Genomic DNA, 71367 nt, shown 5'->3' with positions numbered 1-71367 from the left:
ATAGATAGATAGATAGATAGATAGATAGATAGATAGATAGATAGATAGATAGATAGATAGATAGATAGATAGATAGATAGATAGATAGATAGATAGATAGATAGATAGATAGATAGATAGATAGATAGATAGATGATATAGGCTGCTGCAGTAAACAGCATGATTATTCCCTTAGGCTGGCACAATAGAAGGCCACTCTTAAAATAAGTTTCATTGTATTGATGGGGACGTGGGGCGGTTGAAAACTGGGATTCATCTTCAAAGTGACAGACACGGTTTGAGTGTCTCGAGGGTTTTCTCATCGGCCATGGGCCATCGAATGAGAGCATTTGCCCACTCAAGTCAGTTATGATGACAAACTGCAGTCAGGTCGAGACCCCTAAGAGAATGACAAGAATGCAGATGAGCTTCCATGACAATTTGTGCAGAAATTATTTGAATAAGCAAAGTGACTGTTGCAGCAGCTGTCCAGGTGAATGTACTGCCAGATTTTCTGTAGCGCCTTTGTGGATGGATTACGGTACAGAAATGAATGTTCAATTCATGGCCAACAGCTCTGGCAGACATTCCTACAGTGAGGTAAATGGATTATCTCGGCAAAGGAAAAATGCTCGGTAACACAGATTTAGACAGATTTGAGAATAATGATTGAGAGAAATAGGCATTTTGTGTACATGGAAAAAGTCTTAGATATTTGAGTTCAACTCAAAAAGAATAGGAGCAAAAATAAAAATGTTGCATTTATAGAGCAAGAGAGAGAGAGAGAGAGAGAGAGAGAGAAACAGACAGGCCTTGGGGTGTTGCTCAGTTGTAAAACTTTATAGCACTTATGGCAATTTGGTGCCTGGTTACCATGGTAACACCTTATATGAGCCTCACAGTGCCAGAAAAGATAAAGGACCAGGGAGGGGAATACACCATTATTCAAGGGAATGTGTGGTTATATTTGTGAAAGGTATACTGATAGTGTACAAATTCCTTCTGTAAAATTACATTGTTTCTTTTTGTATATTAAATCTCGTTCAACTTAACTGGAATATACTGAAGAAATAATTCTAAAAAGATGTAACCTCATAAAATGATTCTCATTGTGACTGTACCTTAGAGAACATTTCACAAAAATCTAAGAAGTGCAAATTTGTAATTTCAAAGCTGAATGAACTTAAACAGAATATTTGGATATACCTAAAGAGTACTTATATTGAAAGAAAACAATTCTAAAACCAAGTTTCCTTTCCAACAATTTTGGTTTTTTTCAGGATTTCTGCAGAAATGAGTAAATCTAACTTAATTAAATTCAAATTCAATTTCAAAAATACTTGATTCAACCCAAAGGGAAATTAAATGTTGTGGTTCATTTTGTACAGGTTTCCGAGCTGTAGAATTTTCTCTCAGTAAGATAAAGTTATTCACAAAGCACCAGGGGTGTTTCCTGGGCCTGGGAACACTGGGGGCTGAGCCCACATCCTCATAGGGAAATCTGGGGGAACCTAACCAGAAGAAAATGCCCCTTTTCCACTGGCTCAATTTGGCCGTATTCGACTCCACTTGGACTGCTTTGCAGGCGTTTCCAATACTGTTTTTTCCATACCGGTACCTAGTTTTTTGGTCCCTGCTCCTGAGCAGGTCCAACCGGGGCTGAGTCGGGACTACATGTGACATGAACAGACTGCTGTTCACCGATTGGCCATGGGACCAGGAGAAATGAGAAGGTTTTCCAAGAGGTAGTGCAGGGAGACGTTTATAAAACTCAAGAGCAACTACAATAACATTAAGGACCACAATGGTCGGAGCAGGTCAAACCCAAACATAATTTTACTATTTCCTAATCATAAACCAACCTGAAGGCTGAAAGAAAAGAAAAAGGACACATCAGCTTTCTGAATTACATGCAGGTAGGGAGCACTGTATTTAATAACATTCTCCTCTCTGCTTCTCCTGTAACCCCCCACCTCCAACTCATTTTATTTCAGCTTTCTTGAGCATTGTGGCACCTTGTGGTGGCCAAATACTGCAATATGCACTTCAAAATGTATTTAGTTTCAAAATTAATCTTGACAATGGAAACAAGATCTCTAAAATCAGTACTAATATTAAGGCAAAATATTAAGGATGATACATTTATTCAATAGTTAATTATTATCTTTTTTTTTTCATTTTTGTTTTCCATTGCAAGCACAAAAGTTAGTTCTGTGTTAGGTTGCATCTGGTTGGAACCTTGTGTCTGCTGCTCTCTTGTCTCTAGATCATTCAATTCAATTCAATTCAGTTTATTTATATAGCGCCAATTCACAACACATGTTGTCTCAAGGCACTTCACAAAAGTCAGGTACATACATTCCAATTAAAACCTAATCACTGAACAGTGCAGTCAGATTCAGTTATTTATTCAAACTGGATAAAAAGTTTTTCTGTCCAAGGAAACCCAGCAGATTGCATCCAATCAGTGGCTTGCAGCATTCCCTCCTCCCGGATGAGCATGTAGAGACAGTGGACAGTCTCTGGCGTTGACATTGCAGCAATCCCTCATACTGAGCATGCATGTAGCGACAGTGGAGAGGAGAAACTCCCTTTTAACAGGAAGAAACCGCCAGCAGAACCAGGCTCAGTGTGAGCGGCCATCCGCCACGACCGACTGGGGGTTTGAGAGAACAGAGCAGAGACACAAAGAGAATAAAGAAGCACTGATCCAGAAGTCCTTTCTATGGGAAGGAAAAGTAAATGTTGATGGATGTGGCTCCTTTAGTCGTTTCACCTAGAAAGAAAGAACAGATAAACTCTGAGCCAGTTTTCAAGGTTAGAGTCTGAAAGAGAGCACATAGAGTTAGTCACAGTAAAATCTCAGTCAATTGCCATGTCTAGGACAGAAAAAGGGTTAAACACTGAAAGACAGGGCCATGTGGATCATTGGTAGAGGGTGAGCATTAAGTTGTTGCCAGCAGAAGCTTGGACGATGCCCCTCTCCAGAAAGGTGTCACAGGTAGACACCGAGCCAGGCCAGGTGTAGCTTCTAGGAAGAGAAAAGAGAGAGAACATAAAGTTAAAAGCTGAAATAACAGCAAATAATGCAAAATTGGAGAGTAGTGTGAGAATGTAGCGAAGAGGGTGAAAGTGGTCATTATGTCCTCCAGCAACCTAAGCCTATAGCAGCATAACTACAGAGATAGCTCAGGATAACCTAAGCCACTCTAACTATAAGCTTTATCAAAAAGGAAAGTTTTAAGCCTAGCCGTAAAAGTAGACAGTTTGTCCATCTAGAGCCCACTGATGGCCATTGTTATACTAAAAACCACAACGATTGAGATACCTCTCTCTGTCAGATTGACCATAACCATTGAAAAAGAGAGGGGGTCATACTGGTAGCAGAAATGGAGGGTGTGTTTGCACCTCAACCATAGCTGAGCCGGTTTAGGCTAAACCTGACTCCCCTTTACTCCATCCAACAGGGAGGGAAGAAGACGGAGGTAAAAAATAAGGAAGATAGCTCAGGATAACCAAAGCCACTCTAACTATAAGCTTTATCAAAAAGGAAAGTTTTAAGCCTAGCCTTAAAAGTAGACAGGGTGTCTGCCTCACGGACTAAAAATGGGAGCTTGTTCCACAGGAGAGGAGCCTGATAACTAAAAGATCTGCCTCCCATTCTACTTCTAGAGACTCTAGGAACCACCAGTAAACCTGCAGTCTGAGAACGAAGTGCTCTGTTAGGAGCATCATCTGCTCACTCCTTCCACCTTCTGCTGCCAGAAAAACAATGAAATTTGTGCTTAATAACAACAGAAAATATTCAAAACAATATTTTAAAAAATTATGTTTAGGTTTTCATTCTTTCTTTCACTGAGGCAATTTTCACACAAATGTCAAATGCTGTTTCTCTCCACAACTTGCTCTCTGTCGTACATCCAAAAGGCAAATGTGAACTGTTTTTAGCCACGTGCAATTTTCAGAAAAAGATCATGCTGTATTTACTAGTATTTATTGTACCTCTCTATCATCTGATCTGTCTCTTCCCTCTTTCCCTACATGCTGCATCACTGTATTATTGTTCCAGAGTTCATGAATAAATAATTCAGCTATATGCCTACTGATAAGGTTGTTGATTATTACATCCAGGTTATTAAGCCTGTATGGAAGTTCAATGTATGAAACTGATATATTATTTTAGTAATGTATTATCATAATAATATCATTCGTTATGATAATTGCAGTAATATTGCAAAACAATATAATTAAATATTGTTATATTATACATTGGATATTTTATCGTCGTCAATACCCCTGCTACGACCCGTCCTGCCCTCCAAAAGCTGTAAACCTGGGAGAAACACTATAGTGGGTTTACCGCGTATATCTGTGTTAGGTTGAATGTATACATTAATGTTCACTAATTATCACTCACATGCATTTATTCCCTATTCTGAAAGTCACATGCAGATGTAATTCAGTGTCTGGAACATTCTGTCTCTATTCTAACCGTCACATGTAGATGTGACCCAGTGTCTGGCTGTACTCAATTGTTATCTTGGTCTGTGTGCAGCTGGTCTTGCAATAACCGAAGGCAGTACCAACTGTCCCTGTTCGACTCCCCAACTGAAACTTGTAAATGTCACACACCCATCTGATATGTCTGTACATTCTACTGTATAAATAAAACGGAGCTGATGTAATCACACTTGTAGCTAACACTCTGGTGTGTGGCTGTCCTCGCTGCGAGAAAGTTAGTCTCTGTGTCGTTCCTCTGGGTCTGACTGTTGGTTTGGGTTGGCCACTCACTCCAACCACCTAACAATCTGCGTATCACATAAACTACAGCAAGGCTGGCGCTTTAACTAACAGTAGCTAGCTTAATATCATGTAGTCGTCATGTATGAGCTGCTTGATATTCACATAATTTTGAAGACATAGACTTGTTTGTTTACCTGCTTCATTTTGTGGCTCACAGTCTTGCCGCCTACTGCCATCCACCACAACTGAAGAATTCTCTCCCTTCTTGCTTCCAAAAAAATTGCCTGATGTCTATCTTCTTCTGGAACCACTTGAAATAGTATTAGAGCTATCATCCAATAAAACATGGATGAGTTCTCGCTTCCGTACAGCTCCTCTCTGTACATAGTGTTGTGCCTGTGTTGCATTCACCAAAGCCGAGATGACAAAATGTGCTTCTTCTTTAATATTATAGTGTGGCCCAGTTTATGGAAATTTCTTCTTTCTCTGGTGGAAAAAAAGATCCAGGGCTTGATGACAATTATTCCGTGCTAGAGCCAGGAATGCCCAGGCCAAGTGACGCCAATGCGGAGCACCTTAGGCCTGAAGAAAGCTCCTGAAGTGAACAACAGTTAAGAGTAGTGAGGAGGACCTTACGTTCCCACTGCAGGTCTTATAGCTCAAATCCGATCTTTTCAGGAATCAGATTTTTTTGTGTGGTTGTTCCTATTACTTTGAAAATGTTGCAGCTCCAAACTGACCTGCATATACATAAGAACAATAAGTGCATCATCAAGTGCAGCACAACAGTAAACACAGAGAAATAGGTGTTATGGTTTGTGATGTATGTTACGTATCCTGGCCTGTAAAATACATGCAAATCAAAAGGTTGCAGTCTCATTAGCATTCTTTGCAGTCTGGGTGGTGCTTTGTTAAGTCCTTTTTTGAACACTGCTTCTAATTGCTTATGATCAGACTCCACTTTTACTCTTTTTCCAGACAGGTACTGCTTGAACTTTTCACTCTCATACACAATTGCTAATAGTTCTTTCTCTATCTGCGCATATCTTTTTTGTGTGTCAGAGACCTTGAGCCTTAAGCTACAGGTTGACCTTCTTGCATGATGATGGCTCCCATTCCTTCTGAACTCGCATCCACTGATAGTATGACTTCTTTGTTTACATCATAAAACTTTAGCATATATAAATGGACTGAACTTATATAGCGCTTTTCCAGTCATACAGACCGCTTAAAGAGCTTTACACTAGCGCCACATTCACCCAATCGCACTCACTAACGCTCACACATTCATACACCGATACACAGATCGGTAGGCAGCTTGAGGTTAAGTGCCTTGCCCAGGGGCACATTGACATATGGCAGGAGGAAGCTGGAATTGAACCCACAACCTTCTGATTGCAAGACGACTACTCTTCCTACTGAGCCACAGTCGCCACATATGCGTTGCTGACTAGATCTTTCAACTGTACAAAGCTATGCTGCTGTTGTGATTCCCAGTGCCACTCAATTCAATTCAAAGATATTTTATTGATCCCCGAGGAGAAATTAGAATTCCAGTACAACCCATCCAAACATACATCATGACACAAGACAAGGGGCGGGACGGGTCACCGAGGCTTTGCTGCCCACTCACAGGCGCTGCCCTTGCTAGATGAGAAAAGAGACCACATTAGGTAAGTAGAGGGAAAAAATCCAATTTCACACTTTATCCTTAGCAGGATACAGTTTGAGATTGCAAAAAAACCTCAGCACAAAGAAGCAACACGTATGCAAAACAACATCATCGGTGCAGGCGGTGTAAGTGGGTGCATATGTTTATCTTGAGGATATGTGTGTGTGCAAGTGAGTGTGTGCAAGTAGGTCCATGAAGCACTGTCACAGAGGCCATTGTCCTTGATGGTACGTTGTAATGTTCATCAACCGGCCATTCTGAGCAGCTCCACAGACATCCTCAGGGAAGGGAGGGGGCAGAGGGAGCAGAGTGTCATGTTTACATAACTTCCAGGAGAGCCAGATTCAGAAAACAATAATTATTTGGGTTATGTTGACTCTTAATTTTCTGTCAGCCTTGAGAGTCTCGCTGGTGCTTCTCAATGGTGAATCCAAACAGCCAAATTCCTGGTCTTTCGCCAGATCCGAGCGAACAACTTTCTCCAAGATTTATCCCATTTCACCCCTGAGTCCAGGAACTGCAACCTGCCTGCGGTCCTGTGTAAGGATCACATCCAGTTTGAGGTAACCGCTGTCTCCAAAAAGCAGAAGTCCTGATATCATCCAATTATATACATATCTTCCACATCCTCAACTGACATTATCGACAAAGACACAATCCTCCACTTCTGCCAGGAGTCCTCTGGTATCCAGAGAAAAACGTCCCGTCCGGACAAGAGGGTTCTCCTCCACCCTGTCTTCTCATTCAGAAAATTTTATCAATTGCATTGAGAGACCAGCTGACCAAATCCATAACTCAGAATTTGGAAGACATGCAAAAAGAGGCTCCAAAAAGAAGACAAGACAGAGAGCTGAAGCAGGGCAAATATGGGAGGGGTGCAGGAGACAGAGAAAAAGCGTCCTCCTCCACCGAGAGCAGAAAGAAAGACCACTGTCCAAAACGTTCCTGAGTGGTGCACTCACCTCAGACAGGTTTGGTATGAACTTTGATAGGTATTGTACCATACTTAGGCACCTCATCAGCGCAGCTTTGTCGTCTGGTTTCAGCATTTGTTATTGCTCTGACCTTCTCTTTGTCTGGCTTCAGCCCTTCTGCACTGAGAGTATGACCAATATACAGAATTTTGGTCACTCCAATCTTGCACTTGTCTTTACTCGGCTTGAGGTTGATGCTTCTTATTCTGTCTAAGAATTGTCTCAGTCTTTTGTGATGTTGTTTTGTGTCTTGGCCCCAGACCGGAATATCATCCATGACATTAACAACTCCTTCGAGGTGCTCAAGTCTCTAAGCAATGCATTTGTGAAACACTTCAGGTGCTGATGAGATTCTGAAAGGAAGACTTTTAAATCTACAACTGCCAAATGGTGTGTTGAATGTTCATAACACAGAGCTGTCTTCATCTAGCTGAATTTGCCAATATCCATGGTTTGTGTCCAGTATTGAAATTTTTTTTTTGCATTTGGCATTTCAGCAATGACTTTTTCAACTGTTTGGAGTGGGAAGTGTTCCCTCTTTATGGCCTTGTTAAGGTCCCGGGGATCCATTTTTTTTTATTTTATTTTTTTTCTTGTCTTTTGTACTGTAACAATACTGTTAACCCAGTCAGTTGGCTCAGTTTGTTGTGCCTCCATTCTTTCCAGCTCAGCTATGATTTTGTCTTTTACTGCTAGAGGTACTTTCCTGGGTGGGTTTTTTTACTACTGGCTCAACTACTGGATCAATCTGAATGGGATGTACACATCCTATACCAGGGGTATTCAACTAAAACTTAGAGAAAATTTGTTTAAGAAGCGGTCCGGAAGATTATATAATTTAACTATTCAATATAATATATATTTAAGTAGCCTTGTAGCTGTCTCATCATCTGCATATGATCAATACCTAACACTCAATTCACTTCAACTCATAGAATGTTTTCAGTATTTATTGTTATATTGTGACATATAGAACTGAACATATGTATAACTGCCCATATGTGCAATTTTCTTTCATAAGCTAAATAAATTTGAGCTACATTTGCAAATAAGACAATATTAATGACATGATAACTTCATTTTAAGTGTTAAATTCAGAATATGAAAAAAACTAAAACAAAGAGCTGGAATTTTCTCTTTTTGTTACATCAACTATCTCAACAGATTTACAGATAAGAAATGTCAACAACTTTAGAAGCTTATTTTCTTCATCTTTTGTGTTAAGTTTTCCACTTTTTTGCTCAGTGAGAAAACTGACCACGAGCTTCCCCAGCCAGAACTTTAAACCTAGGCTTGAATGGAGTCAAAGCCATTCTCATGCATATATGGAGGTGTTCATTAGTGAGTTTTGAACAGTATTTACTTTTGGTAATGTTCATTGCAGAAAAAGCTGCTTCACAGTTGTGTGTGGAGCCAAACATTGTCAGGATGTATATGGCTACTTTCTTTAGACCTGAGAAGGTTGTTTCAGGGACCATTTGAAGCCAGAAAGTGGGAGGGTCAGTTCTTTCAAACTGTTCTTTCAGGGCCACATCTGCTTGGAGATCAATCAACTGCATCTGGAGAGGCCCATGATCGACCCATTTAAGGAGCTGTGCCACTTCCTCCAAGAACTTCTTGATATCTGTGATGAGAAATGGGTTCTGAATTAACAAGTTGAGCTGTGGTCCACAGTTGAAGCTGTCAAAACGGTTTCTGAAGTTTATAATCAGCTTATCAATAAAATCAACAAAGAAAGACACATCTCGCTCCCCCTGAACCTGTTCTTGTAGTGCTGGAAAGTGGGCACACTCTCCCTGCAGATCTTCCTTGAACACCTCAAGCTTCCTCTGAAAGGAGCGGACGGCTGACAGCTCAGAGACAGAATTGTCTGTTAGGGTTAATTAATGATTATATATGTTTTAACTTTAATAGAAGTGAAGCTTGCTGTTCAGAGTGATTATATCTTATATGTACAAGAGCTGCAAGATAGAGACAGGATGTTCTAGAACATTCTGTCGGTGCAGCTGTTTCCAATCTTATGAGTGTGCATCCCTCCCTTTAGTGGTTGGAGCATTTTTGTAACCAGGGCGTTTTTCTCTTATCTCTTATCAATAAAATGCAGAGGGAGCAGAGGCTGTCTTCAGAGTGTGGTTGGAGGATTGTAACTGAGCAGCCTCTGAGACACTCTCACCTGCAGGTTAAAATGAACTAACTTCTCTGTGTCTTTCTTTGTGCAGAATTGTAAAAGTGTTTGGTGTTTAAACCTAACAAAATGGTCCTTCGAGCCGGAGACCAAGATGCTTGACGATCCCAGTGGGTGAGTGAGATTCCAGACAAATCTGTGGCCACAGTACTAATACCCTTTCCGGGACTGGTCCCTCCCTGACAGGCTGGGGTCTGACGGCTGACGGTACTCCCGAGGACACAGAGAACCAGTGAGTAGGTCTTTCATTTAAAAGGAATGAGTGATGAAATGCAAATGACCTAAAATAGTACAGTATAGAGAAACCCTGACAATTCTAGACACTATCAGGTGAACTAAAATAGACAGTTAAATTCCGCAGGAGGGTAGACTCCCTTAGTTGAAATAGACTAATTAAACTCTACACAGGACGGCGGAGTCCTCTGTTGTATTTTTGTGAAGATACTTAAAGTAAGAGTAAAACGCGTAAAAAAGTGTGACTGAAAAACGAGTGGAAGAGTGAATGGAATCGTAACGACCACTAGGTCCTTACTTTTCATATAAACTGGAAACAGATAGTAAATGGTGAGCCTTTGTGGATGCTTGTAGGCAAGAAAATCCCACCTGAACAGGGTTGAAGTGGATTTTACCACAACTGACTTCTTGATCACCATCCTGTTTTCAAATACACAAATCCAGTATTTAGAATACACCAGGTATTAAAAAACATACTGGATCTAAATCTAGTTCAAAATGGGAAAGGGGCAAAGTAAAGAGAAACAAAAGTTACTTGATAACCTTACATGCAAAGATTGGAAAGCGGTAGAAAAAGAAAATCAAGATGCAGTAGAACCCCTATGTTATTGGATAAAAACCTATAATTATAATGGAAAGTTGTCTACAAGTGCCCTAACAGAATTACAGAACAAAATAAAAATTAAATGCAAAAATAATGAAAAACAAATGAGAAAGGAAGGTTATGCACAGACTCAAGTCTGGGTTAAAATAGCAAAACAAAACAAAAAAGAGAAAAAGAGGAAGCAAAATGGAAAGAAGCAGGACATGAGAACATAATGTTTCACAGAAAAGAAGATAATGAATATTCTGGTCCCTACTTAGCGTTGCAACAGCAGTTGGTGCAGCAACATGGAGGGGCAGTTGGGGGACACGATGTGGTTGAACCCACTGCTCCCCACGAGGTTCCACATCCTGAACCTGAACAACCACCTAGTTATACACCACCCATGCCACCCACTACTCGGAGTGCTGGTCCAGTGGGTACGTGGTCCACAAAACTAGGGGGTATATTATCTCCACCCAGAGTAAACCCCAGTTCTGTCTCCCTAGATGTAGGAGGGGATGTACAAACTTTTCCCTTAATAGAACTCCCAAATCCACGAGCGGGTGTAGATAATCAACCAGAAGTAATTAGAGTATATCGAACCTGGACCCAGGATGACATTAAAAAAGCTGTAGAAGGTATTCCACACCCAAGAGAGGATGTGGAAGAGTGCATGAGGCAGATGGAGGATCTTAGGAGGTCCTATCATCTAAATGGAATAGAAGTCCAACAAGTCTGGATGTGTAAACTTGGTCCTGACTGGTATCATGTGAAAGGAGCTTACACTCCCACAACTGCAGCAGGTAATCACCAAGCCGCTGACAGCCAAGAATTAGAAACACAAGTCAAACCTCTCCTGGAGAGAATAAAAGGAAAATATAAAAAGAGAGCAAACTATACTGAAATAGGAAGATGTAAACAAAAACCAGACGAACCTTTTGATGAATATAGAGTAAGAATGGCAAAGGTTTTTAAAGTTCACAGTGGACTGGAACCAAGCGAGGATGAAAATGGTGCTTATCAGCAGCAACTAAAAAATGCACTCCACTCAGGCTCAACACCCGACATACATGGCTGGGTGAACCGGCATTACATAGGTATGAGTGGAGGCTCACTCACAGATTATATAAATCATGCGCTGCATGCTGAGAAAGTTATAAAAAGCAAAAAGAGTAAAAAGGACACGGTCAGAGACGCAGTATTTTACCAAGAGGAGGACAACACAGTGTACTATCAACAGTCTCAGGGCAGGGGAAGAGGCAGAGGTCGAGGTAGAGGAAGAGGTAGAGGACATTTTGGAGCACAAAATCCAAGAGCATGCTGGTCCTGCGGTAAAGAAGGACACCTTGCTAGAGATTGTAGGGAAGGTCCACCCCCATTAACCAAAAATGCGTGACTAGGATCAGAAACAAACGAGATAAAAGTTGATCAAAATTTAATACAGGAAAAAACTACCTCAGAAGATGAAGAAATATTAAACCTAGATGACCTGTTCTATGTTGAAAAAATAAGACCTGAGATAACCCTGATAGTACAAGGCACACCTATCACATTCCTTTGTGATAGTGGAGCATGCCGAACAACAATTAGAGAGCAACTACCATATGTGAGACCTAGTGGGAAATGTACCACAGTCCAGGCCGCACAAGGGAAAATTAAACAAGTAAGTGAAACAGAGCCCTTATGGATAAGAGATCCAGAAGGGAAAGCATGCCAGTTATCAGTTTTGATGCTACCAGAATGCCCAGTGAACTTATTGGGAAGAGATGGTTTAATAGCTCTCTGCCTAAGCCTGACACCAACCCCAGAGGGTTTGAGAGTCGTTAGAGGCAAACCTGAGGAAGTCTATGTAGTACAAGGGACGGGGACACCAAATTATTACTACACTTTAGACATCCCTAACAAACCGCCAACTGCAACAGGGGCATCACTAGTAGATGAAGGCCGACAATCAATGCGGAGCCCACAGGATGTTATGTCACCGGATGAATTACATGTGACAATGTGGTATACTGCAAAGCCAGATACAAAGTACATGAGTGAATTGAACAGAATAACTCCAACAAAGATAACAGTGTCATATGTGTACTCAGATGTAGAAGCAAATGCAGCAGCTGCAGTGATATTACCAGAAACCGTCAAACCACTATTCAGGCAACTTTCCGGGCCACACATATCGTTATGTAAAAGTAAAAAGGAAGAATGGAAAAACTTAGCCAAAATAGTGGACAGAGGTGAAAGAGCAAGGGACTGGGTAGTAACCGGCATGAACACATGGTATAGCCAGTCCACTGAAATGACCAAAAAGGCATTGTTCTGGACAGTAACTGTCCAGGCTGGAGTACACCTAGATCCAAAACAAAAGTGACACATCTTTTTCACAGAAAAGGAAGAGGAACTACTTAAGCAAGTTCCTGAGAGACTATGGTCACAAGGGCCTACTGATGTTGGCCTGGTAAAAGGAGCACTTCCTGTTGTGATAAGACCAAAGACAGAATACAGACCCAGAGTAAAACAATATCCTCTAAAACCAGATGCAATGGTGGGAATAGAACCTGTTATTGAAGATTTAAAGAAGGCTGGAGTATTAATTGAGTGTGCTGAATCACCCTGTAACACACCAATATTCCCTGTAAAAAAGGCACCCCCATCTGTGGGATGGAGGATGGTTCAAGATTTACAAGCAGTAAATAATGCAGTAATACAAAGATCCCCGTGTGTAGCAGATCCACACACGTTACTAAACTCCTTGAACCCGAAAGCAAAATATTTCACGGTAGTGGACATAAGTAATGCATTCTTTTCTGTACCACTACACAAAGACAGTCAATACTGGTTTGCTTTCACATTTAAAGGGAAAAGATACACCTATACCAGATTGCCACAGGGATATTGTGAAAGCCCCACGATCTACTCCCAAGTTCTTACATCCAGCCTGGCCACCTTTGACCCTCCACAACAGAGCCAATTGCTCACGTATGTGGATGACATACTAGTTGCATCTGAAACCGAAGAAATATGCAAAAAAGACTCTATAGCACTCCTGAAACATTTGGCTAAAGAAGGTCATAAAGTCAGCAAAAATAAATTACAGTTTTGCAAGGAAAGTGTAAAATATCTGGGCCATCAACTCAGTTCAGGGGGAAGAACAATAATGGAAGAAAGGAAAACTGCAATTCTGCAAGCACCAAAACCATTGACAAAGAAACAAATGATGTCTTTTTTAGGACTCACTAATTATTGCAGAAGCTGGGTGCCAAATTATGCGGAGTTAACAGCACCCTTACAAAGCCTAATGTACAAAGAAGAACTTAAAATGTCTGATCACCTAAAATGGAGTCCTGAAGCAGAAGATGCACTTTGTAAACTAAAACAAACTATGGTAGGAAGTTGTGTGCTGGCATTACCAGATTACAACAAAGACTTTGTACAAATGGTAGACTGTAAAGGAAATTTCATGACCTCCGTGCTGACACAACTACATGGAAGTAAATATAAACCAGTAGCCTATTACTCAACCAAAATGGATGCTGTGGCATGTGCCCTTCCGCATTGCGTTAGAGCAGTGGTGGCTGCCTCCCTAGCAGTCACGTCTAGCGCAGATGTTGTACTTTTCCATCCACTCACCTTGAAAGTACCCCATGCAGTTTCAGCACTGCTCTTGCAAACTAAAATGAGTTTTCTGTCACCTGCAAGACATCTTTCCTGTATGTCTATCCTGCTGTCACAACCACATCTCAAAATAGAACGGTGTACAGCACTAAACCCAGCAACATTAATCCCCACAGAGGAGGATGGAGAAACTCATGATTGTGAAACATTATCTGAAGAAATAGCAAAAAGCCGAAAAGACTTAAAAGATACCCCTCTGACAGATGGAGAAACATTATTTGTAGACGGGTCTTCCAAAAAAGATGAGAAAGGTAAAACAAAAACCGGATATGCTGTAGTAACTCTTGATAAAGTACTGAAAGCAGAAGCACTCCCTTCACACTACTCAGCGCAAGCTGCTGAGTTAGTAGCCTTAACTGAAGCATGCAAATTAATGACAGGAAAAAGTGCAACAATATACACTGATAGTCAGTATGCATATGCAACAACGCATACTTTTGCACAACACTGGAAAAATAGGGGTATGATTACCTCCACTGGAAAACCTGTAACACATGCAGCACTATTAACAGAGTTATTGCAAGCAGTCCAACTGCCAAAAAAGCTTGCAATATGCAAATGTGCGGCACACACCACAGGAACAGACACTGTGACTAAAGGCAACGCCTTTGCTGATAAAACTGCTAAAGCAGCTGCAGAACAACAACCAAGTAGTCTTCTCCTAGTAACAATAGAACTAAAAGATGAAACATTACTGGAAATGCAACAACAATCACCCCAAAATGAAATACAAAAATGGCTAAAAAAGGGAGCTCAACTTAAAGAAGGGATATACACCTGACCAGAAAATAAACCTATCCTACCAAAAAACCTATACAAATGGGCAGCAATTTCGAGTCATGGAGTTTCTCATGTCTCGAGAGGAGGAATGGTAGGATTAGTGAACAAAATATACACAACATATGGATTTAACTCTTATTCAAAAAATTTTTGTAGAACATGTTTGATCTGTGCTAAACACAATGCACAAGGGAACTTCAGACCAAAAAGGGGACAGTTCCCCAAAGCAGAATATCCTTTCCAACACATACATATGGATTTCATAGAATTAAATAAAAGTGAAGGAAAAAAGTACTGTTTAGTAATAATAGACTCTTTTTCTAAATGGATAGAGTTATTTCCTACACAAAATCCTGATGCATTGACCGTAGCAAAAGCACTATGTAAAGATATCATACCTAGATATGGAATTCCAGAAAAAATATATAGTGATAATGGAACTCATTTCGTCAATCAAATGATAGAAAAAATAGGAGAAGCCCTACAAATGGATCTTAGACATCACTGCGCTTATCACCCTCAAAGCGCTGGTCTAGTAGAACGAATGAATGGAACAATAAAAAATCGATTAAAAAAGTGCATGGAAGAAACAGGAAGACCATGGACTAAAGGTTTAGACTTAGTAAAACTCTACATAAACATCACAAGCACAGGAGGACTAACACCCTATGAAACCCTGTTTGGGAGGCCATATAGATTACCATTCTTTAAAAATAAATGGGAAACTGATGATGAAAGCACACTAGCAGATTACATGAGAAAAATGTTACAGCAAAAACAACAAACAGATGAACACGCAAGTGACCATGAGCCTTTTGTGTCTACACAGGAAAAACCATTAGTTGAACCTGGAGACTGGGTCCTGATAAAAAGCATAAAGAAGAAGCATTGGCATTCACCTAAGTGGGAAGGTCCCTATCAGGTGTTGTTGACCACTGGAACTGCAATTAAGATTGCAGAAAGAAACTCATGGATCCATCTGACACATTGTAAAAGAATAATAGAACATGACTAAAATAAGTTTCTTAATAGCAGTGTTTATTCTAACCATCATAATTTGTGTTGTGGTCATAGCATTGTGGTATCTGCTGTAGCATTGTGACTTTTCAACAAACCTACAGAGAAAAGTCCGGCTACAAAGGGAATTGTAATTATAGTTTACAATTGTCTCAAACCGGTGAAGATCTCCACAACTCTGTTTAAAGGTGCTTAGGAAAGGTTCCAATCTATAAGTAAGATGTTCACCCCCACACACAAGAAAATAGTGCTAGTAGCTGGAATAATCTCAGTGGTAATTGTAGGAGCTATTTTACTATGGGAACGTTTTTACGAAGAAAGAAAAGATTTGAGTAAAAGACAAATAAATGTTAATTCCTGCCCAAATGATGTAGGCATCAGAACCACAAAGCTATGTGTACCAGTACAGAAAACCACTACAGTAAAAATACCCTGGGGAACGCTTGGAACAGCACGTGATGGCACAAATGAACAAGCCTCAATGTATAAGAAATGGGATTGGTACTTTACCTATGGAAATGTGCAATGGTGGAGTTGGAAATACCTAGTAGCAGAAACAGGACAGGACTGGTCTGATTGGTCCACAGGCCCAGCGATTAAATGGAGAAAACAATTGACCCTGATAAAAGATGGAGGAGGTTTAACCTTGACTGTAATCTCCCCCAACAACACAGGATGTACAGATTTTGTGGCGGCACCATATGTAGATTATAGCCAAAGTCAATATTACTGGCAGATTCAAATATGCGTTAAAAACATTACTGAGCCACTTGCGGTAATACGGCATGATGCAGCCATACCTGAAAACAAAACAAACAAATGGCATATGGGGCTAAAACTATTAGTGGAGTTCAAGACAGAACCAGTAACCCCAGATGACTGGTTCAAAATAACTACAGGAATATCTAAAATAGATAACAACTGGCTTTTAATGGCAGAACAGGCTGCCCAGGCAGCAAAAACAGATTGTGTAGTATGCATGGGAGCCAGACCCCTGCTACAAGTGGTTCCCTCAACGTTGACAGAAAAATGCCTAGTAGAAGTAATGAACAGCACAAGACCCTCGACAAACTGTACTATGTGGGATAAGATTTATCCTTTGACTACCGCCGAAAAACAAAAACCGATGTTTTCAAATAAGGTTGCTCCAGGAAATTTTTCCTGTATAAACCGAACAGGTGTGGGATCAAACATAAGCAGACTCAATAAAGATCAATGTCACTCCATCATAGCAGTAGGTGTCAGCTTTAAACCTAAAGCACGCAGCGACATCTGGTGGTGGTGTGGAGACGATAAACTGTATGACAGGTTGCCATACAACACAACTGGTTTGTGTGCATCAGTGTCATTAATATTTCCCGTGTCTGTCATTCCACTCTCAGTGGCAGATTTATTGGGTACAGTAGACAGCATATTTCCACATACCTGGAAAAATAGAGCAAAAAGATCAGGATGGAGTAAAGACGACCCTACTTATATAGATAGCATAGGAGTACCAAGAGGGGTTCCTGATGAATATAAGTTAGCAGATCAAGTAGCAGCAGGTTTTGAATCCACCATATGCTGGTGGTGCACAATAAATAAAAACGTTGATAGAATCAATTACATCCATTACAATGTGCAACGACTAGGAAATAAAACTGAAGAAGGATTCTCAGCCATCCATGAACAGTTGTCAGCTACCTCTCTAATGGCTTTCCAAAATAGAATTGCTGTCGATATGCTCTTAGCTGAAAAAGGTGGAGTATGTTCAATATTTGGGCATCAATGTTGTACGTTCATTCCAAATAACACCGCAGCTGATGGGAGCCTCACCAAGGCCCTGGAGGGCCTTAGGTCACTTAACAGCAAAATGAAAGATCATTCTGGAGTTGACACCACAATGTGGGATGGGTTTGGAGAAATGTTTGGTAAATATAAACAATTAGTGCTATCTATCCTTATGTCAATAGCAGTCTTTGCAGCTATTCTCACTTTGTGTGGATGTTGTTGTATTCCATGTATAAGAGCTTTGTGCACCCGTATAATAACCTCTGCTATTCAGCCAGTCAAAACAGAAATGTCAGAGATGTATGCTCTCCTGAGACCTGATGAGACAGAAGGAGACAGCGAAGGTGATGATGACCAGGAAGAAGAAGAGGCTTCTCTGCATTTCCCTGATCTGTATCCTGACCCTAACGACAATTAGTTGTATACAGTAAACTTAAAGACCTCCTGCTACTTTTTCAATGACATGTACAGATAAAACACACCATGATGTCTTAACTGAAAATCTGAGAAGAAAAGGTTAATGATTGATGTATCAAGTGTTAAAACATTTATAAAGAGGAGGAAAATGTTAGGGTTAATTAATGATTATATATGTTTTAACTTTAATAGAAGTGAAGCTTGCTGTTCAGAGTGATTATATCTTATATGTACAAGAGCTGCAAGATAGAGACAGGATGTTCTAGAACATTCTGTCGGTGCAGCTGTTTCCAATCTTATGAGTGTGCATCCCTCCCTTTAGTGGTTGGAGCATTTTTGTAACCAGGGCGTTTTTCTCTTATCTCTTATCAATAAAATGCAGAGGGAGCAGAGGCTGTCTTCAGAGTGTGGTTGGAGGATTGTAACTGAGCAGCCTCTGAGACACTCTCACCTGCAGGTTAAAATGAACTAACTTCTCTGTGTCTTTCTTTGTGCAGAATTGTAAAAGTGTTTGGTGTTTAAACCTAACATTGTCGTTGCCCTGTAGTCTCAAATTTAGTTCCTTCAGATGGGAGGTAACATCAACCAAAAAGGCCACATTGTCCATGTATTTCTTATTTTCTAAAAAGTGAGAAAACTGTTTTACCTTGTGACTTCTAAGCTCTGCCAAAAAAATGCAACTTCCTTCCTAATGGACCAAAAGCATCCTAATACCCTTCCTTTGCTGAGCCATCTCGCATTATTGTGAAACAAAAGATCATCAGCATCGGCATTGACTTCTTTGAGGAATTCTCTTAGCATGCGATGCTGGTAGGATGAGGATGCCCTGAGAAAATTGATCATTTTCATCATTATATTCATCACCTCAGCATACTCATCTGACAGGGATGCGCAGAGGACAGACTGGTGAATGATGCAATGGTATGCTACTAGATCAGGATTGGCCTCTTTCAGTCTTGCAACAACTCCTTTTTCTCTCCCTATCAATGCAGATGGATTTGTATTTAAACATGTGATATCTACTATAACCCTATTAGGATTTAGCTCTTACAATTTTACCTTACTGAAATCATACAAACTTGAAGTTATGGGCCTCAGGGTTCAGTGCCTTCTTCTGGGTCTCCTTGCAAGTTGGTGACTTGAGGTAACGGAAGAATGTGTCCTGTAAAATAAAAATATAATGCCTAGCACAATCTGCATGTCAGTGCACTGATTTGAAGCTTCTGATTTGGCACAGAAGATATCATCCCTCCACTGTATTTTCCATATACTCAATATTAATATTATTGTCTTCACATCCTTGTATTGGTCATGGATGCCTGAATGGTACCACCCAGATGCCTGAATTTCAGTTAGAACTGGTAAGATATCTTGAAAAAGACTCACCTTTTTCATGAGCATAAAGACGTGTGTCTGAGCTGCCTCCAGCACATAGCGGTGAGGATGCTCCAAGCCTTTCACTGTCAGGCCCATTGTCCTGCCATCAATGTTGATCCAGCGGGGGGCACCCGGAGCCAGAAAGGTCCTGTTGGCTTTAACACATGATGCATGATGATGAGACCAAGTCTAATAAATACTTAGAACAGGGCTCCCCAACAAAAACCAGCAGGAGGTCCACGTTGCTCTCTGCGTTTTGTTTTTTGCATTAAATATACATATATACAATATACAAATATACACATATATAAATAAAAAGGTGCATTTCCAACATCTGTATGCTGTTGTTTGGTACTCTATTAAATGTTCAACAGAGAAACAGCCTGGGGGAAGAAACCAGCTCTGTGGCGGCTGGTTTTAGTAAACATTGGGAGGCAACAGTGGTAACTTGATGCCTAGCTATGCTCTCTTTTTTCGAAAAAGAACTTTGTTTTTTGTATGTCATTGTGTAGATACACAGCAACACAAAAGTGTACAATTAAAAAATGTAAACAAAAACAACAGCTTAAAGCACCCCACTTGACTTCTCTGATGGTCAAAGCTAACGTCTGCTATAACCGGAAGCTCGTAGTCAAACAGAAATACGTCACGTCGCTCTGTGCAAATAGCTCTTTTAGTGGTAGTCTTTTCTGTTGCACTACTTTTTGTTGCACTTTTTTGAGCTCTGAGAGGTACCTTCACATGAAATTAAACCCGATGGGTGAGAAACAGTTTTCCTGTGAAGGAGGAATGACAATGACAAATCTTTGTTTATGGGAAAACATCAATTTTAGATAGATACCAACTTTTTCACTGTCTGACATTGGTGCCCAACTAACAAAATAGTACCACTTAAATCTGCGGCAATAGTTGAAGCAGTGACAGATGGTGTGGGCACATTGTAAACCTGATAAACGTTAGCTTCAAAAGCTGTGTAGGTACAAATTATCCATTTGCAGCAGTGCTAAAAACAACGAGGCTTTTGAACTTGAACATGAAATGACTTAAGATGTCCAGCGATGCCCATTCCTAAGATGGCGCCTGTGTGTGCGGCCTGCCATCTACCGCGCTGTACTTTGGGCACGTTTTATATTAATTCTAATGTGTGTCGTCCAACATGTCTATCCTATGATTGTCAGACACTCACAAAGTTAAGTTTTTCTATCTAAGGAAACACAGCAGATTGCTTTAAGTCAGTGACTTGCAGCATTCAGTCCTCCTGGATGAGCATATAGTGACAGTGGACAGTCGCTTGCATTTACTTTGCAGCAATCCCTCATACCGAGCATGAATGTAGTGGAGAGGAAAACTCCCCTTTAACAGGAAGAAACCTCCAGCAGAACCAGGCTTAGTGTGAGTGACCATCGGCAATGACCCACTGGGGATTAGAGAGAATAGAGCACACACACCCAAGCCATGTGGCTCTACATGTGGTATTGTTCTCCTCAACTGCTAAAATAAGTCTTTCTCATTTTGGGACATTTTTTCTTAACCTAATTAATAGCAGTCTGACATTGGGCTGGTACCAAATAATTTTAAGCAGGCGGTCGTTCATCCCCTGCTGGGCTAGTCTCAGCTATTTTGTCAAATTGGGAATCTGTCTCCAAGTTGCCTTTAATGAATAAAATAAAGGACAAAATTGTTTACTCCCAACTGAAGGACTTCCTGGGCAAGCATCACATTTTGAAAGTATTTCAGTCAGTTTGTAAAGCATTCCACAGCACAGAATAAGCACTATTAAGTTTTTTTAATTAAAGTGAAATTTTTTAGCATCTGACTTAATGGAGCTCTAGAACAAGCCGCCTCTGCACATAAGACAAGCCTCCTTCAGCTGATGTTTCTAAATCTCGTTTGAAAACCCACTTTTACTCTTTGGCTTTTTGTTACTTCTTCTTTCTTTCTTTTATTTAGTTTTTTACTATTTTAATCTTTTTGGCTTTGGATTGCGAGTCTGACATTAATTGTACTGATTTTCTTGTGCTACAACCCCAATTCCACTGAAGTTAGAACGTTGAGTAAAACCTAAATAAAAACAGAATACAAAGATTTGCAAAGCTTTTTAACCTGTATGCAATTGCATGCGCCACAAAGGCAAGATATTTATGTTCAAACTGATAAAGCTTATTGTTTGTCTACAAATATTCTCTCATTTTAAATTTGATGCTTGCTACACTTTGCAAAACCGTGTAACCGTGTTACATCAGCTTTTTCTTTTTTTTAACCAAACGTCATGTACCTTGAGGGAACCGGGGCGACAGGTGGAAGCGGACGGGGGCGCGGGCCAGCCGTGGGCCCTCGCCCCGGCCCCCGTGTCCACGCAAATACCCCGAGGTGGTCTGCTCTCCGGCACTGAGTGCGACGCGTAATGGGTGAGTATGGCACGTGTACTTCCACTCTGTGGCCATTTTTGCACCGGCGTGGAAAACACTGTGGATGGCGCCTGCTTCACACCTGTTGATTTTCAGCTCGTTTATGGCTTCGAGTGGCCATTGCGCTCTATAGCGCCAACGTTCTGCGGGGAAGGGTACTGCGACCAAATTTGACAAATAGGTTTTTTGGGGTCCCTGTCACTTCCACACTATAGATATGACATGCGGCACAGCGCCACCAACCTGTGAAAAGTGGTACTGCAACAAATTTTGCCAAATAGGTTTTTTGGTGTACCTGTCACTTCCACACTACAGATATGACATGCGGAACAGCGCCACCAACCTGTGAAAAGTGGTACTGCAACAAATTTGGAAAAATAGGTTTTTGGGGTCCCTGTCACTTCCACACTATAGATATGACATGCGGAACAGCGCCACCAACCTGTGAAAAGTGGTACTGCAACAACTTTGGAAAAATAGGTTTTTTGGGGTCCCTTTGGACTCAACACCTCTGACACGATATGCATTCGCTCCCCTTAGAGCGAAACCAACCTGTCAAAAAAATGGTACTGCGCCACGGAGCTCTTCTTTTGCAGGATCGCAGGTACCGGATGGTGGACGAGGCCCGTGGAGTTTGGCTGCGATCGGACAAAGCGTTCCGGAGTTAGGAGGTGTCGAAACCCGTCACAACTGTGGACGCAAAGTGGATAGGAGGAACACGGCCAATGCATCTCTATGGGAATCGTGAGGGAAAACTCTGGAAGCGAGTGTCACTCCCAACAAATACCGAGAAATACCAACAAATCCCCCATCAAATCCCCATCAAATCCCCATCAAATCCCCATCAAATCCCCATCAAATCCCCCAACAAATCCCCCAACAAATCCCTACAAATCCACAGATGGAGGTTTTCGCGCACTGTACACAACCCCCTGACCAACATTTGTGAAAATCAGCCCAACATTGATGAACCCCAGACTCGGTAAGCAAAACCATACGAATGGTGCCTTACCAAAGGCACCGAATGCTTGTTACCTTACCAGAGGCACGGGCATATTGGGGGCGCGGATTATTTGGTTAATTCGCGGGGGGGGGCTTAAGTGTGGGATCCCCGGGTTCAAGTGGTGAGCCTGGTCCTGGAGGTGGTCCTGGAGGTGGGCCTGGGCCTGGTCCTGGAGGTGTGCCTGGTCCTGGAGGTGACCGTGGGCCTGGGCCTGGAGGTGTGTGAGTGGGTTTGGGTTGAGGCACAATTGGCTCAAGTTTACCCAGGGTTGGCTCAAGTTTACACAGGTTTCATGCACCTGTCCCTGGGTACACTTGGCCGGACCTTCACCCGTTGGGGACCACCAGTTGCACGCCTGATTAGGCTTGTTTGTAGCTTTTGGCTACGAGTGCTCTATAGCGCATGTCGGGAAGGGTACTGCAACAAATTTTGCCAAATAGATTTTTTGGGTGCACTGTCACTTCCACACTATAGATATGACATGCAGCATAGCGCCACCAACCTGTCAAAAATGGTACTGCGCCACAGAGCTCTGCTTTTGCAGGCTCGCAGGTACCGGAAGGGTGACGAGGCCCGTGGAGTTTGGCTGCGATCGGACAAAGCGTTCCAGAGTTAGGAGGTGTCGAAATCCGTGAATTGTGGACACAAAGTGGATAGGAGGAACACGGCCAATGTATCTCTATGGGACCCCTTGGCCAGTTGTGTTTCTTGCGAGATTTTACCCAGGGCCCGGTGACTGAAAACTGGGTACAGTAGATGCCCCGTGGGCATGGTTAACTGGAGCACATGGCTTCCATTTTTTTCCCCAGGCCATTCGTTGACTTATACTGGCCGTGTCGCCATTCATTGACTTATACTGGCCGTGTCGCCATTCATTGACTTATACTGGCCATTCATTGACTTATACTGGCCATTCATTGACTTATACTGGCCGTGTCGCCATTCATTGACTTATACTGGCCGTGTCGCCATTCATTGACTTATACTGGCCATTCATTGACTTATACTGGCCATTCATTGACTTATACTGGCCGTGTCGCCATTCATTGACTTATACTGGCCGTGTCGCCATTCATTGACTTATACTGGCCGTGTCGCCATTCATTGACTTATACTGGCCGTGTCGCCATTCATTGACTTATACTGGCCGTGTCGCCATTCATTGACGCCATTCATTGACTTATACTGGCCGTGTCCCTCACTATCACCCGGTGTCCCGTTTTGCCTTGATGGGCCACAGGGTTTAATACCTAAAAATTCTCTCCTTAAAATTGTTCTTTCTTGTTCATATTTCTGACACTTGAATATGACATGTTCTATTGTTTCCTCCTCTCCACAATGATCCTGTATTATGTTTCTTTATCTTCAACAATGTAGAACAAAGTATGTCCTATATCTTGTAATTCATCTTTCCTCTTTTCTACTCCTTCCTCCTGTACTATCTTGTTGATTCTGTAAAACCATCTTGCTTTCTTTTCTTGATCCCACCTTTTTTGCCACTCTTTCCTGATTCTCTGTTTCATTATATTTCTTGCCTCTGAACCAACTCATATTTATTTTAAAGCTACTGTTGTTTTGTGTTGCCTTCTTTGCTATCCTGTCCGCGTTCTCATTCCCTGCAACTCCTGGTACCCATAAAAACACTAATATTAATCCCATTCTTTGTATTCTAAATAAAGTCTGTTTTATTTCCAACCCAAAATGTCTGCTCTACCCTCTGAATGATTATGTTTTCAACTTAATAATGCTGAACTTGAGTCTGAACAAATGATGATCTTTTAATGGTTTTCTATCCTGCACCCACTGCGCTGCTCACAATATGGCTAATACTTCTCCTGAATATACTGATCAGAGAATCAGAATCAGAAAAGCTTTATTGCCAAGTACGTTTTTGGACATACAAGGAATTTGTTTTGGCGTAGTCGGTGCAATACAGTACAAATTAAACAGTATAAACATATCTACAATATAATATAAATATATGTGCACAGTTTTAAGTGAGTGAGAGTAAATATAGAGCAGTATAAGATGCAAGAGCAATACAACAGTGCAGGTGATCATTGTACAAGTAAAGCAGTGCAAGTAAAGCAGGAGTCCATCTGTAATTCTTTTTCCTACTTTTCTTTTAAATTCTGGTATGACAAATGCTACTCCTATTTTCTCATCTGTTTTTGATGCGTCTGTGTGTCAATCTGGACATACTGATAGTAATTGTTTATATATTCTTGTATTATACTTGAATCTAATCTACATTTTGGATCCTTTTTCTTTTCCATCAACGCAATATATCCATCAACGCAATATATCCATCAACGCGATATATCCACCACTGCTTCTGGTAACAGCCACGGTGGCACTACTGGCAAAGGCAACCTTGAACTTATTTCTTTTTCATATATTTCAAATTCTTCTGCTATATTATTGATAATCCAACCAAAACTCTTAACTTGTTGTTTTTGTTGTTTTTTTTTTTTGTTTTTCCCAGCATGGTTTTAAAATATCACGTGTGGGATGATCCAGATTATTGCTTTGTAAGTTTATCCAGTCATTTATTGCTAACTGTTTCCTTGTTAGATCGAATGGCATCTCTCCCATCTCTACCTCAAGTGCTGCTATTGGACTGGTTCTGATTGCTCCTGTACAAATTCTTAAAGCTTGATGTTGTATATTGTCTAATTTTATAAGGTGAGTGTTTGCTGCTGCTGCTGCTGCTGCTGCTGCTGCTGCTGCTGCTGCTGCTGCTGCTGCTGCTGCTGCTGCTGCTGCTGATGATGATGATGATGATGATCCATAAATTATACTTCCTTAATCAATATTTGATCTAATTAATCCTGTATAAATTCTTTTTAATGCTGTTCGATCTGCTCCCCAATCAATACCAGCCATACATCTCATAATGTTTCATATTGTTTATCTATGATTCTTTCTATATGTACTTTCCATATCATTTTTTCACCAAACCATAGACCTAACAAATTTGATATTTTTGACTTGTTCTAAAACTTGATTGTATCGTATTAGTTTTATATTTGATCTTTTCCTTTTCTGTGTAAACACCATTGCTTTTGTTTTTTCCACTGAGAACTTAAATCCCCATTGATGTGCCCATTGTCCTATTCTAATAATCTCATCCTGTTTTTTCTTTTCAACAAGCAGGTATGTGATTGTAACTCTCCGTGGACCAGGTTCAGAACAATAGTTTTCCGGAATTAAGGAGAGGAAGACTAACCACCACCCAGGAGTTTAACTATACATCCTCCACTGTTCCACTGTTCCACTGTTCCGGTTACAACTGATTGTGCAGGTGGAGATGGCTTTGAGAGATTGAGCAATAACAGGTCTGTAATGCCCTCAGATGCAAGGGGCTGCACCACACTGAGTGAGCCTGACGAAATGTATTTGCTCAAGTAGGAGGAATCATTGTCTACTTTTGACCTCCTTCCAGTCACCAGACGGTTATCTGGGTTCTCCTCGTAAAGGGATGAGAGGCATCCGCCAGCGCAGTAACAGTGAAATGATGACGGCAACGAGTGCCGGTCCTTCTCTGGATGGACGCGCATGCACCGCGAAAACGGCAGCACTTTTTCGATACACAGAAACGGTGTGTCGGGAGAGAGAGCTTCTTTGACATGCTAAGAGGTTGTGATGATTTCTAAAGCATTGCCATTCCTGTTCCCACTGTGTATACTTTGAATTATGCATGCATGAAGACGACAAAATACTAGATTTTATTAGCTATTTTGCAAAGCATTTGAGAACTTCAGGTACCAACTGTGAAATGATGTACTGGTTCTGTTGGCATGACGACAATTAGACAGAGTACAAGTTTTGTCCTACGCTCTTGAATGCAGCATAGCTTTTCAGACGCTAGTGAATGCACTCTCCAGCTCTGCGTCAACAGTGTGCTGGACCAGGTGCTGGACCAGGTGCTGGACCAGGTGCTGGACCAGGTGCTGGACCAGGTGCTGGACCAGGTGCTGCACCAGGTGCTGGACCAGGTGCTGGACCAGGTGCTGCACCAGGTGCTGGACCAGGTGCTGCACCAGGTGCTGCACCAGGTGCTGCGTGCGCACGTGGCTTCTCTCTCTAATCAGACCGAATCTTTGCTGCTGTTTAAACAGTTGTGTGTAGATTTTTGAACAAAATTTATATTTCAAGTGTCATAGAATTAAAAAAAAAAGAAAGGCAAACTGAGTATTATCTTTGCTCTCTCCCAGAGTTCATCGCAACAGTGGAGTCATATATGCAAGCTTTTCTGCCTGGAATGTGTGATTTAAAGCACAAGGTATGTATAAATGGTCAGTCTAACCAAGTCATGTTGTCAATACTGAGTTAATGTTGCTGTGTAGAAGTTAACCAGCCTTAGCTACTAACGTTATTAAGCTAGGCTATTCTAAGGGTGCCTCTTGTAAGGTGCTCGTGTCTGTTATGTCATCTAAATATATTCTTTACATTGGTTTATTGATGGTTAAACAAAAGACTGAAAGCTCCAAGTGCATACTTGTTTATAGTTTCTTTCATTTATATATTTGGCAGGTCACAGGCTACATATATAGGCCTGTTACCTGACTCGGGAAAAATCACAGGGGGACTCCATGAAGCGGATGGCCAACTTGGTGAATGTGTGAGTTAGGACTTTTGCACAGAACTGCAGGGAGAGAGAACAGAATAGTTCATACATGGACCAACTATTCTCCTCAGTTTTACATGCAACAGCTCCTGCGTGGGGGGAAAAAAGAGGAGTTCATAAATGGACCAACTATTCTCCTCAGTTTTACGTGCAACAGCTCCTGCGTGGGGGAAAAACGGGACCAATAGCTGGCCAACTTGGTGGATGCGTGAGGGGGACTATTGCACAGAACTGCAGGAATATTGAGCTGCTTAGCCTGAACGGCTGCACCAAGATCGCTGACAGCACTTGAATAGGGTATGTTTTATCTCTGTTACTGTTCTGCTGAGAATCCTGAGTGACAGAGAACAGAAGAGTTCATAAACGGACTAAACAATTCTCCTCAGTTTTACATGCAACAGCTCCTGCGTGGGGGAAAAACGGGACCAAATAAAGGTTTACCTTTTTATTATAATATTTAATATTTATTTATTATAACCCTTGCAGGATTTCCTCAACCTCCAGGATCCACCATTCCTGTGGAAATGGGAGTTGGACTGGAAGCGCTGTCGTGCCCGTGATCGTTGTGCCGCTGAGGTGAACAGCTGTGCAGGATGATGCACAAAATACAAAGGATGGGGGAGGGTTTTAAACTTTAACCAATAAATCATTTTGATTCATCATTTATTTTTTATGTGGTACAAAGTCACTGCACTAGGACTGCCAGCAGTCCTTGACCCAGATGCTGCAGATCTCCCACGTGAAGGAAGTGGACACACTGAGGCAGCGTCTGCTGGCTCAGGGGCAGAAACTGGAGGCAGCGTCTGATGGCTCAGGGGCAGAAACTGGAGGCAGCGTCTGCTGGCTCAGGGGCAGAAACTGGAGGCAGCGTCTGCTGGCTCAGGGGCAGAAACTGGAGGCAGCGTCTGCTGGCTCAGGGGCAGAAAATGGAGGCAGCGTCTGCTGGCTCAGGGGCAGAAACTGGAGGCAGCGTCTGCTGGCTCAGGGGCAGAAAATGGAGGCAGCGTCTGCTGGCTCAGGGGCAGAAACTGGAGGCAGCAGAGACTGGCCAAGCTGGAGACCCACCTCTCCAAGAAGGCGCACCTCATCAAACACTAGTGTGCGTGCGGTTTGTATGAGCGTTTCGGAAGGGTTCACCTGTGTGTTTTCTCTGAGAAGTCACGCAGGATGTAGAGCAGGATGATGACTTATGTTTTGGATGGACTAGTAGTAACCAGCTGGTGGGTGAATATTTTTTGGAGGCAAACTGATTGTGGGCTTAGTGAGGCTGGTGGTTGAAAGTTTTACGATTTTCACAGCTCATGTTTTTCTTTGTGGGTCTTGCTGCTTTTTGATCACATCTGATTCTAAACATTTGTACAAGCCTTTGTGTTTCTAATCCGCGATATGTTTGCTTACAGCAGACTCGACACAAACAAAGGAGCCACCAGTGGACGGACGGACGGACGGACGGACGGCCGCACGCACTGCCGTGCGCAGGGTTTGACCACACGCCAAAGAGTATTCTTCCCAAAGAATACCCTAGTTTGAGGGCAAAACTAAGGAAGGACAACCCCACTGTTCCGGTTACAAAGAGGCTGTGGTCATGTCTAAAGCATTGCCATTCCTGTTCCCACTGTGTATCCCACCCCTCTCAGGGGCAGAAACTGGAGGGTGAGACTGGCCAAGCTGGAGACCCACCTATCCAAGAAGGAGCACCCTAGCTTCGGGCGCCATTTGAGGGCGTCCGTGCCTCAGGGGCGGACGCAAAAAAGTCCAAGCCTGCTTCTAGCAGAGAGGAGGAGGAAAAAGAGAGTTACAATCTCACCATTCAGGGAGTATACAAGGGACGACATGTCAAGACTGGACAGCTGGCTGCCATCAAAGTCATGGACGTCACAGAGGATAAAGAGGAGGAAATCAAGCTGGATATATATATATATATATATATATATATATGCAACAGCTCCTGCGTGGGAGGAATGAATAGGAGGCCCATTCTCACCCTGTTCATCTTTTATATCATTTTATTTAGTTCATTGTAAATATTTGATTTGAATGTATTATTTGAATGTATTTATTACACTGTATATAGTTCATTTTATAAAGGTTTAGTGTTCTGTCTTTTGTTACATATTGATTTATTTGTTAGTTGTGTTTAATAAATGTTTTTCTCTAAGTTTGTTGTTCCGTTCTGGTTCGTTGAATATTTCAGTGTATGTAGTTCATTTTATATTGGCAGGCTATTTAAGGCCTAACATTATGACCACCTGGGTCACATTTCCAAATGTGCAAAGAACCTAGCAAAGAAAGACCTCTTCCACCTCCCTCTCCCTGGTTCCAGACCAGGCTTGTCCCCATCCCTGCTAGTGAGAAGCTAATTCTGGAGATTCCTCTGGTTATCACGATTGCTGGCCTTGGTAGCTTTAACTAAAGTGGTATTTCATTTATTTTATTTGATTTTGTTTTGTTGTGACCAACGACCCCAACGTTACTCAACCACAAACTGCCGGAAAACAGGTTTGACACACACACACACAAAGAGTCTGGAGATGGGCCATTTGTCCATCTGTATGAAGACAAATACTTTGGAAAGGGCCGTTAAAGACAGGTTTGACACACACACACACAAAGAGTCTGGAGATGGGCCATTTGTCCATCTGCATGAAGACAAAGACTTTGGCACAAGGGGTGTGCCAAGCAATGAGCATAAATAAAGGTGATACTACCTGGGCTGCGTTCACTCTGCAGGAAAATACATCATTGACCTTCTTACCTTGTTTGCTGAACTTTTTGGAACAGTTTTGGACCATTTTCCCTCTGGATCTGCTTTTTTGGTGAAGAGCACAAGACTGCTTGATGAAAATGGCTTCAAATAGGTAACTTTGTTTGATTTTATGACTACATTTAGAATGTTTTAATTTTACAAGCTGGACAATTGAGTTTATTTTTGCAAGAAAACCTCTAAACCCTATTGCTATGCTTTTTTGTTCGAATGTCTGTGCTGTGTGAAATGTATTTCTGATATATTTCTCAGGAGCCCTGTTTAAACCTTTCTTTTTACTTTTTTCACAGTGAAAATCCTGATCGACGCATTGTTCATTGTCTGCTGTGTGAAAAACCTGAAGAAAATCTTACTTCACATTTAAAAAGGGTGTGCATGAAAAACAACACAGACGAAGAGAGGAAGGAAGAGTTGGAAAGGGCCAAAGCTTCAGTTAAAAAATGGACATTGGAATGTAGAAACTGGGACTACAGAGATATGTGCAAAGAGTTCCCCCACAAGGCTTCAAGACATACTTTGCTGAATAAATTGCAGAGACAAGGCTATTTTGTGGCCAATGCACCGTGCAAAGAAGACCTGGAGCCTGATGAAGAAAGGCCAACATCCAGTGTGGCTGCAACTCTTCCTCAAGCCAGAGAGGAGGAGAGAGCCTCTGAGGAAGAACCAAAGTCACCTGAAGTTTCCACTGCACATTCGAGTGACCCATCCTGGCAAAGGTAAGTGAAGTTCACCTCAAAATATACTTTTGACTGAATAACCCTGTAAATCTTTTGTGCTCACTTTCTCTTTGTATTTTCTCAGACCAACCTCAGCAGGCAACACAGACGTGAGACAGAACATGCAGAGTATGGGACTGTATGAAAGATTTCCACCAGAGACACCTCTCATAGCAGGATTCAAGAAGTACTTGCTTGAAACTCTGGATGTCCGCAACTGCCAACAGGAGGTATGAGGAACTAACCAAATATGTTTTAGTATCACAAAGTGGGCTAGGCCTACTGTTTTTGCTTTATCCCTCAGATACACACACAACCAAAATTACATTGTTTCAGTTTTAGCTGATTCTAGAATACTACACTCAGTACATTGTTTTTTATTCAGAAAGGACCCCAAAAAATTCACCGTTTCAGTCAATGAGTTGCTGTATTTTCAACATTTTAAACATGCTAGCAATTAGTGATGCAGTGTAAAAAACACCACAGTAACTACAAACGTGTGTGTAAAAAAAAAAAACAAACCAAAAAAAAAAAAAAACATAAAAAGTTGATTTAATGCTTGTTTTCAGCTTGAGGGGACTCCTTGTAAAGGGTGTGACCACAAAGATTGTCTCAGGATTAGTCTCCGCTGAATGTCCATTATTCATATTGCTTCGTGTCCCCTGTTCAGTGGCTGTTTTACCAATTTGCAACTTTTGCAGGATGGCTGACCAGCACACTTTAGGCTGCTCACAACGCTAACATAATTTCATATCATTTAGACATGCACTCATTATAAGTAAAACCTATAATTAAAAATTAAAAGAAGTGGCCACGGCTGTGTCAGTTTTGCTTCACAAAGATAATTTCAGATCGAAATAATTAAATTGTTGTATCCATGTGTCAGTGTTGCCAGCATGTAGGCAGCTTCATCTTCTTTTCATGCATCTTCTTATGTTCCATTATAGGTTGATAATGTCTCCAGGATGCTGAGGTACATCCAGCCCAGTGGAGAAGATGTTAGCCTGGACTTTCTCACCAAGATGGCAGAAACAACAGACTACATCGAAAACCTCCGGAGGGCAAAGATGACTTCAGCGACCATTTTAAATTATGTAAAAAATATGATCCGTTTTATCCAGTTTTTAAAGCTTGAGCTGTCCTTCAAAGATTCCGCTTCAATACACTTACCAAAATGCCAAGCTTACATCGACCTGCTCTCGACGCTACGGAAACCAGTTTCCAAGCAGCACAGCCAGGCTGTTTGTAAAACCAGGTCAGTTGTTACCATGTCTGCTACTTCGTGTTTGAATGGCTTATTCAGTTTTTCTCAGACCTCTGAGTTTGCAGGACAGATGGGATTGCGTGATACGGGAAAAAAAAAAAAAAAACTAACGTTCTTTTATGTTTGCTTAGATACGACCGCTATGTCGAGGGTCAGCGCAGTCTGCATGAGTGCCATAAAGTGATGCGGGTATGCAAAAAGGACATGCTTGGCATTTTGGCAAAACTGCTGGAGCAACAGCAAATCTCAAGAGAAGAGAAAACGTTGTTCCGCTACTACTGTGAAGCTATCATCCTCCTGAAACATTATCAAAGACCAGGAGTGGTAGAAGGATTTACAGTGAGTACTTTCCCTGAAGAGATTTGTCTGGGTAAACCACAGCACAGCATGTTGAATTAGCAAACTGATATGTTGCCATTAATGTGCGTTGTCCTTCACTGACACACAGGTTTCAGAGTGGATGAAAAGGACGAGCCATGATGGAAAAATTGTCATTGGTGTTAGCCAGCATAAGACAGCTAACATGCAAATCGCCACATTTGCCCTGAACACGGAGCAGGCAGCAGTAAGTTTTCATATAGACTAACATAACTTTACCCCCCCCCAAACAAGTAGCACCATAACTTATTCTGTAACAATTAACTTCTTTCATGTTATTATTTCCTCAGATGCTAGATGCATACTACCATTACGTTCGACCTGAATATGTGAAAGAATCCGGAGAGGAGGAGGACCGGTTTTTCATCGGTTCACATGGAGGACCCGTGAGCTGTGCCAGCCAGGATCTATCCCGTCTGCATGCACAGTCAGTATGATTGTAAATACACATTTACTGTACATCCCAGGAAACAGGAGATTCATGACTTTTTCTGTTTCACTACAGCTACAAATTACCAAATGTGAACACCCAGGAGATCCGGAGTGTGGCGGAAACCCTAGCAGGCCAAATCTGTACAGAGGAGCAGAAGACCACAGTGGCACACTACTTGGCACACAGCAATGTAGTAGCAGAGGGAAAGTACAGGACGAGTACCCTCGAAGAAGCAGTTTTGGCCAGCAACCTAATCGGTGGCTTTGACAAGTATGTACCAGGATCTGGAGAACATGTCGTGTGTGTGTGTGTGTGTGTGTGTGTGTGTGTGTGTGTGTGTGTAGGGGTGTGGGTGTGTGTGTGTGTGTGTGTGTGTGTGTCTGTCTGTCTGTCTGTCTGTCTGTCTGTCTGTCTGTCTGTCTGTCTGTCTGTCTGTCTGTCTGTCTGTCTGTCTGTCTGTCTCTCTGTCTGTCTGTTTGTCAAATTTGTCAAGTTTGTCATTTTAATAACTGTGGCATATTTACATTTTGAATTTAAATTGAAGTTTGTAAACATATAGCTTTTTTACATCCCACAGTCTCATAAGTGTTTGTGCATCTGTTATTCAGTGTTTCATATTGTTTGCTTGCAGTTCTTCTGAAGATTCTGGCACTGAAATGAGTTCCCGGGCAGAGAAGAGACCGAGAGATGAAGATGATAACAAAGGAAACCTGGCAAAATTTCTTAATTACTTCCCAGTTAATCTAGATGGCCAGCCACCTTCGAAAAAGAAAAGAGTTCAGGCTGGTTTCTCTGAGGGCAGAGTCTTCTATGACAAGTGGAGGTCTCTCCAGTATGCCAAAAGGGAAGAACATCTTTTGTGTAAGTATAATTTATTATTATAAGATTAAATTGCTTCCATTAAAAAGACCAAGTGTCTAAAATGTATTTTCTCATTTTGATAGCCAAGTACACAAGGAATTGTCCCACCATCCAAAGGGTGAGACAAGACATTAGCAAGGATGGATGGAAGGCCAATCACCCCTCCCCGGAGGACATCGTGGCAAAATGGCAGCCGCCTAAAAGAAAAACAGTCGAGAGGGATGCAAAGATTTTGAAAAATATTGAAAAACAAAACTGGTCAGGTCTGACCATCAAGGACTTTGGTGGTACCAAAGGCGAAGGTATGCACTCGTCGCTGTTTTAAGATCTAGAGAGCATAAAGTCAGATGTCAACTCATTTTTACTATATTCTAATCATGCACCCTTTTATCATCTTATTTTTACCACAGGAGTTGTTGCCACCAAACCGTTTTTGAAAGGTTCCATCCTCTGTGATTACCACGGAAGGATCATCACAGCAGCAGAAGGGCAGGAGATTCAAAAAACCATCGATGAACAGAAGTGCTACCTCTTTTTTTTCAAAGACTTGTGCATTGATGCAAAAACCTTCCCTTGCGAGTGCCACCCAGACAAGGAGACCGTTGGGAGGAAAATTAATCATTCAAAAAAAAATGCAAATGTAAAACCTGTTCATAGCCAGATGCAGTTCCCTGATGGTACCAAGGACATCATACTTTTTGAGGCCATCAAAGACATTTGTATTGATGAGGAAGTCAAGTTTGATTATGGTGTCAACAGAAAGTCGTATGGGGGAGAAGGACATGACTTAGAGTGGCTGGAGGACTGAATTAATGTATTTTGACTATGCTGAATGTAACATACAATTGTGTCAGGCAATAAAGAGCTTGTGATTTCACCTTATCTCAGTGACTTTTCTTTCATTTAATATTTTGAAACAGTTTCCCAGAGTTTGTGTTTTAAAACCCTGCTTCTCTCAGCTGCAGTTCTGGATAGCAGGGTCCCAGAAACATGCATTAATGCTTAAAATGTTCCTTTTAACATAACCTTTTCAACGGTACCATGCATCCTGGAGGTTTTGCCAGCTGCTGTGGACATTCTCAGCACTCTCTATCTCTGTCGGTCGGCCATTTTGAAAAAATGTTGCCAAGCTGTTTTATGCACCATATATGGTGTATAAAACGGATTGCCAACATTACTTGTGGAACATTTGCCACAGGCTCCCGGTCGTACAGGGGGACAATTAAACATTTCTCCAGCTGCAGTTCTGGCTAGCAGGGTCCCAGAAACATGCATTAAAGCTTAAAATGTTCCTTTTAATATAACCTTTTCAACGGTACCATGCATCCTGGAGGTTTTGCCAGCTGCTGTGGACATTCTCAGCACTCTCTCTGTCTGTCGGTCGGCCATTTTGAAAAAATGTTGCCAAGCTGTTTTATGCACCATATATGGTGTATAAAACAGCTTGGCAACATCACTTGTGGAACATTTGCCACAGGCTCCCGGTCGTACAGGGGGACAATTAAACATTTCTCTCAGCTGCAGTTCTGGATAGCAGGGTCCCAGAAACATGCATTAATGCTTAAAATGTTCCTTTTAACATAACCTTTTCAACGGTACCATGCATCCTGGAGGTTTTGCCAGCTGCTGTGGACATTCTCAACACTCTCTCTCTCTGTCGGTCGGCCATTTTGAAAAAATGTTGCCAAGCTGTTTTATGCACCATATATGGTGTATAAAACAGCTTGGCAACATCACTTGTGGAACTGATTATGCACTTTGAATAGCTCCCATACGGAAGGTGGCATATGCACCAAACTTGGTGTGTATGCGTCCCCCGGACAGCCCCAGGTCTCCAAGAAGTTTGGTGAGTGTAGCTCACTTCCTTCATATAGCTGCCATAGACTCCCATTCATCTGAGAATGTCGGGCACTCAAAATAACTCCAAAACTATAAAGGGCATACAGACCAAACTTGGTGTGTATACTCCCCATGGGGCCCCCCAGGTGTCCCCCAGGTTTGGTGAGTGTAGCTCACTTCTTTCACATATTTGCCATAGACCCCCATTCATTTTCATCCAAGTGTGCAGATGAGTGTGCAGTGTGCAGTCCACCACAAGGTGGCACCCACTCAAGATATGTGTGACATGGCCAGATTCCAGGAGTCAAGTAATTAACATTAATTCTTCTGTGCACTGTGTAAAATCAGCTTATGTTCTTGAGGACAGCAAAGTGACACTGATTGTGGATGAAATTCTGCTGTGCACTGTGTAAAATCAGCTTATGTTCTTGAGGACAGCAAAGTGACACTGATTGTGGATGAAATTCTGCTGTGCACTGTGTAAAATCAGCTTATGTTCTTGAGGACAGCAAAGTGACACTGATTGTGGATGAAATTCTGCTGTGCACTGTGTAAAATCAGCTTATGTTCTTGAGGACAGCAAAGTGACACTGATTGTGGATGAAATTCTGCTGTGCACTGTGTAAAATCAGCTTATGTCATGCATGACAGCCAGATTAGACTCTTTTAGGATCCGATTTGGCTGTGAAATGTGAAGAATCAGCACGTGTGCACAGCCAAGTATGTATGTTCTTGTGACAGGATTTGACAGGACTCTACATCTGCCCTGGATCTCTGCCTCTAGAGCTAGAGGGATGCTGCACCTAACTCACAGTTTAACTCCACACTGAAAACTTACCTGTCTTCAATGGCCATCAACACAGGCTGGAACAAACAGGCTGATAATAAAGTATTTATTGATCATAGAATTGGGAATTTATCTGAATTTAAACTGAGCATATCTTGGTGTGTTATTTGTACTGATACCATCATTGTAATATTGTTGTAATAATTTGGTATATTTTATTTTGGTCTTCTACTTTGGTCTCATATTAATTTCATTTAATTCCCTATCATTACCTCAGGTTGTATTAAATGTACTACACAAACAAGTCGGAATTGAATAGTAAAAAACAATGTCAACATTTTAATAGAACTGGTTAAAAACAGCACACAGAACAAGTAAAAAACCAAACATTCTCAAACAATGCCAAACAAACACTACACTACCTTAAATACAAACTATATTTTGAGGGCCCGCTTGACCCTATCAGACGCCAGCTTTGAACGCAGGAGCCTCACTGTTGCTCTCTTCAGCGGATTTATTTTCACTGTTATTGATGAGCTCCTCGTGTAAGAGGCCGGCTGCCTCTTGCTGGGTGACAAACGCTTCACACTCAGCTGTCTCTGGGCCTTCTCTGCAGAGTCTAGAGAGGAGGAGGAGGAGGAGGAGGAGGAGTCCCCAGACTCCTGATAAGGGACGGGCGTCTCATCCTCCGACTCAGAGTCATCGCTGCTGCTCCTCTCCTCGGCCGATGCTTTGACCCCTGCTTTTGCTGGGGCTTTGCCTTTTGATGGGGCTTTGCCTTTCGCTGGGGCTTTGCCTTTCGCTGGGGCTTTGCCTTTCGCTGGGGCTTTGCCTTTTGATGGGGCTCTCTGTGTGTCCTGAGTAGATCCCCTCGCCCCCGGTGACTGCAGCATGCCAGTCATTACTTGCCTAAGCTGGAGCCCCTGTTTCAGGGTGAGGTTTTGGGTGTAGAAGCGGTCAGCCGTCCTGGTGTCGTGGCACATGGACGTGCTCACCTGCGCCCGCGTGGCAGCCGGCAGATTGGCTTTGGCCTGAACAGGGAAAGCGGATGGAAATCAGCCATGAGCACAACGTGTGTAATTACCGTAGAATGTATGCAAGAAGAGAAAGCTCAGCCATACTTACGCAGTCTGCCAGGGCGGTCCTGATCAACGTAAAGTTGATGTCCCCTTTCAGGTCCATCTTCTTCCACGCCAGCCTCAGGTACCGATTTATGTGTTTAAACGGCTGCTGACCCAGCGTGAAGAGCACATAGGGATTACTGGAGTCCACTCTCTCCTTGACGCTATGCAGCCGTTTAATCCAAGAGAACTCTGCCCTTGTCAGCACCAGACTGGCCTCCCCGAACTGCAGCGTGGTCTTGTGCTCTGCAACCTGCCAGAGTGGAGATAAAAGTGTTAAGAGGGTGCGTGTCTGTCCGCCCTGTGTCAGCAAACAAGCACCGCACTCTCTGCACAGTTCACTTACACGGATCTGGACCCCCTCCTCAGATCCCTCCAGCTCGGCCGTGGCTATGTCGGACTCCCTCATATTGGTAAAAACACTGGGACGGTGGCCGGTCATGCACGCCCAGTACGCACACATGTATCCGTAGAGGACGTAGCGGGCAGCCGTGCGGGAGATGTCCACCTCCACCTCGTCTGATGGAGAGCAGAGAGAGGTCTTTGTGAGACAGAGCCATGACACGGGGACATGCATGCATGCATGCAGGTAGGTAGGTAGGTAGGTGAGAAAATGTGAGAAGAAAAAAAAAAAAAAATCAAGTGAATAACCTACCCAGCAGCTTCTCCACCCTCTCAGGAGCCATCTGGAGGCACTTGAGGATGGTGGCTAATTCGGGGATCCTGGCCATTTTTGCCCGCTTCACTCTGCTCTGGTGTACCATGATAGGCCTGCCGGTGTCCTTGCGGGCCTTTTCCAAATACAGAAGGATCTCCTTCGTCTGATCCCGGGTCAGGCGGCATTGCTGGGGGCGGCAATTCACCATGTACTCCATGAATTGAAATGCGTGGTGAATGTAAAAGCGCAAAGTGGTAATTTCCTTCCCGCTCTGCCCCATCTCGGACACCCATCTGTGGAGTAGAAGGAGGGGGGGGAGAAAGGGTGGAAAGGGGGAGTCAGTGGAAGGCAGGCAGGCAGGCAGGCAGGCAGGCAGGCAGGCAGGCAGGCAGGCAGGCAGGCAGGCAGGCAGGCAGGCATGTGCAGAAAAACAGCAGGTATGTTTAAAGAAAGTGACTTACTTATTGATCCTTTCCACATTGTGGAGGAAGGTCCAGTCGCTGATTTTGTGTTGGCCCTGCGACATGTAGTGAAGGAAGGCCTTCACGCGGCTCACCCGTGATTTAGCAGCCTCAATCATTTTCGGGGTGGCCTGGGTGCTGGTGTGGAAGTCCCGAAAACGCTTCAGGTATAACTCTGAAATGACAGGGGTGGGAGAGAAAGTTTATATGTAGCATAAGCCGTCTATTCGATACAAATCAATTCAGTTTTATTGATATAGCGCCAATTCACAACACATGTCGTCTCAAGGCACTTCACACACAACAGTAGGGTTCATACATTCCAGTTAATCCTAATCATTGAACAGTGCAGTCAGATTCAGTTATTTATTCAAATTGGATAAAAAGTTTTTTCTATCTAAGGAAACACAGCAGATTGCATCCAGTCAGTGACTTGCAGCATTCACTCCTCCTGGATGAGACAGCGGAGAGGAAAAACATTCTTTTTTTTTTTTAACAGGAAGAAACCTCCAGCAGAACCAGGCTCAGTGTGAGCGGCCATCTGCCACGACCCACTGGGGGTTTGAGAGAACAGAGCAGAGACACAAAAAGAACACAGAAGCACTGATCCAGGAGTACTTTCTATGGGAAGGAAAAGTCAATATTAATGGATGTAGCTCCTTTAGTCGTTTCACCTAGAAAGAAAGAACAGATAAACTCTGAGCAAGTTTTCAAGGTTAGAGTCTGAAAGAGAGCACATAGAGTTAGTCACAGTAGAAGCTCAGTCAGTAGCCATGTCTAGGAGAGAGAAAGGGTTAAACACTAAAAGACAGGGCCATGTGGATCATCGGTAGAGGGTGAGCATTAAGTTGTTGCCAGCAGAAGCTCGGACAATTGCCCTCTCCAGAAAGGTGTCACAGGGAGACACAGAGTCAGGCCAGGTGTAGCTTCTAGGAAGAGAAAAGAGAGAACCAGGTTAAAAGCTGAAATAACAGCAAACAATGCGAAATTGGAGAGTAGTGTGAGAATGTAGCAAAGAGGGTGAAAGTGGTCATCATGTCCTCCAGCAGCCTAAGCCTATAGCAGCATAATTACACAGATAGTTTCAGTTCAGATTATTTAGTTAAGCAAGTTATTTACAACAACGTCGTCTCAAGGAACCCCACAAAGGGTCCCACCGATGCTCATTGTTATACTAAAAACCACAACGATTGGGATACCTCCCTCTGTCAGACTGATTATAACCATTGGAAAAGAGAAGGGGTCATACAGGTAGCAGAAATGGAGGGTGTGTTTGCACCTCAACCATAACTGAGCCGGTTTAGGCTCAACCTGACTCCCCCTTACTCTAACCAACAGGGAGGGAAGAAGACGGAGGGAAAAAATAAGGAAGATAGCTCAGGATAAACTAAGCCACTCTAACTATAAGCTTTATCAAAAAGGAAAGTTTTAAGCCTAGCCTTAAAAGTAGACAGGGTGTCTGCCTCACGGACTAAAACTGGGAGCTGGTTACACAGGAGAGGAGTCTGATAACTAAAGGATCTGCCTCCCATTCTACTTCTAGAGACTCTAGGAACCACCAGTAAACCTGCAGTCTGAGAACAAAGTGCTCTGTTAGGAACATATGGACCAATCAGATCTCTGATGTATGATGGAGCTAGATCATTAAGGGCTTTATATGTGAGGAGGAGAATTTTAAATTCTATTCTGGATTTAACAGGGAGCCAATGAAGGGAAGCTAAAATAGGAGAAATATGATCTCTCTTTTTAATTTTCATCAGAACTCTTGCTGCAGCATTTTGAATCAGCTGAAGGCTTTTCACTGCATTTTGTGGACATCCTGATAGTAAAGAATTACAATAGTCCAGCCTTGAAGTAACAAATGCATGGACTAGTTTTTCTGTGTCACTCCTAGATAGGATATTTCTAATTCTGGCAATGTTCTGGAGGTGAAAGAATGAAAATCCTAGAAACCTGTTTAATATGGGATTTAAATGACAGAGAATTGGCCAAAGTACTGAGCCCTGTGGCACTACACAATTAACCCTGGAGTTTAAAGATGATTTGTCACTTACATGAACAAACTGGAATCTGTCAGACAGATAAGATTTAAACCAGCCTAGCGCTGTTCCCCTGATCCCTACAGCATATTGCAGCCTTTCTAAGAGACTACAAGGTACTGACTGAAAGGTCTGTGGTGTGTGTGTGTGTGTGTGTGTGTGTGTGTGCGTGTGTGTGTGTGTGCGTGTGTGTGTGTGTGTGTGTGTGTGTGTGTGCGTGTGTGTGCGTGTGTGTGCGTGTGTGTGTCTAGGGGGGACTCACCCATAGATTCTGGAAGGATTATGCGCCTCATCAAGTTGCCCTTTCCTGTTCCAGCTGACCAAGAGAAGGATGCTGGGCCCGCAGTCTCTTTTTCCTCCTCTGCTCCTATCGCATGAGTTGGCAACACAATCTGCTCTCTCGCTCCAGGGATCTGGATCACCTCCTTCGGGGTGGGGAGGTTGGATGGTGCAGCTGAGGTGGTGGTCTCCTGCTCTTCAGTGACCTGGGAGAAAGAGTGAGTGAGAGATTTACTTTCAAATGCATTCACTGTGGATCTCTCATCCACTCACAGAATGGTCCACCTCTCCAGAAACCAGTGCCTGACAGATGACCTTCTCACCTGTGATTCTGCACCGGAATGCGGCTCCAATTGGCCGCTGGTGGATGCCGCCTCAGTCCTGTTTCTCTTAACCTGTCACACACAAACACACATACTACGTCAGTTACATGACCCTTCACCCCCGACTCAGAAAAGCCCCCCACAAATAACAAGCAAAGCCTACCTTTTGAGCAGTGGGAGCGTGCTGCCTCCTAAGACTGGCCACCAATCTTTTTAAAGTGGTTATCGTCTGCTGCTGCTGCTCCAACCTAGACTCCAGGTCCACCCTGATCTTCGCCATGGTGTCCAGCTCAGATTTGTAGCTGATATGAAAATCACAATCACTTTAAGCTGCATTTCTCTATTATTTCCTCTCTTGAAGATGAATTAATAATGATAATTAATTGATGACCTTTTCAAATGTTCTGCGCAGGGAGCACTGCAGCACACCGGGTCTGGAGTGGAACTAGGCTGCTGCTGCACCGCCACCTGGCCAGCCGGCGCGTACAGGTCTTCCAGCTCCCTCTTGTCAAAGTCTGAGACCATGGCTGGAGTGCTCATTGACGCGCGCAGCTCCCCCAGCAGGAGCCTTGCCTGGACCGTCCTGGCACGGGCCAGCATCTCCTCTTTGTGGGTCTGAGACAGCTCACTGTGTGTGTTTTTAATGTGTCTATCCAGGTGGTGACCAGGGCTGTACTTACAGCCCTGCACAGGACACGGGCAGGAACGAATATTGACATGTCCCGTTGCCCACTTCACCAAGATGGACCTCTCTTTTAAATTGACACATCTGTGAGCCGCCTTCAGGTGCCGGGCAACGTTCAAGTATGCGCAATTACACATCGGGCACCTAACCTCCCTCTTGTCAGACATGGTCTAAACTGGGGTGGAAAATCAATAAATCAATAAATCAATAAATAAAACGGGGACAGTGTACGTGAGTCACAAAGCATTTTTTTAACAATTACAACTTTTAAACAACAGTCAGTGTGTAGCCATTCATTCGCAGCACTTTGTCGCTGCTCAGACACGTTTTAAACGGGAAAAAATAGAAAACAAAACCGGGACAGTGTACGTGAGTCACAAAGCATTTTTTAACAATTACAACTTTTAAACAACAGTCAGTGTGTAGCCATTCATTCGCTCGCAGCACTTCGGCGATTTTAAGCAAAAACAACAACTGAAAAACAGCAACTTGGTGTGTACTTACAGCCACTGGAAACAATAGCAAACGTGTTGTTTTAAAAGCTCGTTCGAAATCTGCTCTTCTTTGGGGCAAACCTGCTTGCTTAGTCACCGTGATAATGCTCTCTAAGATGGCGCCGGCTGCTCTTGTTTTCGGAAAATACAAGCCCCGCCCCCAGCGATCTCCGCGAACATTGAGGCGTACTTTGTGCAGAAAGTAGATCCCGTTGAATTAAAGAAAAAAACTCCATGAAACGGATCAGGAAAATAACGGCAGGCTTTTAAAAGCTTCAAATGGTTAAAGTGTGGTTAAATGTGCGTGATTTATGGTGGATCAATGAGCTGTTAACTACATGCGCAGCTCTACGTGGAAGCAGCAGCTGTTAAATGTGTACTGAGAAGTATGCATTACAGCTCAGCTGATTGCCTAATAAACCTCCATGAAAAAGCTCAGAACCATAGGTATAGGCTTTTGAAAGCTTTAAAAACCTTAAAGTGTGGTTAAATGTGCCTGATTTATGGTGGATCACTTACTTAATAATTATGTGAGCAGCGCTAGATGCGTTGCGTTTAAGGGGGACTGGGAAAAAAGGCATAAGCAGATCAGATTGCATTAATAGAAACCAGATCAGCTGATTGCCTAATAAACCTCCATGAAAAAGCTCAGAACCATAGGTATAGGCTTTTGAAAGCTTTAAAAACCTTAAAGTGTGGTTAAATGTGACTGATTTATGGTGGATCACTTACTTAATAATTATGTGAGCAGCGCTAGATGCGTTGCGTTTAAGGGGGACTGGGAAAAAAGGCATAAGCAGATCAGATTGCATTAATAGAAACCAGATCAGCTGATTGCCTAATAAACCTCCATGAAAAAGCTCAGAACCATAGGTATAGGCTTTTGAAAGCTTTAAAAACCTTAAAGTGTGGTTAAATGTGACTGATTTATGGTGGATCACTTACTTAATAATTATGTGAGCAGCGCTAGATGCAGTGGGCAAAACGGTGTCGCTTTACCAAATGGGTGTCTTTTCAGCTCTTGTTTTATGACCTGTAGCATTTTCTCCACTTCAATTGCACACTGCGCATCTTCTACTTGTTCTGATCGAAAGTCTCTTGACCTTAGTCGCGTATGACGCACCTGAAAGGAAATAGCTAGTAGAAGGTGCTAGGCATCTGTGCTTTCACACACTGGTAGAGGCTTTAAATGGGATGCTGAGCTGTGAATTTGGTCCAGATCGGGCAAAGCGTTGTGGAGTTACGAGGTGTCAAAGGTGCTGAGCGGACCAAAATTCACCCTCGCCGTTTCCAGCAGAAACGTCCGAGCGACACCGGATCGACGTTTTCACGCTCTGTACGAACCCCCGAGACACATTTGTGAAAATCAGCCCAATAGGCCAACGGTGGTCAAATCCACAAACCCCAGATAGTCCTCTCAGGTTCAGAGAGCAACAGAGGACTGCTCACAGGTGGATGGGAGGAGGGGGTGCTGGAAGCTTTAACGCACGGCCACCAAATTTTACACACATGTTCTCGGCCGCATAGGTGACGCATTCTGTCATTTTGGTGTCTCTAGCCACTTCGGGGGCCGGGGGACGCGAGTTTGAAATGTGTGCCTTATTGCTCACGCAGTGTGTTTGGGCCCCTAGCTTCGCATAGGAGTGTTTGTTCTGCACATGCTTGGTACCGTTGGAAAGGGCAGATTCTGACGAACAAAACGGGACCATCCATGTCTTCCTACACCACTGCATTCTCCTGCGAAAAGCCTAAAACGGTCCGCAGGTTCGTTTTGGCCTTATCAGCCAGGGACACGCTCACGCAGTGTGTTTGGGCCCCTAGCTTCGCATAGGAGTGTTTGTTCTGCACATGCTTGGTACCGTTGGAAAGGGCAGCATCTCACGAACAAAACGGGACCATCCATGTCTTCCTACACCACTGCATTCTCCTGCGAAAAGCCTAAAACGGTCCGCAGGTTCGTTTGGGCCTTATCAGCCAGGGACACGCTCACGCAGTGTGTTTGGGCCCCTAGCTTCGCATAGGAGTGTTTGTTCTGCACATGCTTGGTACCGTTGGAAAGGGCAGCATCTGACGAACAAAACGGGACCATCCATGTCTTCCTACACCACTGCATTCTCCTGCGAAAAGCCTAAAACGGTCCGCAGGTTCGTTTGGGCCTTGCACAAGGTGGATACAGGGGACATCTAGTGGAAGGTGCTAGGCATCTGTGCTTTCACACACTGGTAGAGGCTTTAAATGGGATGCTGAGCTGTGAATTTGGTCCAGATCGGGCAAAGCGTTGTGGAGTTACGAGGTGTCAAAGGTGCTGAGCGGACCAAAATTCACCCTCGCCGTTTCCAGCAGAAACGTCCGAGCGACACCGGATCGACGTTTTCACGCTCTGTACGAACCCCCGAGACACATTTGTGAAAATCAGCCCAATAGGCCAACGGTGGTCAAATCCACAAACCCCGGATAGTCCTCTCAGGTTCAGAGAGCAACAGAGGACTGCTCACAGGTGGATGGGAGGAGGGGGTGCTGGAAGCTTTAACGCACGGCCACCAAATTTTACACACATGTTCTCGGCCGCATAGGTGACGCATTCTGTCATTTTGGTGTCTCTAGCCACTTCGGGGGCCGGGGGACGCGAGTTTGAAATGTGTGCCTTATTGCTCACGCAGTGTGTTTGGGCCCCTAGCTTCGCATAGGAGTGTTTGTTCTGCACATGCTTGGTACCGTTTCCAGCTTGGTACAGTTGGAAAGGGCAGATCTGACGAAACAAAACGGGACCATCCATGTCTTCCTACACCACTGCATTCTCCTGCCGAAAAGCCTAAAACGGTCCTCAAGGTTCCGTTTTGGGCCTTATCAGCCAGGGACACGCGTCACGCAGTGTGTTTGGGCCCCTAGCTTCGCATAGGAGTGTTTGTTCTGCACATGCTTGGGTATACCGTTGGAAAGGGCAGCATCTCACGAACAAAACGGGACCATCCATGTCTTCTACACCACTGCATTCTCCCGCGAAAAGCCTAAAACGGTCCGCAGGTTCGTTTGGGCCTTATCAGCCAGGGACACGCTCACGCAGTGTGTTTGGGCCCCTAGCTTCGCATAGGAGTGTTTGTTCTGCACATGCTTGGTACCGTTGGAAAGGGCAGATTCTGACGAACAAAACGGGACCATCCATGTCTTCCTACACCACTGCATTCTCCTGCGAAAAGCCTAAAACGGTCCGCAGGTTCGTTTTGGCCTTATCAGCCAGGGACACGCTCACGCAGTGTGTTTGGGCCCCTAGCTTCGCATAGGAGTGTTTGTTCTGCACATGCTTGGTACCGTTGGAAAGGGCAGCATCTCACGAACAAAACGGGACCATCCATGTCTTCCTACACCACTGCATTCTCCCGCGAAAAGCCTAAAACGGTCCGCAGGTTCGTTTGGGCCTTATCAGCCAGGGACACGCTCACGCAGTGTGTTTGGGCCCCTAGCTTCGCATAGGAGTGTTTGTTCTGCACATGCTTGGTACCGTTGGAAAGGGCAGCATCTGACGAACAAAACGGGACCATCCATGTCTTCCTACACTACTGCATTCTCCCGCGAAAAGCCTAAAACGGTCCGCAGGTTCGTTTGGGCCTTGCACAAGGTGGATACAGGGGACATCTAGTGGAAGGTGCTAGGCATCTGTGCTTTCACACACTGGTAGAGGCTTTAAATGGGATGCTGAGCTGTGAATTTGGTCCAGATCGGGCAAAGCGTTGTGGAGTTACGAGGTGTCAAAGGTGCTGAGCGGACCAAAATTCACCCTCGCCGTTTCCAGCAGAAACGTCCGAGCGACACCGGATCGACGTTTTCACGCTCTGTATGAACCCCCGAGACACATTTGTGAAAATCAGCCCAATAGTGCCATTCTCAGCACTCTCTCTCTCTGTCGGTCGGCCATTTTGAAAAAATGTTGCCAAGCTGTTTTATGCACCATATATGGTGTATAAAACAGCTTGGCAACATGACTTGTGGAACATTTGCCACAGGCTCCTGGTCGTACAGGGGGACAATTAAACATTTCTCCAGCTTCAGTTCCTGCTAGCAGGGTTCCAGAAACATGCATTAAAGCTTAAAATGTTCCTTTTAATATAACCTTTTCAACGGTACCATGCATCCTGGAGGTTTTGCCAGCTGCTGTGGACATTCTCAGCACTCTCTCTCTCTGTCGGTCGGCCATTTTGAAAAAATGTTGCCAAGCTGTTTTATGCACCATATATGGTGTATAAAACAGCTTGGCAACATGACTTGTGGAACATTTGCCATACATTATGGAAGGTGTCAGGCAAGTGGCCCAAGTTTACCCAGGGCCCAGTGCCTGAAACCTGGGTACACTTGGCCGGACCACCCCTTGCGTGGGGACCACCAGTTGTGATTTTGGTGAAATTGGGCAGGCAAGTGGCCCAAGTTTACCCAGGGCCCTGTGCATGAAACCTGGGTACCTGGGTGCCAGCTGCTGTGGACATTCTCAACACTCTCTCTGTCGGTCGGCCATTTTGAAAAAATGTTGCCAAGCTGTTTTATGCACCATATATGGTGTATAAAACAGCTTGGCAACATGACTTGTGGAACATTTGCCACAGGCTCCTGGTCGTACAGGGGGACAATTAAACATTTCTCCAGCTTCAGTTCTGGCTAGCAGGGTTCCAGAAACATGCATTAAAGCTTAAAATGTTCCTTTTAATATAACCTTTTCAACGGTACCATGCATCCTGGAGGTTTTGCCAGCTGCTGTGGACATTCTCAGCACTCTCTCTCTCTGTCGGTCGGCCATTTTGAAAAAATGTTGCCAAGCTGTTTTATGCACCATATATGGTGTATAAAACAGCTTGGCAACATGACTTGTGGAACATTTGCCATACATTATGGAAGGTGTCAGGCAAGTGGCCCAAGTTTACCCAGGGCCCAGTGCCTGAAACCTGGGTACACTTGGCCGGACCACCCCTTGCGTGGGGACCACCAGTTGTGATTTTGGTGAAATTGGGCAGGCAAGTGGCCCAAGTTTACCCAGGGCCCTGTGCATGAAACCTGGGTACCTGGGTGCCAGCTGCTGTGGACATTCTCAACACTCTCTCTGTCAGTCGGCCATTTTGAAAAAATGTTGCCAAGCTGTTTTATGCACCATATATGGTGTATAAAACAGCTTGGCAACATGACTTGTGGAACATTTGCCACAGGCTCCTGGTCGTACAGGGGGACAATTAAACATTTCTCCAGCTTCAGTTCCTGCTAGCAGGGTTCCAGAAACATGCATTAAAGCTTAAAATGTTCCTTTTAATATAACCTTTTCAACGGTACCATGCATCCTGGAGGTTTTGCCAGCTGCTGTGGACATTCTCAGCACTCTCTCTCTCTGTCGGTCGGCCATTTTGAAAAAATGTTGCCAAGCTGTTTTATGCACCATATATGGTGTATAAAACAGCTTGGCAACATGACTTGTGGAACATTTGCCACAGGCTCCTGGTCGTACAGGGGGACAATTAAACATTTCTCCAGCTTCAGTTCCTGCTAGCAGGGTTCCAGAAACATGCATTAAAGCTTAAAATGTTCCTTTTAATATAACCTTTTCAACGGTACCATGCATCCTGGAGGTTTTGCCAGCTGCTGTGGACATTCTCAGCACTCTCTCTCTCTGTCGGTCGGCCATTTTGAAAAAATGTTGCCAAGCTGTTTTATGCACCATATATGGTGTATAAAACAGCTTGGCAACATGACTTGTGGAACATTTGCCACAGGCTCCTGGTCGTACAGGGGGACAATTAAACATTTCTCCAGCTTCAGTTCCTGCTAGCAGGGTTCCAGAAACATGCATTAAAGCTTAAAATGTTCCTTTTAATATAACCTTTTCAACGGTACCATGCATCCTGGAGGTTTTGCCAGCTGCTGTGGACATTCTCAGCACTCTCTCTCTCTGTCGGTCGGCCATTTTGAAAAAATGTTGCCAAGCTGTTTTATGCACCATATATGGTGTATAAAACAGCTTGGCAACATGACTTGTGGAACATTTGCCATACATTATGGAAGGTGTCAGGCAAGTGGCCCAAGTTTACCCAGGGCCCAGTGCCTGAAACCTGGGTACACTTGGCCGGACCTCCACCCCTTGGGGACCACCAGTTGTGATTTTGGTTGAAATTGGCCAGGCAAGTGGCCCAAGTTTACCCAGGGCCCAGTGCCTGAAACCTGGGTACACTTGGCCGGACCACCCCTTGCGTGGGGACCACCAGTTGTGATTTTGGTGAAATTGGGCAGGCAAGTGGCCCAAGTTTACCCAGGGCCCTGTGCATGAAACCTGGGTACCTGGGTGCCAGCTGCTGTGGACATTCTCAACACTCTCTCTGTCGGTCGGCCATTTTGAAAAAATGTTGCCAAGCTGTTTTATGCACCATATATGGTGTATAAAACAGCTTGGCAACATGACTTGTGGAACATTTGCCACAGGCTCCTGGTCGTACAGGGGGACAATTAAACATTTCTCCAGCTTCAGTTCTGGCTAGCAGGGTTCCAGAAACATGCATTAAAGCTTAAAATGTTCCTTTTAATATAACCTTTTCAACGGTACCATGCATCCTGGAGGTTTTGCCAGCTGCTGTGGACATTCTCAGCACTCTCTCTCTCTGTCGGTCGGCCATTTTGAAAAAATGTTGCCAAGCTGTTTTATGCACCATATATGGTGTATAAAACAGCTTGGCAACATGACTTGTGGAACATTTGCCATACATTATGGAAGGTGTCAGGCAAGTGGCCCAAGTTTACCCAGGGCCCAGTGCCTGAAACCTGGGTACACTTGGCCGGACCTCCACCCCTTGCGTGGGGACCACCAGTTGTGATTTTGGTTGAAATTGGCAGGCAAGTGGCCCAAGTTTACCCAGGGCCCAGTGCCTGAAACCTGGGTACACTTGGCCGGACCACCCCTTGCGTGGGGACCACCAGTTGTGATTTTGGTTGAAATTTGGCAGGCAAGTGGCCCAAGTTTACCCAGGGCCCAGTGCCTGAAACCTGGGTACACTTGGCCAGACCACCCCTTGGGGACCACCAGTTGTGATTTTGGTTAAATTGGGCAGGCAAGTGGCCCGAGTTTACCCAGGGCCCAGTGCCTGAAACCTGGGTACACTTGGCCGGACCACCCCTTGCGTGGGGACCACCAGTTGTGATTTTGGTTGAAATTGTGCAGGCAAGTGGCCCAAGTTTACCCAGGGCCCAGTGCCTGAAACCTGGGTACACTTGGCCGGACCACCCCTTGCGTGGGGACCACCAGTTGTGATTTTGGTTAAATTGGGCAGGCAAGTGGCCCGAGTTTACCCAGGGCCCAGTGCCTGAAACCTGGGTACACTTGGCCGGACCACCCCTTGCGTGGGGACCACCAGTTGTGATTTTGGTTGAAATTGGGCAGGCAAGTGGCCCAAGTTTACCCAGGGCCCTGTGCCTGAAACCTGGGTACCTGGGTGCCAGCTGCTGTGGACATTCTCAACACTCTCTCTGTCGGTCGGCCATTTTGAAAAAATGTTGCCAAGCTGTTTTATGCACCATATATGGTGTATAAAACAGCTTGGCAACATGACTTGTGGAACATTTGCCACAGGCTCCTGGTCGTACAGGGGGACAATTAAACATTTCTCCAGCTTCAGTTCTGGCTAGCAGGGTTCCAGAAACATGCATTAAAGCTTAAAATGTTCCTTTTAATATAACCTTTTCAACGGTACCATGCATCCTGGAGGTTTTGCCAGCTGCTGTGGACATTCTCAGCACTCTCTCTCTCTGTCGGTCGGCCATTTTGAAAAAATGTTGCCAAGCTGTTTTATGCACCATATATGGTGTATAAAACAGCTTGGCAACATGACTTGTGGAACATTTGCCATACATTATGGAAGGTGTCAGGCAAGTGGCCCAAGTTTACCCAGGGCCCAGTGCCTGAAACCTGGGTACACTTGGCCGGACCACCCCTTGCGTGGGGACCACCAGTTGTGATTTTGGTGAAATTGGGCAGGCAAGTGGCCCAAGTTTACCCAGGGCCCTGTGCATGAAACCTGGGTACCTGGGTGCCAGCTGCTGTGGACATTCTCAACACTCTCTCTGTCGGTCGGCCATTTTGAAAAATGTTGCCAAGCTGTTTTATGCACCATATATGGTGTATAAAACAGCTTGGCAACATGACTTGTGGAACATTTGCCACAGGCTCCTGGTCGTACAGGGGGACAATTAAACATTTCTCCAGCTTCAGTTCTGGCTAGCAGGGTTCCAGAAACATGCATTAAAGCTTAAAATGTTCCTTTTAATATAACCTTTTCAACGGTACCATGCATCCTGGAGGTTTTGCCAGCTGCTGTGGACATTCTCAGCACTCTCTCTCTCTGTCGGTCGGCCATTTTGAAAAAATGTTGCCAAGCTGTTTTATGCACCATATATGGTGTATAAAACAGCTTGGCAACATGACTTGTGGAACATTTGCCATACATTATGGAAGGTGTCAGGCAAGTGGCCCAAGTTTACCCAGGGCCCAGTGCCTGAAACCTGGGTACACTTGGCCGGACCTCCACCCCTTGGGGACCACCAGTTGTGATTTTGGTTGAAATTGGGCAGGCAAGTGGCCCAAGTTTACCCAGGGCCCAGTGCCTGAAACCTGGGTACACTTGGCCGGACCACCCCTTGCGTGGGGACCACCAGTTGTGATTTTGGTGAAATTGGGCAGGCAAGTGGCCCAAGTTTACCCAGGGCCCTGTGCATGAAACCTGGGTACCTGGGTGCCAGCTGCTGTGGACATTCTCAACACTCTCTCTGTCGGTCGGCCATTTTGAAAAAATGTTGCCAAGCTGTTTTATGCACCATATATGGTGTATAAAACAGCTTGGCAACATGACTTGTGGAACATTTGCCACAGGCTCCTGGTCGTACAGGGGGACAATTAAACATTTCTCCAGCTTCAGTTCTGGCTAGCAGGGTTCCAGAAACATGCATTAAAGCTTAAAATGTTCCTTTTAATATAACCTTTTCAACGGTACCATGCATCCTGGAGGTTTTGCCAGCTGCTGTGGACATTCTCAGCACTCTCTCTCTCTGTCGGTCGGCCATTTTGAAAAAATGTTGCCAAGCTGTTTTATGCACCATATATGGTGTATAAAACAGCTTGGCAACATGACTTGTGGAACATTTGCCATACATTATGGAAGGTGTCAGGCAAGTGGCCCAAGTTTACCCAGGGCCCAGTGCCTGAAACCTGGGTACACTTGGCCGGACCACCCCTTGCGTGGGGACCACCAGTTGTGATTTTGGTGAAATTGGGCAGGCAAGTGGCCCAAGTTTACCCAGGGCCCTGTGCATGAAACCTGGGTACCTGGGTGCCAGCTGCTGTGGACATTCTCAACACTCTCTCTGTCGGTCGGCCATTTTGAAAAAATGTTGCCAAGCTGTTTTATGCACCATATATGGTGTAAAAAACGGATTGCCAACATGACTTGTGGAACATTTGCCACAGGCTCCTGGTCGTACAGGGGGACAATTAAACATTTCTCCAGCTTCAGTTCCGGCTAGCAGGGTTCCAGAAACATGCATTAAAGCTTAAAATGTTCCTTTTAATATAACCTTTTCAACGGTACCATGCATCCTGGAGGTTTTGCCAGCTGCTGTGGACATTCTCAACACTCTCTCTCTCTGTCGGTCGGCCATTTTGAAAAATGTTGCCAAGCTGTTTTATGCACCATATATGGTGTATAAAACGGATTGCCAACATGACTTGTGGAACATTTGCCATACATTATGGAAGGTGTCAGGCAAGTGGCCCGAGTTTACCCAGGGCCCAGTGCCTGAAACCTGGGTACACTTGGCCGGACCTCCACCCCTTGGGGGACCACCAGTTGTGATTTTGGTTGAAATTGGCAGGCAAGTGGCCCAAGTTTACCCAGGGCCCAGTGCCTGAAACCTGGGTACACTTGGCCGGACCACCCCTTGCGTGGGGACCACCAGTTGTGATTTTGGTGAAATTGGGCAGGCAAGTGGCCCAAGTTTACCCAGGGCCCTGTGCATGAAACCTGGGTACCTGGGTGCCAGCTGCTGTGGACATTCTCAACACTCTCTCTGTTGGTCAGCCATTTTGAAAAATGTTGCCAAGCTGTTTTATGCACCATATATGGTGTATAAAACAGCTTGGCAACATGACTTGTGGAACATTTGCCACAGGCTCCTGGTCGTACAGGGGGACAATTAAACATTTCTCCAGCTTCAGTTCTGGCTAGCAGGGTCCCAGAAACATGCATTAAAGCTTAAAATGTTCCTTTTAATATAACCTTTTCAACGGTACCATGCATCCTGGAGGTTTTGCCAGCTGCTGTGGACATTCTCAGCACTCTCTCTCTCTGTCGGTCGGCCATTTTGAAAAAATGTTGCCAAGCTGTTTTATGCACCATATATGGTGTATAAAACAGCTTGGCAACATGACTTGTGGAACATTTGCCATACATTATGGAAGGTGTCAGGCAAGTGGCCCAAGTTTACCCAGGGCCCAGTGCCTGAAACCTGGGTACACTTGGCCGGACCTCCACCCCTTGGGGACCACCAGTTGTGATTTTGGTTGAAATTGGCCAGGCAAGTGGCCCAAGTTTACCCAGGGCCCAGTGCCTGAAACCTGGGTACACTTGGCCGGACCACCCCTTGCGTGGGGACCACCAGTTGTGATTTTGGTGAAATTGGGCAGGCAAGTGGCCCAAGTTTACCCAGGGCCCTGTGCATGAAACCTGGGTACCTGGGTGCCAGCTGCTGTGGACATTCTCAACACTCTCTCTGTCGGTCGGCCATTTTGAAAAAATGTTGCCAAGCTGTTTTATGCACCATATATGGTGTATAAAACAGCTTGGCAACATGACTTGTGGAACATTTGCCACAGGCTCCTGGTCGTACAGGGGGACAATTAAACATTTCTCCAGCTTCAGTTCTGGCTAGCAGGGTTCCAGAAACATGCATTAAAGCTTAAAATGTTCCTTTTAATATAACCTTTTCAACGGTACCATGCATCCTGGAGGTTTTGCCAGCTGCTGTGGACATTCTCAGCACTCTCTCTCTCTGTCGGTCGGCCATTTTGAAAAAATGTTGCCAAGCTGTTTTATGCACCATATATGGTGTATAAAACAGCTTGGCAACATGACTTGTGGAACATTTGCCATACATTATGGAAGGTGTCAGGCAAGTGGCCCAAGTTTACCCAGGGCCCAGTGCCTGAAACCTGGGTACACTTGGCCGGACCTCCACCCCTTGGGGACCACCAGTTGTGATTTTGGTTGAAATTGGCCAGGCAAGTGGCCCAAGTTTACCCAGGGCCCAGTGCCTGAAACCTGGGTACACTTGGCCGGACCACCCCTTGCGTGGGGACCACCAGTTGTGATTTTGGTGAAATTGGGCAGGCAAGTGGCCCAAGTTTACCCAGGGCCCTGTGCATGAAACCTGGGTACCTGGGTGCCAGCTGCTGTGGACATTCTCAACACTCTCTCTGTCGGTCAGGCCATTTTGAAAAATGTTGCCAAGCTGTTTTATGCACCATATATGGTGTATAAAACGGATTGCCAACATGACTTGTGGAACATTTGCCACAGGCTCCTGGTCGTACAGGGGGACAATTAAACATTTCTCCAGCTTCAGTTCTGGCTAGCAGGGTTCCAGAAACATGCATTAAAGCTTAAAATGTTCCTTTTAATATAACCTTTTCAACGGTACCATGCATCCTGGAGGTTTTGCCAGCTGCTGTGGACATTCTCAGCACTCTCTCTCTCTGTCGGTCGGCCATTTTGAAAAAATGTTGCCAAGCTGTTTTATGCACCATATATGGTGTATAAAACAGCTTGGCAACATGACTTGTGGAACATTTGCCATACATTATGGAAGGTGTCAGGCAAATGGGCCGAGTTTACCCAGGGCCCGGTGACTGAAACCTGGGTACACTTGGCCGGACCACCCCTCGGGGACCACCAGTAGTGTTTTGGGACATTTTGCAGGCAAATGGCCCGAGTTTACCCAGGGCCCGGTGTCTGAAACCTGGGTACACTTGGCTGAAAGTTCAGATCTGGCTGTGAAATGTGTAGAATCATCACATGTGATGCAGCACAGCCAAATGAGACACATAGCTCCTCTCTCCTTACCAGATGTACAGAGTTTATCTCGCCTTACCAGATGTACAGAGCTTATCTCGCCTTACCAGATGCACAGAGCTTATCTCGCCTTACCAGATGCACAGAGCTTATCTCGCCTTACCAGATGCACAGAGCTTATCTCGCCTTACCAGATGCACAGAGCTTATTTTGCCTTACCAGATGTACGTAGCTCCTTACCGGATGTACAGAGCGTATGTTGCCTTACCGGAGGCACGAGCATGTTGGGGCTGCAAATTACTTGGTGTGTTCGCGGAGGGGTGCTCGAGTCTGGGGTGCCAGGGTTCGAGGGGTGGGCCTGGTCCTCCATTATGGAAGGTATCAGGCAAATGGCCCGTGTTTACCCAACAACGGACTCTCAACATGAGTTTTGGGTAATATCATAAAATCGCAATCTAATGTTTGTCCAGGAGATGGCAGAAAAGACCTCCTCAGAGGCACTCCTGCCAATACTATCCTTTGGTCTATTGACTTATACTGGCCGTGTCCCTCTTATACACCGGGTGTCCCTTAGGGGCCACCCTGTGTATACGAGGGGCAGGGCCAATACTTGCATTGACATGTGCTGTCCGTGTCTCTCGTATACACCGGGCGCCCCCCGTTTTCCCTTATGGTCCACCCTGTGTATACGAGGGGCAGGGCCAATACTTGCATTGACATGTGCTGGCCGTGACCCTCGTATACACCGGGTGCCCCCCGTTTTCCCTTTATTGACCACCAAGTGGATGACAGTGCTAAGGTGAATACTCGGCTTGGGTGAGTAACCCATTCATATAATTCCCATAATGGGCCACAAGGTTTAGGAGAGGGCCATCAATTCCAATGTGGGCATGTGATGAGATTAACCAAATCTCAACCAGCTCTGCAATACATGTGTTGAAAACAACGGACTCTCAACATGACTTTTGGGACATTTGGCATACTTTAACAATATGGAAGGTGTCAGGCAAATGGCCCGAGTTTACCCAGGGCCCGGTGCCTGAAACATGGGTACACTAATCTCAACCAACTGTACAACACACGTGTTGAAAACAATGGACTCTCAACATGAGTTTTGGATAAGATCATAAAACCGCAATCTAATGTCTGTCCAGGAGATGGCAGAAAAGACCTTCTTAGAGGCACTCCTGCCAATACTATCCTATGGTCTATTGACTTATACTGGCCGTGTCCCTCGTATACACCGGGTGTCCCTCAGGGGCCATCCTGTGTATACGAGGGGCAGGGCCAATACTTGCATTGACATGTGCTGGCCGTGTCTGTCGTATACACCGGGTGCCCCCCGTTTTCCCTTATGGGCCACACTGTGTATATGAGGGACACGGCCAATACTTGCATTGACATGTGCTGGCCGTGACCCTCGTATACACCGGGTGCCCCCCGTTTTCCCTTATGGGCCACACTGTGTATATGAGGGACACGGCCAATACTTGCATTGACATGTGCTGGCCGTGACCCTCGTATACACCGGGTGTCCCCCGTTTTCCCTTATGGGCCACCCTGTGTATACGAGGGACAGGGCCAATGCATTGACATTTGCTGGACGTGTCTCTCGTATACACCCGGTATCCCCCGTTTTCCTTAATGGGCCACCCGGTGTATACGGGGGACAGGGCCAATGCATTGACATGTGCTTTCCGTGTCTCTCGTATACACCCGGTGTCCCCCGTTTTCCCTCATGGGCCACCAAGTGGATGACAGTGCTAAGGTGAATACATAGCTTCGGTGTAGGCGAGGATTCACTTGTCTTGGTCCGCCCGATGTATACGAGGGACACGGCCCGCGCGGTTCAGGGAAGGTCGGGTATACCCGGTGTATACGAGGGACACTGCCCACACACCACCAACACCTTTGGCCGTCGCCTCCACTTGGCGGCAGTTATGGGAAAGCCGGGGCCACCCGGTGCGTACAGGGGACACTACCCACACGCCAACACCACCTCTGGCTGTCGCTTGCACTTTGCGGCAGTCAAGGGAAAGTCGGTGCCGCCCGGTGTATACGGGGGACGAAAGTCGGGGCCGCCCGGTGTATACGGGGGACGCGGCCCACGCGGTCAAGGGAAAGTCGGTGCCGCCCGGTGTATACGGGGGACGCGGCCCACGCGGTCAAGGGAAAGTCGGGTCCGCCCGGTGTATACGGGGGACGCGGCCCACGCGGTCAAGGGAAAGTCGGGTCCGCCCGGTGTATACGGGGGACGCGGCCCACGCGGTCAAGGGAAAGTCGGGGCCGCCCGGTGCATACGGGGGACGCGGCCCACGCGGTCAAGGGAAAGTCGGGGCCGCCCGGTGCATGCGGGGGACGCGAGCCACGCGTTCAAGGGAAAGTCGGGGGCCGCCCGGTGGACACGGCGGGCGCGGCCAATGCGTCCACCCCCCTTGCTCCACCCCGTGGCGGAACGCGGAACTGCGGAAACTTTGGGGATTTTTCGCGCGGCCCCCCGGCGACCGAGAGGAGCGGGGCCGGTCTCGGAAAACCCGGGGCGGGGGCGGGCGCGCGCCGGCGCGCCCCGCGTTCCCGCCCGGGCGCCGGGGCCCGCGCCGCGGGCCGGGGCCGCGGCCCAGGCGCGGGGCCCGGGGGCCGCGGGGGTGCGGACGCGTTGCGCGCGCCCCGCGCTTCCCTGCGTACCTTAAGGGAACTGAGAGCACTGATTTTTGAAGCTGTGTTGGTGGAATTATTTCACATTCTTGTTGTCCCAGTCTAAAATCTCTGTTGTGCATTTTGTTTTTTTTTTATTAAAATTAAGCATGGTACTTAGGAAATATGTTTGGTCAGCCCTTCTAACAGCTGTAAAATCATCTTAATAGAACTGTCTAAAACGTACGGAAGCTTACTGTATTCACAAAAAAAAAAGAATAAAACATCTTTTCTCATAATTACGAGATCAGGATATTGTAATTATGAGAAAAGATCTCGTAATTACGACATTGCAGTCCTGTGATTATTATGATTATATTATTTAATCATAATATTTTAATATTTTATTAAACAATAATTCGGTCTGTTAAGTGTTGTCCAGTGAATACCACCCCAAAAAGGTACTGGTATTAGGACAATAGTGAAAGGTGTGAGCCAAGCTCTGACATTACTGAACAGTGAAACTCTGCACAGACATGGAATAAATTCGCAAAATTACTTACAATACAAAATTTATTAACAAAAATAGGTCAACTCAAAGTCAAACATATTTCAATCAACAAACTCTTTACTATGCTACATCAATCCAACTAAACTACCAAGCAGAATGAAAAAATAAAGAAAACCAACTATGTACAATATGAACAACTAAATCAAAGTTGGGTAAAAACCATGACCAGTAAAATGATGCAACATTACCATTCAATGTTGTTTATGTTTAAGAACCAAGGATTATCTTGAAAAATCTGGAAATGAAGTTGTGTTTTTTTTGGAACTAACTTAGAAAATAATTGGTATACCTTCAATCAACCAGTAGACGACGCAATGACGTCACATTTTGCAAGCATGCTTAGTGTTTGCGGAAGTAAATATGGATGGAAATGTTGGCCTGTATTTAGCAATTTTTAAGTTGTTTTCCAACCGCAGCCTGCATATTAACAACGCTGGCTGTTTGGATTCGCCTTTGAGAAGCACCAGTGAGACTTTCAAGGCAGACGGAAACTAAGAGTTGGCCTGACCCAAACAATTGTTGTTATCTAAATCTGGCTCCTCTGTATGGCCTTGGATGGCCAGCTATCTTCAACTTCTGGAAGTTATGTAAACATGACGCTCTGCTCCCTCTGTCCCCTCCCTTTTCTGAGGACATCTGTGGACCTGCTCATAGAATATGCCGGTTGATAAACACTCCATCGTACTATCAAGGACAATGGCCTCTGCGGTGAAGGCGACAGTGCTTCACGCACTCACATGCACACACACACACATGCTCAAGATAAACATATGCACCCCGTCACACCGCCTTCACCGGATCCCCTGCATGATGTTGTTTCGTATATGTGTTGCTTCTTTGTGCTGAGGTTTTTTTTCAATCTCAAACTGTATCCAGCTAAGGGTAAAGTGTGAAACATGATTTTTTTTCCCTCTTCTTACCTAATGTGGTCTCTTTTTCAATCTAGCACAGGCAGCGCCTATGAGTGGGCAGCAAAGCCTTGGTGTCCCGTACCCCCCATGTCTTCTGTCATGTTGTCTGTCTGGATGGGTTGTACTAGAATTCTAATTTCCCCTCGGGGATCAATAAAGTATTTTTGAATTTGAATTTAATTGAATTTGAATATCCATCAGCTTTTCTCAGGTCGGTTCTTAGCTGTACTTATCTGTAAATATCTTATTTTGTAAATAATCTGAAGCTATCAGATTAATGTAGTAGAGTAGAAAGTGTCTATTTCATTTGGCATTTACTTCAAATTATAGTAATCTGACATTGACAAAAATGTCTAGCATTTAAAACAGATTGCTTTAAAGGAAACACGTGTAATGAAACAGGCTTAGTGGAAATCATGTTTATATTATATTTTTGTAATTACGTTCAGTATCTAAATAAATGTAAATAGTTATTATGCACCACTGTAGGTATTGTGTGATATTTTATTTTTGTATTGTGAGAATTCGAACAAATAAAACATACTTCTCTAGAGTACTATGTAAAACAAAAATTAAAAGTTTAGGAATCATACCTATTAACAATTAAATGCAAGGGAAAATGCTGTACCAGCAATACGTGCAACTGTGGTGTATCAGCTCCACAGGACTGCAATCTTTCAGTACCACCTGCATAAATAAAATGTCATAGTAAATATTTATTCCTCTGAGCTTCATCGCTCATCAACCATTCTTTCAGGACACATTTTTGTTGATCAAATATTTTCTATATCTAATGTCCTGTAATCATAGACTAATTGCCATGTATTTTTATGTTTGACTAAAGTATGTTGTATGAATGCCAAGAGTAGGCTAGTACATTTAGAAAACCACAAGATTATATCTTAAATGAATGGCTGAGGTGAAGAAAACTTAAATTAAAAGGCATTTAACCCAGAGGGGACCAGCTAGGTAGACATGCCTGCCTAATGTTACTAGGGCTGTAATTTGAGTCAGAGAATAAACATGAATGACCATAACTGAATCCCCTGGAACACAGGGTTAAAATAAATTAACAGACATATAAAACAAGCATGAGATGAACAAGAACGCATGCAGCAAATAACCCAATGGGGACCAGCAAGGTTAAACTCACCTGTAAACTCACATGCTAATCATAGTAATTTCCATTTTGTACTCATTTACAAATTAAGTACCACCATAGCTAAATTCCCATGAACATTAGGAACACCTGGTTATGGAACTAACAAGTTTAAAACTAGACTTATCAACCCTAGCTTCACCCTAAACTCAAACTGTGAGGTTTCTCAGCTTTCTTAATGGAACTGTAGCACAGTGGCGTAACAACAACTTCACCTGTGTCCTGATCTTTGCTAGAGGGGCAGAGTGTTAGTACAATAATCAAAAAACACGATCTGTTCAGTTTTAAGTGGAGAAAAACTTGTTTCAATAACGTTAGTACACTAAAAATGATCACATAGCTAACTAGCTTAACTTTAGCCACTAACAGAAAGCCAACACCGCACTAGATCAAACGGAAGTTACGCTGTAACTATGGTTCTGTGAATTCCTGGACGACTGCCAGTGGCAGTAAACAAAGTGGATATGTCTCCTCGCGCTCCGCGCAGATCGAGATTAAATGTAAACAAAGTCAGGCACGTGACACGTAGCCCACCTGGGCGTGCATCTATAAGTAGCACGTGGAAGGCTACTTTCGGTCTCTGGGATCTTCTCACCAGGGGAGAAGTTTCGAGTGACCAGTGTGACTGGCAGTCATCCAGGAATTCACAGAACCATCGTTACAGCGTTACTTCCGTTGTGTTTCATTCCTTCCTGACTGCCAGTGGCAGTAAACAAAGTGGATGACTTATGCCAGCAATGTCACGAGAAATGCAGAACTCACCTACCTCTCAGTTAGTAGAAGGGGCCAGAGACAGGATTGCTGAGGCCAGTGCGGACTCATGTGTCACATTGAGGCGGTAGAAGCGTGCCCATGATGCCGCCACGCAGATATCCCCCGGCGGCACGCCACTCAGTGCCGCCCAGGATGTAGACACACTCCTGGTGGAATGGCACACAACACCAGAAGGGGCACCTGACCCCACAGACTCATAAGCCATCGCAATAGCATCTATGACCCACTGCGACAGCCTGTGCTTTGAAAGGGCTCGCCCCCAGTTCTGTCCCCTGTGGCACACAAACAGCTGGTCCGACTGGCGAATAGCGCCTGTAGCCACCATGTACAGCTGCAATGCCCGGACCGGGCACATCGTGTTAGCCAGCCTCTGTTCCTCGGACTGAAATGGAGGAGGGCAGTATGCCCCCAGTTCAGTGGCTGTATTCACGTAGCCTTGGGGCAGAACCTTAGGGAGAAAGGCTATATTCAGCCACAGCGTTACTCCGGACCCACCTGGCTTCCAGCGCAGGCAGGTAGGGGTGATGGCGAGTGCGTGGATCTCACTGACCCGCTTGGCTGTTGTTACCGCCAACAAAAAAGCAGTCTTAACAGACACCAGTTTCAGTGGGGCAGCACACATCGGCTCAAAAGGTGGCCCACTCAGGGCCTTCAACACCAGTGGGAGGTCCCATGCTGCCGCCGGTCTCCGTAACGGGGAGCGCAGCCTCCTTGCACCCCATAGAAACTGTGACACCCAATAGTGTGTCCCAACTTGTCTGCCATCTACGATGACATGGCTGGCTGAAATGGCGGCCAGGTGCACCTTCAGGGTTGATGCTGCCCATCCAGCATCAAATTGACCCTGCAGGTACCTCAAAATATTATGCAGGGAACACGAAATTGGATCAACTCCTCTGTGTCTGCACCACTCCGCAAAATGCTGCCAGCAACAGGCAGAAGTCCTTAATGTGGAAGGAGCTCTGGCATTCTGCAGTGTCCGCTGAATGGAGGGCTCCAGATCCGTCAGGGGCTGCCAGAGCCCCTCAGCGGCCACACCGCTGGAGAAGATGGCCCGGAGATGGATGCCAAACCTTCCCCTCCAACTGAGACAACAGGTCTGCCCTGACCGGGAGCCGCTATGGCTCCCCGTCCAGCAGACTGAGGAGCAGTGGGAACCAGATCCTCATGGGCCATTCGGGGGCCACCAACAGAACCTTGAGGGTCGACGACCTCACTCGGTGGAGAGTGGGGGAGCCTCTGTCAGGACAGATAATCGGCCACAGAGTTCCTCGTCCCCGGTACACTCAAAAAAGCCAGATTGGGTGTGTGCTAAATTAATCTAAGTGTGACATATTGCTTCAACCATATGTAGTTAAGTTTTGTGGTTGAACATCATTAAGTAATGTTACTTTAGCATGATGTGGAATAATTTAAGATTTACTAAATTCAGTTATGCTGACAGAACCTAATGCTTTTTGTGTAAGGTATCAAATGGCGTGTAGAACTCCAGAACAGAAGGTGGCAGTAGTGTGCGAGCAGGGAATGCATTTACAAACTTTACTTCCGGAAGGTGCAGAAGAAGGAAGAGCAACACACAAAGACGCGGGAAGACGGACGAGTTGGGGATGACAGTAAGGTAAGTAATTTACCGTCCATTGACTTATAAAATAAGTAACTGCACAGAAATTCCCCATAACTTTTTATTGTCCGCCCTATGATTTTGAACGATTAATTTCGTCACCGAGTCTTTTCGTTGTGCAATATATTCCACGTGTGCTTAGTGTCATATTAGCATTAGCTAGTCCGGTTAAACGCACACACGCGTGCGCGTACACACACACCTATCAGTTTTGTCGGTAACAGGGTTAACAAAATGATGTAGATGTTTGTTTTCATTTAAATATCTAAAAAAAAAAAAAACAGTTAGAGCGTAAGCATGCCAATGAATGAATTTAGCACAATCTATGAGTAGATACTATTGAAACATAGAATCTCAAGCGAAACATCCCTGTGATTTTCTTTTTCTCTTCATTATCTGAAATGTTTTATAGAATCACTGGAATCTTCTTGTTTCCACGAATCTCTGAAACAACCTCACTCTTTATTTTAAAGTCAGGAATATGGTTTAATTTATTTACATCTATTTTTTGTTTTCAATGTGATATTATTTGGTTTATTTAAATACATTTTGACAACTTCATCCACCGTGTAGCTTAATCTATAATTTAACTTTAAACTTTAATTTAATAGTAGGAATTAAAAAGAGCACGTGTCCACGCTCAAATTAATGTAGTATTGTTGATTTGGAAAAATTCCACTGTAAGGTATGTTTGGTGCAGATAAAGATGTGCGATTAATTTGTGATTAATTATGATTAACCATAGTAAGTATAGTGTTTGCATGTGTATTTAGTAGGGCTGTCAAACTATAAGATTTTTGTAACTTATTAATAGCAATATTACTCTGTGATTAATTATGATACTAAAATACTTGTATGTTCTCCTTTTCTTTTAGCATTATGTGACTGCAAGGGGAGAGGCTGGGTGTCCTAGTGTTTGCAAGCCTTAAGATTTCTGACAGAGTTATTTAAATGGCCAGACGACATACACACAGCTTTCTTAATATGTGCGATTGTATACACAGCAGATGAAAAATCCAGTGTCCTCCATGTTCGTGTTAACAGCTTGAAAATGGTACGCGCTCTCTGATTACTCTGTCTGTCTGTGTGTGTGTGTGTGTGTTACTCTCTTTGTGTAAATTCATTTTCTCAACTCATTTTAGTGAGTGAGAGAAGTAAATCTCTTACAAATATTAATAGATGTACAAAAATAGACATAAACTAATCATAGTTTCACTGGTTGTTCTCAGTTCATGGCATGAGGAGGAAAAATTTGCTGCAATTATTTGACATTTTGGCTTTCTCTCTCTATGAATAGATCTCTCCTTCACCATCATTGATTGCTCTCGCTCTGGTCATCACAGAAATTCAAGACAATTCAGGTACATTTTTGATTTTACTTGTTGAACACACACACAGGTTACAGCTTGCTTTAGCAGCAATTTGAAACTTAGCAAGTTGAAACCTCACAGGTTGAAACCTTTGGAGGTGAGCCACACCTGCGAAACCCTGAGAGAACCTGCAGGTCAGATCTGGAGGATGTAGAAGCTGCTCTCCAGAGATTACCTTTCCAGGCTCATAGGGTTCCCCATACATCCACCGAGGCAAGAACAGGTGTAAGTAGTCAGAATAGGTTCAGTGGTGCGGTGCCCCCACCCCACTGCAATCAGCAGCCATGATGGGGACCCAGCAGGTGTAAATAGTTCACGGTTCAGATGCGAGCAGCCGTCAAACGTGACTCGCAGTACGGTCCTCTACGATCCCTCACCTCCGCCAAGGCGACAGGAGTGCCGCCCTTGGGATTCAGGTGGTTCCTACCGCCCTCAACCGCTGCCCAGGACCCGAGTCCGGGAAGCACAGGGCCCATCGTTGTACCGGGAGCAGCCTCCACTGCCTCTTCCGAGGATGAGGCGTGATGCACTGATACCCCCTGAGTGCAGCCGGAGTGAACTCTCCGATGATGACTCAGATGGGCCGGGACCAATCCCTGAGAGTGAATTACGCACCCGCCAGCTTGAGTCCCTTGCCAAAGACATAGAGCGTTTCGACCCTAATAATGCAGAATCAAACATTGATGATTATCTTAGAGAAGTTGAACGCTGTCTTCTAGATTTGTACTGCCCATCAGCACGGGAAAAACTGAAGCTCATCTGGAAGACAACATCCAGGAGCGTCCATGTTTTCATGGAGAGCCTGACACCCGCAGTCCGAGACCGTTATTCAACCCTTTGCGAAGCTTTAAGGGAAGAATATTCTGTGTACACAGACCGGGCCTCCGCCACACTTGGTGCTTTCACTATCCAGCAGAAGAAAAGCGAAGCACCCAGGGAGTATTACCGGCGCTTGAGAGCCGTTTACTTCCAAGGACGCAATGCGCCCGGCATTGAGGAGGAACATGCTTTTAAATCCCTGTTCCTCCACAACCTTCATGAAAGTGTGCGATACGATGTTACTATGTATTGCAGAACCAAGGCCATGAGCATGCAAGAGATCCGCAAATATGCTCAGATGGCGTGGGAAACACGTGCTCGCCCGACCAAGGGATCGGAGAGCGAGGCTAGAGTTTTACAGGTCCAGACTGAAAGAACCAGCCTTGCGTTAGAAGGTCAGGAAATGCCTTCAACCAGAACCCATGTGAAGAACAGGTTCAGGGAACAACGCAGGTTTGGTCAGCTGGACTGGGGGGGTGGTACTGAATACCAACCACAGTCAAAGTTGCCGGACCACTTCCGGTCGAACAGACGACCTGACCATCACGTGAAGCCTAAAGGTAAACCTAATGGAAAAGGGTGGAACCGACACACAGAAGGGATTATGGGGAAAGAGATGGAGGAGGCCTTACGTAAGATGGTGACAGAAGTGGTGCGTCAGGCAACCACGCCCCCACAACCCTTGAAACAGGAAGCCGACACTCCAGTTAAACCAGACCCAAACTTCCCGTCAGCATGACTAGGCGTGGACCCAGTCTCCACAGCCATCAGAGTCTACTTGATCGGAGACAAACCTGGGAAACTCCAAGAACCCCTTGGGACCGCTCCAGGAGAAACACCACAAACCATTGCTCCAAGGTTCTTAGGTAAACTGAACCATAGTCAACCACCCATTGACTGCCACCAGAACCAACTCTGGGCCCAGGCGGAGGTGCAAAACCCACTGGGTTTAAGCAGCAAACCACTCTTTGTGGCCAACCAGATCACCAGCTTAGAGGAGCCCGAAGAACCTCTCAGGCCCTCATCAGAGCCGGTCATGTGCACCTCTTGAGACACAGCTGCACCCAACCATTCAGGAAACTCCTGCAAGATGCAGTCATGCATTGCTTGGCTCTTTAAAGAACCCAGGTGTGGACACTTACAACCCCAAAGTGGTGAAAGGTGTACACCTGGAAACCAGGTTCATAACAGAAGTGCTACTAGCATTCTGGCTGGGACACTCATCAACCATTGAGAGCTGTATGACCGTTTGTGCCAAAAAGACCCCCTTGTAACTGAGGCACAACACAGCCACACACTCCTTTTAGCAGATGGGCTCTGCCCTCTCCTCAAGACAGCCAGAGTGTGCACCTCCAGTGTGCAGATTGGCATCAAACAGCTCTCCCATGCTGTGGACATTGTTCCAACAGACCAAAGGGGGGTCACATTATCCTACGCCCATTCCTGCCCCGTAGGGTGCCATAGGAGCTACAAAGCCACACTCCACACCCTCCAACAGATGGCGCACTGGCCTCCAAGGTTTCACAACACCCAGGTCTACATCAAAGGATGTTTAACCTGCCGCCAGTTTCAGCCATCCCAGCCAACCAGTCAACCTCGCTTCAGCGAAGGGGGGTTACATTACCTTGGTTCCACCTTCAGACCAACTGGGTCGAACCATCTCCACAATTAACAGGAGGTAACCAATTCCTCCTAACTGTGACATGCAGCTTCATTAAGTGGGTTGGATGCTTGTCAGAAAAGGTTGACACCATCATCCCAGCTGCTGCACGTTTGCTGAACCAGAATGAAGTCCTACATCGAACTCTCCTCCCCAAGAACAGAGCTTGTCTCCATGTCCGGGAAAGGAGAGACTAGTGCGTAGGACCAGTTAAATAGGTGCATGTTTCATGAACTCACACTAACATGCACTAATCACTAACAACTTTCTTCAACAGAAACAGTTAAACATATAACTACCTTCTAGGACAAAGTCTTAAACTGTAAGTTGGCACGATAATTTTCCATAACACTCTGCATGCACACCAGACCTCACAAAAGTGTTTAAGAATGATGTAATGGACACACCCATGCTGCCAGAGATTTCATGCAAAATCTTTTTAAAGGAGGTTGGTTCATCTGTAGACAGTCCCACCGAGGCACAGATACCCATTGACCTAGTTCTGCTGAACTTAGTAGAGAAATCCTAAGTCCACCACAGCAGACACCTTGCAACCTCCACAAACACACCTGGCTTATAGCCTAAGTACTGCAATTCATTTATTATTTTTCTCCCTCTTTCCACATCTAGATAGTTTAGAGACAGGAGTCATATTAAAACCCATCATCATCCGGAAGAGCTACTGGTTTAAGCCTAAACCTGTTTTAACCATTCGTTTTTTGAGATTACACACCGCATACAGGCAGGTAAGCGTTAACAGGTCAGGATTGATTCCCTCACATTCATTCCCCCACGGTTCATAGCACCGCCTTTGCCAATGACACAGCCAGGGTCCAGTGCCTAATAGAAGTTGGACGAATAAGCTATGAACCATGATTTTTTTTGTTTTTTTATATACATATATATGTACGATATCTTTTATTGTTTCATTTTGTCTCAGGGTTACCAAAGCTGATGACCAAGGAATGTAACGATGATATGAATGTATTGTCCTGTATTTTCTCATTGAACAATGTATGAGTTAGTCAGAGTTTAGTCCTGCCCAGGCTAACCTCTATCCTGCCCAGTCGTAGGTTTTGAGGAACACAGAGAGTTTTGTTTTGTTCTGCTTCGCCACGGATCACTGATTGGTCAGCAAAGGACAGAATGGTCCCAGTAGCTTCAAAGACTGCGATTCATCTCACCCTTTGAACCTAGGGACCACTTGTTGCTGAATATTGGACTACTTGCACAGACACCAGGCCTCCTGCTGCTTTCAGCCATTTTGTATCCAGGACATGGCGGCTGATATGACACGCCCCAAGTCTGATGTCACAAGACGCTATATAGGAAGGCGGACATTTTTAAAACCCGCTTTCAGCTGGCAATCTTGACGTGGTTGCCACGCAACTGGAGCGTCCTTGGAAGTAAAAGAGATCCCACGTGGAGTCTTCATTTATTTCTCTCTCTCGTTGGCCAACGAACAATTCATAACTGAGGTTTCTGGACTAGGAAGGCCAGAAATTTCACTTTGCCGATCGAAGACGTGAGTTTAACACGTAACTAAAAACACGGAGTTCGAGGAACGAACCGCCATTGTGTTTCACCCCTAGTCGACTGCTGATGGTCAGCTCCTATTTTTTCCTTTTCGTCAAGAAGACCAAAGGACGGGACTGACCGCTCTCTTGGAGTGTAACTGCGGACGCGCACAACGCTCAACCCCCCTTTTTCCTCTCACTCGTGGACCCAGAAGGAAACTTCACCAAGTAAAACCCATCTTTTATTTAATCTTTTATTTCTTTACTAGAAGGCCTGGGCAGGGTCAGAGGTTGTAGAAGCGATCAGAATCGCTGGTTAGGATCTCATGTGTTCTGAATGATATGTGCATGTTACCTTGCTTATTGAAACTTTGATGTGTTATTTTGATATCGGGATCCGCCGCCGTCCTAGAGCTGTTTGTGTTTTACTATCTGAGAGTGAACGCGGGTGCGTTGTAAGACTGGACTGTTAAAACGACCTCATGGTAAAATTCTCCATTTCCCTTTTGTCTTCAACCTTACTGTGCTAGATTGCCGCCAAAAGTTAGAATCCTTTGTGCTCAGGAGTTGGGGAGAAGTTTTATGATCAGAAGATCACTGAGTACAGTCGTACACAACACTTTTCAGATTCTCATTCCGTCTTCTGTTTTTGCCATAAACTGCTGGTTGATTCAAATACATACCCACTGCCGTTTGTTGAATTTTGCTTAGTTAGATGTGTTACCCCTGTGTTTGTAGAACTTTGCATGTTAAGTAGGTGAAGATTAATAAATATACACATAGATAAAGAGAGAGCGTTTGTGTTCATTGTGTGCAAAAGTGATTTGTCAGTCAAAATAAGGTTAACGTTCCACACGTTTCGGCAGAAACGGTCGATTAAACAGTGACATCTCCGGCAATAGTTATTAATTATTACGGAGTATTTAACGGTTGTAATTGTCAAAGGCGTTGAGCCACAATTACAACACCAGAAACATCTCTGGTCTCGATTCATAAATGAGGATTTTGGTTAAGAAGTTGATTTTGTCAGATTATGATTTGTAATTATAATTATTGATCAAGATTAATCAATCAATAATCATAAACCCAACACATACAAGTGAATTTGCAATACGATATTGCAAATTCATATATCATAAAATTGATTGATAAAGATGAAATAGGTTACATTTGAAAGAAAAAAATGTTTCCTGTGTTTAATGTGGCATTAGGTGTGCAACATTTAGTCTCCCTGTAGGTTAAAACAGTTTTCCATGTGTTTTTGTTTCCTGGTGTACTTTGTGCGGCCCACATACTCAGACCGACAACATTGATGCGAAAAGAGAGTGCCGCCGTCAGGCGCTGTCGGTCTACCTGAACGAAGACCCGGAGAAAGTGGTGAAAGAACGCATGGTATGTAATTTATTAATTTATAATTTTCCTTATATTTACATCTTACAAAAGAAAATGCAATTATAGATCACACATTATGTTAATTAAGTAGATGTTTTGCATTAGTCATTTGGCCCTTGAAGCAAAACAAAATCTGTTGTAATATATGATATTTATGTTTTTATTTACTTTTTTCAGGACTCTGATGTTGACAAGGGTTAAGCTGAAACGGAGACTGTCTTCGGAGTATTTGTGATTTGCAGAGAAGGTGCAGAAGGTGATGATGGTCCAGAGGATGTGGGCATCATTTTGGAGGGGGTAGAAGTTCTCAATGAGCTGGGTAATGTACCAGTAGCAGTTGCAATGCTGTTCACTTTAGTTTATGCACTCAATCTCAGCTACCCCCCAGAGTGGAAATACATTTCCGAAGCTCTGCAGAAACTCATCATGGGGCTTGATGGACAGAGGTTGTCTAAGAAACTGCAGGTGCTGAAAACCCTACTTACACATTAATATTTTGTAAGGTAGCTGTCAGAGGTCTTCAACAACGAATGTATCCCAGAGTCATGTTGGGGAGGCAGGTGGGGAGTCATACAGTCAATATTAGTGTTTTAAAATGACAGTCTGTTTTTATGTTTCAATGCTCCCAGTAGTTGCAAAAATGTGCAACTACTGTTCCGTGTTAATCTATTTCTGTGTTAACAATGCTTCAAATTGTTGCCTTGTTTGAATTTGAAGGATATGTGTATGAGTATTTCAGACTATTTTTTCATAAAAAAGAAAGATGACAATAGGTAAATCTGTTTAATCTGATTTTGAATTTTAAAATGAGACTGAATTTTTAGCATTGCATATTATAGCATTGAAATACTCGTACTCGTCATCTTCTGCTTCATCCGGGACCGGGTCGTAGACGTCCCTCTCCCCAGACACCTCCTCCAGCTCCTCCGGGGGGAGCCCAAGGCGTTCCCAGGCCAGCCGAGAGACATAGTCCCTCCAGCGTGTCCTGGGCCTCCTCCCGGTGGGACATGCCTGGAACACCTCCCGAGGAAGGCGTCCAGGAGGCATCCGGTATAGATGCCCGAGCCACCTCAACTGGCTCCTCTCAATGTGGAGGAGCAGCGGCTCTACTCTGAGCTCCTCCCGGATGGCCGAGCCCCTCACCCTATCTCTAAGGGAGTGCCCGGCCACCCTACGGAGGAAGCTCGTTTCAGCCGCTTGTATCCGGGATATTATTCTTTCGGTCATGACCCAAAGTTCATGGCCATAGGTGAGGGTAGGAACGTAGACCGACCGGTAAATCGAGAGCTTCGCTTTTCGACTCAGCTCTCTCTTCACCACAACGGACAGGCACAGCATCCTCTATTACTGTGGCAGCCGCACCGGTCCGTCTGTCGATCTCCCGCTCCATTCTTCCCTCACTCATGAACAAGACCCCGAGAAACTTGAACTCCTCCACTTGAGGCAGGAACTCCCCTCCAACCTGAAGAGGACAAGCCACCCTTTTCACGGACTTATAGGAGCGACCAACCTGCGAAACACGCGACGGTCGACAGCGAGAAGATCAAAGAGACCGAACGCTCGCCCAGGTGGGCTACGTGCCACGTGCGTGACATTGTTTACAGTTAATGTCAACCTGCGCGGAGCACGAGGAGACATATCCACTTTGTTTACTGCCACTGGCAGTCAGGAAGGAATGAAACAGAACTAACGTTACTTACCCTCGTAGATGTGCAGGTAACTTGTGCAGATAACAGGAGACCAAGCATCAACGATACGATGGACATCGCTGATACTGATCTTAGGCAGTGCTTGTAAACATCTAGTGAACGACATTTTCACCAATCCGGATAGAGGCGGGGAATTAAACCGGAAACTAAAATGCCGACTTCTAGACAAAGCCGAAGTACGTCACTACCCCTGTGCACAGAGGCTACTGGAACAAATCAAAGGCCCTTCCTTAATCCTCTAATATTCATCTCACTCCAACCATTCCTTTACAAATTGGAAAGAGGCAGAATTAGCTGACACACTTAAATTATACATTTCAAATTAATAGAAGATGATGTCACATGGGTAAGAACTCTCCCTTTCTCAATCATTGGAAGAGTGTCAGGAATGAAACTGATGATCCTCCCTAAAATAACTATATCTTCTCTATGATCCCAGTAAAACCACTCGATCTAAACCTCAAAACATGCATTTCAAAACTTTACAAAAGTCAAAAGGTTTAGGTGGTTTGGAAGTTTCAAACTTTTATAAATATTCCCTGGCACATACAGGGGTTGGACAATGAAACTGAAACACCTGGTTTTAGACCACAATAATTTA

The 71367-nt window shown here is 44.5% G+C and overlaps 3 protein-coding genes and 1 long non-coding RNA gene across 38 annotated transcripts; 3 read left to right on the top strand and 1 right to left on the bottom strand.

The window, feature by feature from the left end:
* Positions 1–25291: 25291 nt before the first annotated feature.
* On the top strand, positions 25292–29605 carry LOC124863188. Of its 35 annotated transcripts, none has more exons than XM_047357459.1 (6): positions 25644–26155; positions 26263–26456; positions 27035–27102; positions 27934–28023; positions 28133–28546; positions 28848–29605. In XM_047357459.1, exons 5-6 carry the CDS (start codon positions 28169–28171, stop codon positions 29148–29150), a joined length of 681 nt encoding a protein of 226 aa, XP_047213415.1. In that variant the 5' UTR covers positions 25644–26155; positions 26263–26456; positions 27035–27102; positions 27934–28023; positions 28133–28168; the 3' UTR covers positions 29151–29605. The 35 variants fall into 35 exon arrangements, 13 of the variants coding, with proteins under 13 accessions (XP_047213415.1, XP_047213419.1, XP_047213421.1 ...); XM_047357463.1 differs by having other exon boundaries at positions 25645–26155; positions 28851–29605; XR_007037071.1 differs by lacking the exons at positions 27934–28023; positions 28133–28546 and adding an exon at positions 25292–25348 and having other exon boundaries at positions 25974–26155.
* A 1014-nt stretch (positions 29606–30619) lies between these two features.
* Positions 30620–34745, top strand: LOC124863432. Its single transcript, XM_047357801.1, has 10 exons — positions 30620–30927; positions 31013–31157; positions 31875–32182; positions 32323–32530; positions 32640–32756; positions 32860–32996; positions 33075–33272; positions 33634–33863; positions 33947–34165; positions 34274–34745. The coding sequence occupies exons 1-10, from the start codon at positions 30689–30691 to the stop codon at positions 34669–34671; spliced, it is 2199 nt and encodes a 732-aa protein (XP_047213757.1). The 5' UTR covers positions 30620–30688; the 3' UTR covers positions 34672–34745.
* Positions 34746–36800: 2055 nt separating this feature from the next.
* On the bottom strand, positions 36801–42860 carry LOC124862456. The gene is made up of 10 exons (XM_047356374.1): positions 42560–42860; positions 41762–42230; positions 41534–41672; positions 41371–41442; positions 41031–41253; positions 38730–38904; positions 38266–38561; positions 37957–38129; positions 37615–37863; positions 36801–37520 (listed from the first exon to the last, which is right to left on the bottom strand). The coding sequence occupies exons 2-10, from the start codon at positions 42220–42222 to the stop codon at positions 36924–36926; spliced, it is 2385 nt and encodes a 794-aa protein (XP_047212330.1). The 5' UTR covers positions 42223–42230; positions 42560–42860; the 3' UTR covers positions 36801–36923.
* Positions 42861–63598: 20738 nt separating this feature from the next.
* LOC124863524 lies at positions 63599–69659 on the top strand. The gene is made up of 3 exons (XR_007037146.1): positions 63599–63660; positions 68965–69057; positions 69235–69659. It is a non-coding gene; the product is annotated as an uncharacterized LOC124863524 (long non-coding RNA).
* The last annotated feature ends 1708 nt before the right edge of the window (positions 69660–71367 follow it).

The sequence above is a fragment of the Girardinichthys multiradiatus genome, chromosome X, assembly GCF_021462225.1.
Source record: "Girardinichthys multiradiatus isolate DD_20200921_A chromosome X, DD_fGirMul_XY1, whole genome shotgun sequence".
NCBI lineage: Eukaryota > Metazoa > Chordata > Actinopteri > Cyprinodontiformes > Goodeidae > Girardinichthys > Girardinichthys multiradiatus.
Note: the sequence above shows the minus strand (reverse complement) of the source record. Positions and strands in the feature narration are given on the sequence as shown.

Bases quoted from the DNA above. Each gene is read 5' to 3' on its own strand.
- LOC124863432 (XM_047357801.1), top strand. From the start codon at position 30,689: ATGTGCAAAGAGTTCCCCCACAAGGCTTCAAGACATACTTTGCTGAAT. The intron at 32,997-33,074 runs GTCAGTATGATT...GTTTCACTACAG, and splicing joins CTATCCCGTCTGCATGCACA to CTACAAATTACCAAATGTGA. The intron at 33,273-33,633 runs GTATGTACCAGG...GTTTGCTTGCAG, and splicing joins CTAATCGGTGGCTTTGACAA to TTCTTCTGAAGATTCTGGCA.
- LOC124863188 (XM_047357459.1), top strand. From the start codon at position 28,169: ATGCTGCAGATCTCCCACGTGAAGGAAGTGGACACACTGAGGCAGCGT. The intron at 28,547-28,847 runs GTGCGTGCGGTT...GTTTGCTTACAG, and splicing joins GCACCTCATCAAACACTAGT to CAGACTCGACACAAACAAAG.
- LOC124862456 (XM_047356374.1), bottom strand. From the start codon at position 42,222: ATGTCTGACAAGAGGGAGGTTAGGTGCCCGATGTGTAATTGCGCATAC. The intron at 41,673-41,761 runs GTCATCAATTAA...TTTTCATATCAG, and splicing joins TGCGCAGAACATTTGAAAAG to CTACAAATCTGAGCTGGACA. The intron at 37,864-37,956 runs GTAAGTGAACTG...CCACTCTGGCAG, and splicing joins AGGAGGGGGTCCAGATCCGT to GTTGCAGAGCACAAGACCAC.